This window comes from Poecilia formosa, unplaced genomic scaffold (genome assembly GCF_000485575.1).
Source record: "Poecilia formosa unplaced genomic scaffold, Poecilia_formosa-5.1.2 Scaffold2, whole genome shotgun sequence".
Taxonomy (NCBI): domain Eukaryota; kingdom Metazoa; phylum Chordata; class Actinopteri; order Cyprinodontiformes; family Poeciliidae; genus Poecilia; species Poecilia formosa.
In genome coordinates this window covers 5,912,811-5,976,671 of record NW_006799941.1, presented here as the reverse complement: position 1 = coordinate 5,976,671, position 63,861 = coordinate 5,912,811, and the positions used below count along the sequence as shown (strand labels likewise).

At 39.4% G+C, this 63,861-nt stretch overlaps 10 protein-coding genes across 28 annotated transcripts in view; 5 read left to right on the top strand and 5 right to left on the bottom strand.

The window, feature by feature from the left end:
* Positions 1 to 3,948: 3,948 nt before the first annotated feature.
* On the bottom strand, positions 3,949 to 19,197 carry LOC103137809 (fibroblast growth factor receptor substrate 2-like). Of its 3 annotated transcripts, none has more exons than XM_007551748.2 (7): positions 19,158 to 19,197; positions 12,389 to 12,514; positions 12,173 to 12,261; positions 10,928 to 11,114; positions 9,954 to 10,115; positions 7,816 to 7,934; positions 3,949 to 7,742 (listed from the first exon to the last, which is right to left on the bottom strand). In XM_007551748.2, exons 3-7 carry the CDS (start codon positions 12,236 to 12,238, stop codon positions 6,444 to 6,446), a joined length of 1,833 nt encoding a protein of 610 aa, XP_007551810.1. In that variant the 5' UTR covers positions 12,239 to 12,261; positions 12,389 to 12,514; positions 19,158 to 19,197; the 3' UTR covers positions 3,949 to 6,443. The 3 variants fall into 3 exon arrangements, with proteins under 3 accessions (XP_007551810.1, XP_016527011.1, XP_016527012.1); XM_016671525.1 differs by lacking the exon at positions 19,158 to 19,197 and adding an exon at positions 18,929 to 19,149; XM_016671526.1 differs by lacking the exon at positions 19,158 to 19,197 and adding an exon at positions 15,456 to 16,103.
* Positions 19,198 to 19,382: 185 nt separating this feature from the next.
* LOC103137788 (translocator protein-like) lies at positions 19,383 to 26,367 on the top strand. Of its 4 annotated transcripts, none has more exons than XM_007551738.2 (4): positions 19,383 to 19,472; positions 24,285 to 24,460; positions 25,253 to 25,391; positions 25,500 to 26,366. In XM_007551738.2, exons 2-4 carry the CDS (start codon positions 24,288 to 24,290, stop codon positions 25,668 to 25,670), a joined length of 483 nt encoding a protein of 160 aa, XP_007551800.1. In that variant the 5' UTR covers positions 19,383 to 19,472; positions 24,285 to 24,287; the 3' UTR covers positions 25,671 to 26,366. The 4 variants fall into 4 exon arrangements, with proteins under 4 accessions (XP_007551800.1, XP_007551792.1, XP_016527034.1 ...); XM_007551730.2 differs by lacking the exon at positions 19,383 to 19,472 and adding an exon at positions 22,373 to 22,396 and having other exon boundaries at positions 25,500 to 26,367; XM_016671548.1 differs by lacking the exon at positions 19,383 to 19,472 and adding an exon at positions 22,413 to 22,545 and having other exon boundaries at positions 25,500 to 26,367.
* Positions 26,368 to 27,445: 1,078 nt separating this feature from the next.
* Positions 27,446 to 30,702, top strand: LOC103137783 (translocator protein-like). Its single transcript, XM_007551709.2, has 4 exons — positions 27,446 to 27,807; positions 29,556 to 29,731; positions 29,812 to 29,950; positions 30,065 to 30,702. The coding sequence occupies exons 1-4, from the start codon at positions 27,805 to 27,807 to the stop codon at positions 30,236 to 30,238; spliced, it is 492 nt and encodes a 163-aa protein (XP_007551771.1). The 5' UTR covers positions 27,446 to 27,804; the 3' UTR covers positions 30,239 to 30,702.
* A 1,759-nt stretch (positions 30,703 to 32,461) lies between these two features.
* On the bottom strand, positions 32,462 to 34,642 carry uqcc2 (ubiquinol-cytochrome c reductase complex assembly factor 2). Its single transcript, XM_007551695.2, has 4 exons — positions 34,436 to 34,642; positions 33,519 to 33,593; positions 32,741 to 32,807; positions 32,462 to 32,625 (listed from the first exon to the last, which is right to left on the bottom strand). Exons 1-4 carry the CDS (start codon positions 34,571 to 34,573, stop codon positions 32,513 to 32,515), a joined length of 393 nt encoding a protein of 130 aa, XP_007551757.1. The 5' UTR covers positions 34,574 to 34,642; the 3' UTR covers positions 32,462 to 32,512.
* Positions 34,643 to 34,693: 51 nt separating this feature from the next.
* On the top strand, positions 34,694 to 35,613 carry tomm6 (translocase of outer mitochondrial membrane 6 homolog (yeast)). Its single transcript, XM_007551681.2, has 3 exons — positions 34,694 to 34,816; positions 35,313 to 35,440; positions 35,566 to 35,613. The coding sequence occupies exons 1-2, from the start codon at positions 34,716 to 34,718 to the stop codon at positions 35,407 to 35,409; spliced, it is 198 nt and encodes a 65-aa protein (XP_007551743.1). The 5' UTR covers positions 34,694 to 34,715; the 3' UTR covers positions 35,410 to 35,440; positions 35,566 to 35,613.
* A 99-nt stretch (positions 35,614 to 35,712) lies between these two features.
* Positions 35,713 to 36,607, top strand: cunh1orf74 (chromosome unknown C1orf74 homolog). The gene has a single exon (XM_007551670.2). The coding sequence runs from the start codon at positions 35,766 to 35,768 to the stop codon at positions 36,555 to 36,557; it is 792 nt and encodes a 263-aa protein (XP_007551732.1). The 5' UTR covers positions 35,713 to 35,765; the 3' UTR covers positions 36,558 to 36,607.
* A 258-nt stretch (positions 36,608 to 36,865) lies between these two features.
* sirt4 (sirtuin 4) lies at positions 36,866 to 39,881 on the bottom strand. 2 transcript variants are annotated; one of them, XM_007551651.2, is made up of 4 exons: positions 39,397 to 39,881; positions 38,836 to 39,320; positions 37,550 to 37,868; positions 36,866 to 37,471 (listed from the first exon to the last, which is right to left on the bottom strand). In XM_007551651.2, the coding sequence occupies exons 2-4, from the start codon at positions 39,318 to 39,320 to the stop codon at positions 37,319 to 37,321; spliced, it is 957 nt and encodes a 318-aa protein (XP_007551713.1). In that variant the 5' UTR covers positions 39,397 to 39,881; the 3' UTR covers positions 36,866 to 37,318. The 2 variants fall into 2 exon arrangements, with proteins under 2 accessions (XP_007551713.1, XP_007551722.1); XM_007551660.2 differs by having other exon boundaries at positions 37,550 to 37,844; positions 39,397 to 39,878.
* A 633-nt stretch (positions 39,882 to 40,514) lies between these two features.
* Positions 40,515 to 48,066, bottom strand: sxph (saxiphilin). 7 transcript variants are annotated; one of them, XM_007551603.2, is made up of 17 exons: positions 47,845 to 48,066; positions 46,565 to 46,728; positions 46,289 to 46,388; positions 46,026 to 46,202; positions 45,656 to 45,818; positions 45,503 to 45,567; positions 43,504 to 43,661; positions 43,216 to 43,402; positions 42,979 to 43,127; positions 42,804 to 42,894; positions 42,582 to 42,629; positions 42,306 to 42,488; positions 42,008 to 42,155; positions 41,546 to 41,628; positions 41,265 to 41,449; positions 40,756 to 40,942; positions 40,515 to 40,657 (listed from the first exon to the last, which is right to left on the bottom strand). In XM_007551603.2, exons 1-17 carry the CDS (start codon positions 47,897 to 47,899, stop codon positions 40,614 to 40,616), a joined length of 2,187 nt encoding a protein of 728 aa, XP_007551665.1. In that variant the 5' UTR covers positions 47,900 to 48,066; the 3' UTR covers positions 40,515 to 40,613. The 7 variants fall into 7 exon arrangements, with proteins under 7 accessions (XP_007551665.1, XP_016526951.1, XP_016526952.1 ...); XM_016671465.1 differs by lacking the exon at positions 40,515 to 40,657 and having other exon boundaries at positions 40,849 to 41,185; XM_016671466.1 differs by lacking the exon at positions 40,515 to 40,657 and having other exon boundaries at positions 40,849 to 41,180.
* A 177-nt stretch (positions 48,067 to 48,243) lies between these two features.
* Positions 48,244 to 59,632, bottom strand: sfi1 (SFI1 centrin binding protein). Of its 2 annotated transcripts, XM_007551582.2 has the most exons (30): positions 59,356 to 59,632; positions 59,197 to 59,268; positions 58,927 to 59,037; positions 58,040 to 58,134; positions 57,842 to 57,959; positions 57,639 to 57,741; positions 57,391 to 57,547; positions 57,131 to 57,292; positions 55,881 to 55,951; positions 55,714 to 55,806; positions 55,535 to 55,632; positions 55,389 to 55,455; positions 54,922 to 55,052; positions 54,754 to 54,835; positions 54,493 to 54,671; positions 54,337 to 54,412; positions 53,463 to 53,558; positions 53,310 to 53,386; positions 52,848 to 52,950; positions 52,670 to 52,766; positions 51,861 to 52,021; positions 51,701 to 51,775; positions 51,382 to 51,456; positions 50,510 to 50,686; positions 50,244 to 50,437; positions 49,898 to 50,024; positions 49,720 to 49,807; positions 49,522 to 49,630; positions 49,282 to 49,381; positions 48,244 to 48,553 (listed from the first exon to the last, which is right to left on the bottom strand). In XM_007551582.2, the coding sequence occupies exons 1-30, from the start codon at positions 59,514 to 59,516 to the stop codon at positions 48,425 to 48,427; spliced, it is 3,384 nt and encodes a 1,127-aa protein (XP_007551644.1). In that variant the 5' UTR covers positions 59,517 to 59,632; the 3' UTR covers positions 48,244 to 48,424. The 2 variants fall into 2 exon arrangements, with proteins under 2 accessions (XP_007551644.1, XP_007551653.1); XM_007551591.2 differs by lacking the exons at positions 57,131 to 57,292; positions 57,391 to 57,547; positions 57,639 to 57,741 and having other exon boundaries at positions 55,881 to 55,962.
* A 1,404-nt stretch (positions 59,633 to 61,036) lies between these two features.
* Positions 61,037 to 63,861, top strand: part of eif4enif1 (eukaryotic translation initiation factor 4E nuclear import factor 1) — an 11,609-nt gene continuing 8,784 nt past the window's right edge. For 2 of the 6 annotated variants that reach the window (XM_016671460.1, XM_007551545.2), the window contains exons 1-3: positions 61,076 to 61,384; positions 63,537 to 63,683; positions 63,766 to 63,839. In XM_016671460.1, coding sequence (XP_016526946.1) covers positions 63,585 to 63,683; positions 63,766 to 63,839 — 173 coding nt within the window. In that variant the 5' untranslated portion in view covers positions 61,076 to 61,384; positions 63,537 to 63,584. Of the gene's footprint in view, positions 61,385 to 61,632; positions 61,773 to 63,536; positions 63,684 to 63,765; positions 63,840 to 63,861 lie in introns of all 6 variants that reach the window. The other 4 variants (XM_007551531.2, XM_007551538.2, XM_016671458.1 and 1 more) reach the window with 4 other exon arrangements.

The window sequence follows — 63,861 nt, the reverse complement described above, 5'->3', positions numbered from 1 at the left end:
GTCTGATGGCAATGATCCCGTTTACTGCCTTGTTAATGGGGACAAATGTTTTCCCACAGCTCTGTATCAATGGGGAGCAAAGGGAAACCACAAGTTTGTGAAAATGTCATGCAGGAAACAGATCCACATGCAAGTGGATCACGTAAGATTTGTTTTTTCAAACTGAAGCCGTTAAAGTGCTTGACATTTTCCGTTAAACCTTCACAGGCACGATACCAGGCATTGCCTGTTGACACCCATGAACAGGAGCAGACATGTTTTCAACAGAGAGCAGAGCTAGTCGAGATGTTGGTAAGCTTTAAACAACACCTGAAAAGTCGTTAGACTTGTGGCCATACTGTACACAAAGCTTTTTTTTAAACAAACTCTGAGGGGAATCATGAAGAACAGTGGGACAAATCTGGCTTCAATATTTGGATAATCCCTACTACACACCCATTTAAAAATGGCAGTTTTTTTTTTTACTTTGTTGCCCAAACAACAAAGTATTTCTTTACGTAAAGAAATAATTTTTGAAATATGTTTAATCTTTTTCACATATGATTTAAATCCAGGTTGCAGTAGAACATGTTTTAGAGGATAGAATATAAAACCAGAAAGCTGCCATTAACTTGACGCAAAAGGGTGCAAATCTGTGAACTAATAATTCGTTGAAGCAGCTTTTGATTCAGTTTTGACGGTCTTGAGTTCACATTTGTTATTAATTATAAAGTTCATCTGTCCTTGCAAAACTTTAATATTTGCATCCTATTTGCATAAAGGTTACATGAGGTCACAATAATCTCACTATACAAAGGCAGCAACCAGGAAGATTGTTAAAAAAAAAAAAAAAAAAAAAAATCTCAGCACAATATGCATACACCATAACATAATATAATGAAGGGAGCCACTGCTGACAATTGGAGAAAGCATAGGGAGGGGGGCACTGGAAAAACTGGGTGTTTCCTCAAAACCACCAAAGAGATGAGACTCCAATTGGTCAGGGGTCTCATCTACAGAGACACCGGGCAAAACTGAAGGAGCAGCTGAAACTAACAAGCATCGACCATGTTCTACATTTTAGAACCATCTGTAATGTCCTGGACAAAATTGTGAGTTATTTTGTCCCAAAGGAAATATGCTAAAGCTCTAAATGATATGTTAAGTGTGTAGCAACCAGATGTTTGTATAGGTTTTCCTTTAATACTTTTATCTTGTATGTAGAATTTTGGGATCTGCTGTACATAAAAACAAGAAAAGAGGATTTATGATTTTTTTTTTTTTAATATTGTGGCCTCTGTGACAAAAGTTTTCTGGAAGAAAAAAAGTTTTTAGACCATGGAATAAAGCAAAGACAAGTGAGTGGCAACATACTTCTCCAAATCTGAACAGAGATTATAATTTAAGCAACTGATTCAAACATTCTTTCAGTGAAAATCTCGTAAAAGCAGCGATATGCAAATCAGATGTTGGCACATTATTTTCAGAACCTGAAATTGAAAATATTTTCCTTTAAGCCTCGTTATATCTCCAAACTTCCAACAGGCACCTTTAAAAAACAAAACAAAACAATAGCTTCACTTCCAGCAAAAATGTTAAACCAGTGTGAGAATGCAAGGCACAATGCAAATAAAAATAAAAAATAAACACAAGGTACATGGACGCAATCACATTTTACACAGCAAAAACAGAGCAAGCCCTTTTTTTTTAACTTCAACTTCTTTCTTGTGTAAATCCAGTTTGTCAAAACTATTTATGGGACAAATTTATCATCCATCCCATCTGGGGGGCAAGTAACATGTAGCTACTTGCCCCCCAGATTACAAAAAGAACCTAATTTTAACTGGCACTCAGCATCTTTAACACCTGTGTGAAACAGCGCCTCAAGCATCAACACTCAACAGTTGTGAAAGCCTTGAGACAGCATGGACGTGAATCCAGCTCTGAGCTCGGAGCTGCACTTCGCTTGACCTCAAGAGGAATACGATCACATAAAGGCTTGGCAACAGAAAGACCTGGAGGATGTTCGCGTCATGTTCCCATTTCTTCCGATTGTTGGCCCATGAACACAAGAGAAGCTGGTGCTGATGCTTTAAAACAAACTGGGTGAGATTATTATTTAATAACAAAAGTTAGTTACCACAGTTATTTTTAATGACTTCAAAACCACATGTCAGAAATACACATAGACCACCTGCTGATTTTTGTAAGATTAAACACCGCTGCTTTAAAAGTTGTTACACGAGATAATCTACTACAAGCACTCTCAGCGGTCACCTACTGCGTGGTGATGTTAAGAGTCGAGTAACAATAAAGAAAACATTTTTTTTTTTGGTAAATTTTCTACATCTGCTCCTCGAAGGCGAACACACACACATATACCTTACGGCTCTACAAAGCTACAGATTTCACACTTCACGTGTCGTTCCAATTTAGATCCGTAAAACAATAATAGTCCTATTATTGCAAAAATGTAAACATCCCTCTGTGCATCAATGCTTCAGCCATCAATGTTGTCTTCAAGATGTCTTTGTTTTATCCAGTACAAAAACTAAATAAAATACAAGCTCTCAACTTCTGATGTGGTTATTTGAAGCTTCTGCTGCGGTGTGCAGTGTGCATTTTAGGTACATCTTCAGGTCTCAGGAAAACATCTTCACACATTACAGCAAACAGCCTCAGATGTCAGATCATAGACAAAAATCCCATCAGACCTATGACTGAAAGGCATCAGAATAAAAAGTCTCAACAAAAACGTCTTCAGACGAAAAGGTCTTGGAAATAAAGTCTGCGCCAGGATAAAATCTGTCCTAAAACGTACACCGTAGCGGTGGGGGAAAATGTTAAAGAAGGGGTATTATGTCCTTTACTAACACCCTGCGCCATTTTATACAACTATCGAATAACCATCTTTCTTTCAGCTGTTATGAAAATGCTGCATATATCAACATGACTTAAAATAAATTTGACGAAGCAATTTGAAGCCTCGAAGGTGGGCCTACGTCTCCTAAGCTCCTGCTCTTTCCGACACGCTGCCTTCAAGACATCGTCACAACAATGCTCCTCCATTATGTTGTTTACACTTGTTCTTACAAGTGCTGGGACTGAGAGGAAGTTCCTATGACGGCCTCAGCAAACGCCCAGGTCCACCAAGTATTATTTTGTTGAGAGAATAACAGAAAACTATATAAAGTTTCAAGAGGATTTTTCATAATACCCCCTCTTTAATTGATAGACACACAGATAAAATCTGAATTTTACGTACCATGTGGAGAAAGACACAATCACTGAAATACAGATATATTTTTTCCATGACTAAAGTATTTCAAATCTTTTTTGGGGGGAAATAAAACATATGTTTTACTAACATGGTGATCTGCAGTGTTTTCCTTTGTCTAGCACAATGTTTCTCAACCCTGGTCCTCACCGCCCCCCTGTCCTGCATGTTTTAGGTATTTCCCTTCTGCCACACACCTGAATTGTATCCATGGGTGATTAACAGGCTTCTGTAGTACTTGATGGTCATGCAATCATTTGAATCAGCTGCTCTGGAATAGAGGCACATCTAAAACATGCAGAGCAGGGGGGCGGTGAGGACCAGGGTTGAGAAACACTGGTCTAATGCCTATAGCAGTCTATGAGGCCAAAAACAACTCCCTGTCAGAAGTTGAGAGTCTGCACCTGTTTCAAATTAACACTCTGGCTGAAGGACAAAAAGATCACCTTGAGTTAAACGCCACAGTGAATCTGCCTTCCAATGATTCCACAAGCGTAAATCTAAAAACATCTCTCTTTCCATCAGCTTTACACGCAAAGCTAATATGAGCAATCAGAATAAAGATGGATGCCTGTGATTCCCTTGCGTTTTCTTTCAGTCAGTTCAGGATAAATCTGTCTGCATGGAACGAAGTTTTGACCACACTGACCCCCTCTGAAATGAGCCGTGACATTCCTGCCGCCCACAAATAAAACCAGAAGACGACGACGACACTATTCCTATTGACAACATGGTAAAAAGTCTGACATCACATTATTTTTCTCATTTTGACATGTACCTGTAGCTTATATGGGCTACTGTTAGTATGTACAAGTAGCAGCAAAAATCCACCAGAACAGTGATTATCAGACTAAAAGATTATCCTTCTCGTGTTTCCCTTTAGCATGGCTATTGATGTGGATGAGGTGGAATGTGTGGTTTTTATTATTTTAATTTGAAAAACTTTCAAAAAACTGGATTGTTGTATTTATTTGTACCCCTCTTCACCCATTTTCACTTTGTGCCTCATCTCTCCCCCCAATTTCCCCATAAAAAAACAATCCCTATGGCACATTTTACTTTTTAATTCTTCCTACTGGTAGCAATTACAATTTGGCACTTAAAATATAAATACAGTCATTCTTTTTCTTTTTCTTTTTTTTCAAAAATATACTTAAGCATATTAATAACAGTAATACACCAGAGTCCAGTGATAATTTGAGGTGAAACTTTGGTCTCCAGATTACCTACTGGACTACAAAACGCTGGTCACTGTATGGAGGAAAAATAAATTACACTTTTTTTTAAATGATTAAATAAATATGTTATAAATAAATAAATATTTGAGACGGTTTATAAATAACTTTAAAAAAAGCAACTTTATGACTTTGCAACATGCTTAAACTCCCTTTAAAACAGCCCTGATAACTGACAAATCATAGATTTAGCTCAGTTCCCATGAGGTTACAGCTTAATGCCACTGTTTGAGGTCGTCAACGTCTCTAACCGAGAACACTTTATTAAACTATTGAAGCTGATGTCGAACAGTGTCCCTTTGGCCCCCATTTTTGTGGCAAAAAGGACCCAACCTGTGGCTGCAGTGGTGACAAAGTGGCCTAAAGTCAAAAGTGCAACGTGACTGGCATGGACCCACCCTCCCTTGCGTCAGGAATGATATGCAGGAGATGTGACTGAGGATGATATGCTACGGTTTTGATTTCTGCATGCCAACAGCAGAGAGCCAAACTTGATTTACTCCACGTGTGCTACGTTTACCATCATTAAGTACCGCTCTCCAAATCTCCCAATCTTTTCTTTTTATCCCGTTTCCCCTCTCCCCCATTTCAAACTCTGCTCTGTTAAGACGGCTTCTACAATATGATTCGATACAATTCCATAGGATTGTGTGCAAAATGCTTTTTAGGCATACAGTAATAAACATACGAGCCACAACATTAGACTTAAGTGCTTGTGATGAGGTATGAACACCGGTCAGAAAGGAAACCGTTGACCTGCCTTCATGCCATCAATGGTTCCTCTCTGATGACTGTTGCATCTCTGATGTTTAGAATATTACATGTTAAAAAAAAACATGAATGAAATGCAAGTAAAATCTAACTTGATAAATACCGTATGGCAATGACTTCTTCCACCAAAAATGAAGACCTCTGTTGGACAACAGCGAAGCATAAAGCATCATATTTAGAAGAATACAGCGTCTTGCAAAACACTTTGTCATACCTGAACCAATCAATGCATGTCATTGGGATTTTATGAGACAGACCAGCACAATGGTAGTAAAGTTCAGTGCAACTAACCGACTTCCAAAGTCATCTAATCAATCAATACTTTTCACCTGTGACTCATTTTGTCTCTGTATAAACATGATTTTACTCCTGTGGATGTAGAGGCGCTGCAGTGATCCTCAGCTGAGGTGGGAAGATCTGCCCACATGATGAGGAGTCATGCCCACCACAAATTTGTGATTTCTGGAATCTTTGCAATAATTAAGCCACAAGAAGTTCTAAACTCAACGCATGTGAGGGACACAGAAAATATTTGGAATAGGCTGATCTGGACAAATGAGATCAAAATTGAAATTTCTGGTCTATATAAAAAAATTATATCAACCTGAAAACATCATCCTCACTGTGAAACAGAGTGGTGGCACCATCATGCTGTGGAGACAGTTTTCCTTAGTAGGACCAGCAAAGCTGGTCAGAGTTGATAAGAAGATGGATGGAGCTAGTTCCAGTTCAAACCTGGAAGAAAGCCTGTTAGAGGCTGTAAATCTTTTAAACCTGTCAAAAAATACTGATTTTTACTCCCTTCACAGTTGGGTATTACTTTGTGTTGGTGTATCACATAAAATCCCTCCAAAAAGGCATTTAAGTTTGTGTTCAAACAAGATTTCAAATTGTGAAAAACTTTAAGAGACACGAGTACTTCTGCAAGGCACTGCCTTCGTACATTTATATGAAACTTGATGCTCTTAAGAAAGTTTTAACCTGATGTTTGACAAATAAAGATAACTTCAAATTCTCCTCAGACTTTTCTCATTTCCATTCACAATTCACTTTCACTGAGTCTCTAATTAGGTACCTGTACCGTTTTAGACAGCCCACGCTTGAATGGATGGATGACAGTGAAGGGTCCAGTGTGCTAACATGAGGATGAGGCCTTCATCTGTCTCCAGTCTGAACTTCATTTACAGAGGCAGGTCTGTGCTGTTGTGGCGAGTCTTTCTGGAAGTCCCATCATCCCTGGGCAGCGCTTTCTGCAGGTTGGACATGGCAGCGGTCTTCTTCAGGTCAATTACGGCGTAGCACTCGCTGCGTCTGGGTACCGGCGGGCCACATTGTTTGGGTGGTAGGCGCTGGTGCTGTGGCTGGCCACCCCCGCTGCCAAGGGCTTGGCGGGGAGGTTCTTCCTCCAGGTCCACCTGGATGTAATTCAGCTGCCGCGAAGGAGGCATGTGACCGTGCTCGCAACCTCCGACCCCTGAACGTGATCGCCTTCGGAAATCAAAGCTAAATATTCGCCCCGCGCTGTCTGGTCGACACGCCCGAGGATGCGGGGGGCAGGGGTGCCGGAGCCGGGGCGGCTGCACCTGCTCTGTGTTGACATAGTTCTGAAGGGCGTCTCGGTGGATACCCCGACTGTCCTGGTGGTACCCGTTGGGCGTTCCTGGGCCTTCTGAGAACTCGTACTCGTCAAAATCATCCTCCTCTTCTTCATATTCGTCCTCATCTTGATCTTCATCGTCCTCCTCCTGCTCATCGTCCCGCTGCAAAGCGCTGTACTCCCACACAGGTGGCAGTGAGGGCAGGTTTTCGTAGTTGAGAAGAGCTGTCCGGCGGTGGCCTCCGCCCATGCCCCTCTCACAGGCGTAGCCCTGAGGCGGCAGGGATGAAGGGCCGTGGCCATGTGAGTGCAACAGTGAGTGTGAGTGGCTATCCCCAGTGCTGCTGCTGCTGCTCGAGCCCACAGACTGCGATACGCTGCTGGGGCTCAGGCGCTGCTTTCGGCCGCTCCGCAGGCCGTTGATGTTCTCGTAGGTGAGCTCGCCGCTCTGGGAGCTGTCTGGGTGCTCGTGGCTCGGATGCCGGTGCATGTGGTGATGGAAATGGTGATAGGAGTGGGAGTTGCACAAGTGCATCCCAGGCTCGTCCCCCTCCGTCTCTGAACCTGTAGCACCCTCTGCTGGCTGAAGGTTGTGAGGATTGTGCCCGAGCCTCTCCCTCTCCATGAGATGGCGCTGAGCTGGAGTGGGCCCCAACATGAACTTGACCTCCTGCGAGGACGGCTGTAGGAACACCTGGGGGTCTTTGCGCTCCTCAAGCGGACAGCATCTCATGTTGGACTGTGGGTTCCCTTGGCCTCCGACCGGCATGGCTCCACGTGTCGTTTCGGGCAAAGCGCTAGGCCGCACCTCAGGCAGAGAGTGCACACAGTGGCGCATGGAAAGATCTCCGTCCATACTCACAGTATTCACATAGGTGTGAGTCTGTTGGGAAATACAGACAGGTTCAAGCTTGGGATTCAAAGGAAATATGCTATGAGGTGCAAACAGGACTTACCTGGTCTTCCAAAGCCATGAGGCTGTGTCCATGGTCATCAAGAGATGGTTGGGAGGAATCCCCTCTGATGGGATAACCTGGATATCCGTTTGGAAAGGACTGGACGGGAAAAGCTGGAGCTATAGACAATACAGACCAAGAGAAACCAGGAAGGTGACAATCAACTCAAAATATTTGGCTGGATTTATTATTTTCTTTACAGTACTTAAAACAGATGGTTATTTCAACAAGCACTTAAGGCATTTGACCTCATTTGTAAAAAAAAAAGATATATATAATTGTGTTGATATTAATGAAAACATTCTAAATGTGGGAAGGGAGTTGGGGAGATACAGGATGTTTGTGAATCTTTAAAAAGCTTTAAACTAATGCACCCAAAATTAAGGCCTTAAAATGTATTAAATTCATTTTGAAAAACTAAGTTGGTCTTTGATATATTAATCACAGGTCTCAAATGTTGTCTTGGCAGGACTGCTTAATCTAAAATATATTCTAAGCATTATTTTTTTGTCACTTGCCAAGCATTCTGTGATTCGAAGTGGTTGAGGCTACCAGTATATCACTACTTGCATACTCTTAGCTAGCTAGCTGTTTTGCATCCATCACAAATTTTTCGCCACTTGGCTGGACAAAGTTAATACATTTCTGTGGAGTTACAGGTAATGGTAATGGTCCCTAAAAGATCTTAAAATGTTTTAAATTTAAGTTAGTGAAACCTACAGAAATTCTGAACTACTGAAGAAGATTTCACCACAAAATTAATTCTGAGAAGGTGAAAAGAAACTGTGAAAATTACAGTAAATTGACATTAAGAACTTAGACTTTAATTTCTAATCCTTAAGGAAAACTATAAATTAGTAATGCAGAAGATGTCTGATTTAAAGAGTGTAAAAACTTGTGGTTTCTTTCTTTCACCACTTGAGGGCAGTAGAGGAGCAGCTTCTAAATCAGGGGTTTCCAAAGTGAATCCTCAAGGGCTGGTCTCCCGCATGTTTTAGTTCTTTCCCGGGGTCAACACACTTGATTTAAATGATAGTTCATTAACAGGCATCTGAAGAACTTTATGGCATATAGAAGAGTTAGTTTAACCATTTCAATTAGCTCTGTTGGAACAGAAACGCGTCTAAAAGTGACAGGACACCTGCCCTTTCTGGACACCATGGCTTATCCAAGTATATCAATAAAAAAAAAAAGTGGAAAGAAAAAAGTTGTACCAGCAACAGGGAAAACTGCAGTCTTGAGAAGATTGTCAAGCAAAATCTATTCAAGAATTTGTGGAAGCTTCACAAGGAGTAGACTTCAGGAAGAGCGGCGAGGCACAGAATCCACATTGCTTGAAGTCCAGTGTGACATTACTGTGATGGTTTGGGGTGACACATCATCTGCTGGTACACTGTATTTTCTGAAGTCCACAATCAATGCAGCCGTCTACCAGAGACTTCTAGAGCACTTCATGCTTCCCTCTGTTGACATGCTGTATGAAGATGCTGATTTCATTTTCCAGCAGGTCGTGGCGCTTGCCCACACTGCCAAAGGCAACAAAAGCCGACTCAATGTTCTTGATTGGCCAGTAAATGCCCCTGACCTTGAACCCCACAGAGAATCACCAGACCCAACAAGGCAGATGACAAAGTAATCTGGGCTTCCATTGCAGCTCAGCAGGCGATCATGGCATCTCCGTGAGATGGGCTGCATTGACACAATGATTCAAGGAAGAGGAGGAGAACTGAATATTGAGTGCATAAAAATGAACACATTTTTGCTTGGAATTAAGATTTGAAAAAGGGTTATTGTTGGTTGTCCAGATACTTTGTTGTGGAAAAAGTGAAGATTTAACAAGCTTTGTTTAGCTTAAAAGTAGGGACTACAGTAGTTGTCTACAATAATCACTACTAAGCCTTCTGCATTGCATTTTAAGGTGTCAAGGACAAATCTATGTGAATAAATGTATATTTAACCTGTTTCAATCACTTAAATATGAGATGCTTGTTAGGAAGGATAACCTTGTTTTTTTTTTTGTTTTTTTTTTGTAAATCGTTCAACTCTTAAAATTTAAATTGATTGAAGCTTGCAGAAATCCTATCAATGCATTGCTGCATGCAAGTTTGGCAGGCATTGCATGAGCAGGTGTGACTCACTGTTGGGAGTCTGTGGTGTCCGAGACATGTCCATCTCTGGCGTGTGGCCACTTCGACTCATCATCATTGACTCCTCCACCACATTGATGCTGTTGCATTGCATCAGCTCCTGGAGCAGGTTGAAGATCTCTTCAGCCCGGGAACACTTGAATGCAAAGATTCCTGGTTTAAACACAAACAAAACATGGCAGGTAAGAGGAATTTAAGGGATAAAACAAGGTCCAGGCATAGCATGGCAAGTTTATTTATATGGCCTCAGAGGTTCACGCAAAATGAAAAGGGAGAAAATTGCATTAAAAACAACAGGCCAACAATTCTGCACATTAACCCCGTTGAGTCTAGATGACCCATAACCATTAATAGACCAACAGTACAGCAACAATTTTGCAAGAGAAACACCAAAAAACTCATTTATTGCCCTTCAAGATCATTGACATACCTAGCACTTATGCAAAATACATTAAAATGTATTAATGGCACATTGAAAAACAACCTTAGAAAATAAATTACACTGGAACATTTTTATCCATTTACAAAGAGTAATTACTCTTAACAACTCCTCAATATGGGAAAGACAAGAGAACATGAAATTCAGCAATGCTGTTGTGTGTTCAAATAGTTAAAAAAAATATATTGGTCATCTGAAAAGACCCATCTCTACAACTAGAGAGAAATACCTATACGGTAACACTTTATTTGAAGGGGGGTGAATAAGACTGACATGACACTGTCATAAACATGACATAACACATGTTATGAACATCAATAAGTCTTCATGAATATTTATGACTGTTGTCATAAAGCGTCATTTGGTTAATTATGACACTTTTAATACAAAGTTGACATTATTCAAAATGTCTTTGTTATGACAACTTGACATTAACCAAGTTAATGTTTCTGGCTACATTACAGAAACATCTTGCGGTCAACAATAATACCATATTATACATAAAAACTGAGAAAGTGCTGCCCACCCTGCCCTGTCTGACAGCGGCGGCCGCTCTCAAAGGAAAACAGGTTGGAGTCGTAGCCGTAGCGTCGCAGGCAGAGGTATGGCCACCGGATGGCGTCTCTTTTGCGTGTGTGAAGAATGAGCTCAGTCTGGGTGAGCTCCATGATCCCAGAGCCGAGCTCGTTGCCTTCATCATCAACATTGATGACCTGAAAGACGGTGAAACACAATAACATCACGAGACGTATGGAAACAACAAAAATAAAGCATGAAAAAAAATAATAAATACAACAATGGTATACACTAAGCATGTTTTTTTAGATTGCATTTATGCAAGCGTGTTGCAAGGTTTTTCTTTTTTTTTTTCTTCCTTGCCTCTTAAGAAAATTACTCCATTCTTGTTTGATGCAAAAAAAAATTATTTTATCTTTTATGTGTCATAATTAAAGATGCATCAATCCATCAGCCAATAACTGAAATCAAACAGTTTTTTCCTTGATTAATTTGATTGTTACTAAACTCAGAATAAAGTGCATGTAGTAAGTTGATGTGTTTACCGACCCAGTTTCAGTTAAGATGTATAAAAAAAAACTGAAAAAAAAAAAAATATAATAAAACTTTGGCACATTTTTGATACAAAAAACAAGATTATAATCAGTGTCTTATTTCATGCTGTTAAGTATTACATCTATTGTTCTGTGGTGTTAAAGCTTTTTTTAAATACTTGTTTTAATAATTCATTTAAATGCAGAAGAAATAAATAGAGAAGCTTTTCAACACGTGTGGAAAGTCAAGAAGTTTTGACAAAAACTTTTTTTCTAAAAAAAAAACAAAAAACAACAGAAGTTCTAGTTTTCTGATCCATCTTTATGGGACCAGGAATAGAAAAACATGTGATAACAGCTACTGTTATCACTAAATATTTTAAGACATTTTTACTGATTTGGAGAAGAAATCATTTGTCTATAAAAGATTTAATTTAGGAATCTAGTTCATTTGTTAACTTTTTCTATTTAGCTGTGAATGTTCTGTAAACTGTGTGCTGCTGTCAGTCTTGCCCAAAATTCTTGCGTAAAAACTATTTTTAATCTCAGTGGGATTTTCCTGGTGAAATAAAGGTTAATAAAAATAAGAATTTCACAGAAATGGAGAAAAAACATATACAGGACTAGAGGTTTTAGAGGCTGACTACGTCCAACAACATGGGCCAGAACTGCAATAACAGCACAGCAAAGGATTTGCATGCTAAAAGTTTTAAAACGGAGACCTTAAATTTGGTGAGATGGTTGTCTCGGATGGGGTCTCTGTACAGACAGCTCCAGCAGCTCCCCATAGCTTCAGCAGGCCAGCTGAAACCTGTCGACAGTGAAAGTTTACGAGCAGGCCTTCTCAAATTCATCAGCTTTAAGCTGCACATGCATACAAATGGACAACAGAGACAAAATAATGTGCCCCGTCACACATTTGGCCTCAAGTTTCTTACTCAGTCCAGGCCATCGGTGTAAAGGGATTCACGTCTCAATCCCAGGATCTTCTACTGGGCAGCTGCTTCACGAGCCAGTAAGCCTCCTGCGTGGACATCTTCGAGAGAGGATGACGGCTCTGTCCCCTGAAACAAAGACGGGGACCAAGACACTGAGATTCAGGGAATAGATTTACAGTTGTGGTTATAAATTTACATGCAGTCAATCAATCAAAATGACTACAAGTCATTTTACACTTCTAACAACATATTTTAAATGTTTTTTTTTCCTCTAGGTGGAACAAATAAACAGACTGCAACATTGATTTTTAATTTTTTTTAGGATCTTTTTCTGTTGGAACAGTAAATTATGTCTAAAATTCAACAATTAATATCTTAATTACAAGTGAATTTGAAGAATTTGGGTGTAATTTGCATTGTATCCACGCCACAGGACGCAAAATAGCCCCACACCATAACGCTATGACCACCCTGGTTGACAACAGTGTTTGTAGATTTGAAAGCCTCATCTTTACTGTCATTTTGGATAGAAAGCTCAATAATAGTTTCCTCTAACCAAAAGCAATTTCTCTGGAGAAATTTTGTTTGTCAACTTTTTCAGCTAGTGGCTGTTAGCTTTGAACAAGTTTGCCTCTCAATCTGTGGCAACGTGAAACCATCGCCGTGGACACTGGCGTTCTAGCATCTTCCAGTTGTTGGTGCTTTTTTTTTCTTGAACATCCTAACCAAATTATCTGCATCTGAGAGTGATAGTTTGTTTCAAAAGATTGAAAGTTGGAAAAAAAAAAAAAAAGAACCCTCCAACTGGACAACAATCCCAAACAAAAATCAATTCGGGCCTTAAGAAGAGATTAAAAACACAATAAGTCTATGTAAACGTCTGGTCAGATAATCATGATACTCAGACTAAATAACACTGGAAGGAGTCCATAGTATCTGAAGAATGTTTCCCTTATTAAAAGCTAACACCATTAAGAATCTGTTTGCATGCAGACTATGCAATTACCCCACCAATAACACTTGGCAATGCTCCTAGTGTAACTTTTCCCAGGTAGGACAGCAAATATGTCTGCTATTTAGCATAATGGGCACTTAAACATTATTTAGGTATATAGCTTGGCTAAAGTAGATGTGTCCAAATCCATGTAGCAAATTAAGCGACAGTCAACATTATTATAACTGAAATAATAAAGATATCCTAGCAGAATTTTAGAAATTTTGCTTTTAGTGTCATTTTTGTAATTTAACTTAACTTTGAAACAGCGAGAATTTATGCCACATGGATAAAAGGTAAAAGAATATTATCTAAAATGTTTGGGCTGCAAGGACTCCGTACCACCAAATTCCTACACAGTTTTTTTTAAAAAAGTACCAAGTTCTCTTTTATTGTTTTCCAGCTCAAAATAAGTTAAGAAAAAATAAACCAGTATGAGAAAATGTCAACAAAAATCTAATAATTCATCATTAATCCATTCATTTTGGTTTTTGATTGTTTTTTGTTTTGTTTTGTTTCTTTTACTTACTGTCAGAAGAGTTGCCCATTAGAAAGCAATTTTACTACTTTTTGAACTTTCAGGCCAATAATAAATTCAGGTTGAACAAGATGTGAGGTTATCAGACAGAGAATTGGTAAAAGGATTTACAAGGCACTAGAAATGCTACTTGGGAGCTTTTTTATTTACATGAATGAAAAAAAAAAACACGTTTAAATTCACATTCTGCACCTTAAATATTAAGAAGTCCTAAATTTTGTCCGAGTAAGTCCAGACGCCAAAAAAAAAAAAAAAAGTAATGATATGGTTTTATACCACACTCTGAAAATCTAGAACCAATTTCAGCCTCGTCTTTCATAATTTGTAGGAATAGTACATTAGATTATATTTCATATAACCAGTAGCAGCTGCTTATGTGATGGAAGCAAAACAGCAACCTAGAGTACCTAAAACATTTGATTGAAGTTAAAAAATACAAATCATAATAATAATAATAATAATAATAATTAAAATTTAAATAAATGTGATAAATATGAACAAAAAAATTACTTTTTTTGGCAGATCTGTAAAACATGCAAATAATAATGTTTGACCTACTAACTAAAAGGCAATTGCACCGCTTTCTTAAACTGCAGAAAACTTTACATTCAGGCGGAATCATGGTTCTTACACTGGATCTAGTTAAAATGCCGAAAAGAAAAGCACTATTATTTTTACCAATGGGATAGCAGTACCAATGTTTACAAACAGCACTTTAAAGCATTTTCCTTTAGTGTACGACATTCTATCCTTTATTTTTCTAAAATCCAAGTTTCATAGATCTTGTGACGGATCTAACTGTATATAAAGACCTGATTACTACACAAGCAGTTAAAGTTGTGTTAGAATAACTCAAAAACAACTCTTAAAAATGTAATTCTCAAATAAAAAATGCGTGATAGTATCCGAGCTTGACCACATAATAGCAGAAGTCCCAGCATCATTACAAACCAGAGGATCTCAGAGTACTATCTGCTTTTTCAATCATTTATTTTCCTTAATATCAGCTTCAACTCCATACAGTGCATCTGCTCATATAAATTATGCACTAATGAACCAGGTTTTGATCAGTGTAAGTCAAGAATAATCTGACAAAAGCTCGAAAATCCAGAAAGAAGCAAAATACAGCAGGAAAAATCCTGCGATTTGGGTCGTACAGTGAGTTCTGAGAGTTCCCAGTCCAGCTATGCTTCCTCAGGTCAGGCAGGATAATAATAATAAATAAAAAAATAAAAAAAATCCATCAACCAGCAGCTGAGTTTGGCAGCTGATCAAACAAACATTCACACGTATAATCTCTGTTGTCGCTTTACGTGTTAGTATTAATATTACTGTTATCATTGTAGCCTACATCAGCAGCACCGCACTATGCTCCTGCTCTAACCTGGGCCTCCACATCTGACTGGAGACACACAGCTGCATCCACTCACTGCGAGCAGGCTAATCAGCTAAAGCTACACATCCAACACACAGGCACAGCCAGGGGAATCTGCTGAAAAGAATACAACAATGATGGAGAGAAAAAAAATCACAACCTTTCTGATCCAATTAACCAGCCCGAATCGGAACCATCTTTTTCCATGTAATAATTTAAAGAACGCCCCCCTTCCCCCTCCTCTGAATGAGCAGATTCAAGCCCAGCAGAATGAGCCACCACACGGCTCACTGACCGCCGCTGCTGCTGCTGCTGCTGAGGCTACAATAGCAATAACACACACCAGGCAACGGGAAAGTGGAGAACGACAGCGATGGGTTGCTACTCACATGTCTGCCACGGTTTTTTTTTTTTTTTTTTAATTATTATTATATCAGGTTTAATGCGAAACGAGCAGCGAGACTGCGGTGCGTTATCGGCGGCGGCTGCTGCTGCTGCTGTTGGTGGTTGGTAGCGGGATGTGGCACTCTTGCACGGCAGAGTCTCTGCTGAATGATGCGCTGAGATGGAGAAAATGTTATTTTTTCCTTCCTATTACGCCCCCCCTACTGCAGCACGGGCCTCCCTGCCTGTGTGACATTTCCCAAGCAGCTGGGGTGAGAGTTCACAGCCAGACAACGACGCTGAGAGGAGCGGAAAGAAGGTAAGAAACGCCGGAGGACCACGGAGGAAAAGGTGTGTCTTGGAGGAGGGGCTCATAGTTCAACGAGTGGACTGGGAACTCTGGAGCATCCCGGACTTTTTTTTTTTATGCATGCACACTAGCAAGTTGTTGTTTGTGAATAAGATGGAGGTTGTTGTTGTTGTTTTTTTTTTCTCGAAGAAATTGGGATGTAGAGTAAAAATAGGAAATAGAAATATTCTTTATTGTCCCTCAGTGGGGAAGTTTCTGTGCAACAACAGCAAACTGATTCATATAAATACAGAACGTCAAATGTATAAAAACAGAATTAAGTGTCTTATAATGACACCATTCCAACATTCTTACTGCATAATTATAGAAAATAAACAACATACTCCCATTCAAAAGATTGAGTAACTGAGTAGGTTCATTTAAAAATTTCCAAAATCTCCATGTGTATTTGTGCATTAAAAATACGAATTATTTACAATAGTGCGCATTGCAAATAGAACAGACAATAGAAAACAAATCAAAAAGCAAAAGAATGAGCTGGAATCAATGCATGAAGTTTTGTAGGATAAAAAACAAAAACTTCAGTCTTCTCATTCACCTTTACACATTGTCTTACTTTACAAGCAGAAAAACTGCATAACTTTCCAGTAGAAATGTTTTTTTTTTTTTTATGTCATGCATTTTTTTTCCACACACCTCTCCTTTGTCTGGACTGGGAGAAGAATGGCCACCCACACTTGACTTATGCAGCAAGACGATGATACAAAGCACATATGAAGTCCATCTCTGAATGAACTTAAGAAAAAGGTTGTGCTGTAGCCTAGTCAAAGTGCAGCTTAGATCTGGTTGAAGAAGGACGCTCATGTTCAAAATGCCTCAAATGGAGGCTGAATTGAAACAATCCTGCTAAGAAAAGTGACTTAAAATTATTAAGCAGAGATGCGAAAGACTCCTTGCCGGTTATTCGAAACATTTGCTTTTTTACTGTATTAGATAAAAATACAGTATCTGTATTTTTATACAGATACTGTATTTTTGTATTGTGAGCTAGCTAGCTCACACTAGCTGGTGTGAGCTAGTTTGCTAGCTCACACCAGCTAGCAAACTACTTTTTGTATTTCCTCAAGTTATCTTTGCCTGATGTAAAAATGTGTCCAATGTTTTGAGTCAATGAAGTTTGACAAAATTCAAAAACATAAGAAACCTGTAAATGGGAGGTTATTTCTTCACAGCTCTGTATTTATTTGCACTTACAGGGTCGTACAGTGATTTCTGAGAGTTCCCAGTTTTTGTATCTCATTACATGAGCCACATATATCTAATCTAAGAGACTTTGCAGTTTCTTAGATTATATTTGAATGTATTAATTGCAAAGAACTCTAGTGTTTTGCTAATAGTGCTCTGCCTAGTCACTCGGAATAAAAAGGGACTGATTTTGTACGTGTAGCTGGAAAATGGATGTATGATTCTGTGTCCTTTCTCCATCCCTTTTATCTACTTACATTCACACTGCTGCACGCTTNAGAAATGCTACTTGGGAGCTTTTTTATTTACATGAATGAAAAAAAAAAACACGTTTAAATTCACATTCTGCACCTTAAATATTAAGAAGTCCTAAATTTTGTCCGAGTAAGTCCAGACGCCAAAAAAAAAAAAAAGTAATGATATGGTTTTATACCACACTCTGAAAATCTAGAACTAATTTCAGCCTCGTGTTTCATAATTTGTAGGAATAGTACATTAGATTATATTTCATATAACCAGTAGCAGCTGCTTATGTGATGGAAGCAAAACAGCAACCTAGAGTACCTAAAACATTTGATTGAAGTTAAAAAATACAAATCATAATAATAATAATAATAATAATAATTAAAATTTAAATAAATGTGATAAATATGAACAAAAAAATTACTTTTTTTGGCAGATCTGTAAAACATGCAAATAATAATGTTTGACCTACTAACTAAAAGGCAATTGCACCGCTTTCTTAAACTGCAGAAAACTTTACATTCAGGCCGAATCATGGTTCTTACACTGGATCTAGTTAAAATGCCGAAAAGAAAAGCACTATTATTTTTACCAATGGGATAGCAGTACCAATGTTTACAAACAGCACTTTAAAGCATTTTCCTTTAGTGTACGACATTGTATCCTTTATTTTTCTAAAATCCAAGTTTCATAGATCTTGTGACGGATCTAACTGTATATAAAGACCTGATTACTACACAAGCAGTTAAAATTGTGTTAGAATAACTCAAAAACAACTCTTAAAAATGTAATTCTCAAATAAAAAATGCGTGATAGTATCCGAGCTTGACCACATAATAGCAGAAGTCCCAGCATCATTACAAACCAGAGGATCTCAGAGTACTATCTGCTTTTTCAATCATTTATTTTCCTTAATATCAGCTTCAACTCCATACAGTGCATCTGCTCATATAAATTATGCACTAATGAACCAGGTTTTGATCAGTGTAAGTCAAGAATAATCTGACAAAAGCTCGAAAATCCCGAAAGAAGCAAAAATACAGCAGGAAAAATCCTGCGATTTGGGTCGTACAGTGAGTTCTGAGAGTTCCCAGTCCAGCTATGCTTCCTCAGGTCAGGCAGGATAATAATAATAAATAAAAAAATAAAAAAAATCCATCAACCAGCAGCTGAGTTTGGCAGCTGATCAAACAAACATTCACACGTATAATCTCTGTTGTCGCTTTACGTGTTAGTATTAATATTACTGTTATCATTGTAGCCTACATCAGCAGCACCGCACTATGCTCCTGCTCTAACCTGGGCCTCCACATCTGACTGGAGACACACAGCTGCATCCACTCACTGCGAGCAGGCTAATCAGCTAAAGCTACACATCCAACACACAGGCACAGCCAGGGGAATCTGCTGAAAAGAATACAATGATGGAGAGAAGGAAAAAAAATCACAACCTTTCTGATCCAATTAACCAGCCCGAATCGGAACCATCTTTTTCCATGTAATAATTTAAAGAACGCCCCCCTTCCCCCTCCTCTGAATGAGCAGATTCAAGCCCAGCAGAATGAGCCACCACACGGCTCACTGACCGCCGCTGCTGCTGCTGCTGCTGAGGCTACAATAGCAATAACACACACCAGGCAACGGGAAAGTGGAGAACGACAGCGATGGGTTGCTACTCACATGTCTGCCACGGTTTTTTTTTTTTTTTTTTAATTATTATTATATCAGGTTTAATGCGAAACGAGCACCGAGACTGCGGTGCGTTATCGGCGGCGGCTGCTGCTGCTGCTGTTGGTGGTTGGTAGCGGGATGTGGCACTCTTGCACGGCAGAGTCTCTGCTGAATGATGCGCTGAGAACGGAGAAAATGTTATTTTTTCCTTCCTATTACGCCCCCCCTACTGCAGCACGGGCCTCCCTGCCTGTGTGACATTTCCCAAGCAGCTGGGGTGAGAGTTCACAGCCAGACAACGACGCTGAGAGGAGCGGAAAGAAGGTAAGAAACGCCGGAGGACCACGGAGGAAAAGGTGTGTCTTGGAGGAGGGGCTCATAGTTCAACGAGTGGACTGGGAACTCTGGAGCATCCCGGACTTTTTTTTTTTATGCATGCACACTAGCAAGTTGTTGTTTGTGAATAAGATGGAGGTTGTTGTTGTTGTTTTTTTTTTCTCGAAGAAATTGGGATGTAGAGTAAAAATAGGAAATAGAAATATTCTTTATTGTCCCTCAGTGGGGAAGTTTCTGTGCAACAACAGCAAACTGATTCATATAAATACAGAACGTCAAATGTATAAAAACAGAATTAAGTGTCTTATAATGACACCATTCCAACATTCTTACTGCATAATTATAGAAAATAAACAAGATTGAGTAACTGAGTAGGTTCATTTAAAAATGTCCAAAATCTCCATGTGTATTTGTGCATTAAAAATACGAATTATTTACAATAGTGCGCATTGCAAATAGAACAGACAATAGAAAACAAATCAAAAAGCAAAAGAATGAGCTGGAATCAATGCATGAAGTTTTGTAGGATAAAAAACAAAAACTTCAGTCTTCTCATTCACCTTTACACATTGTCTTACTTTACAAGCAGAAAAACTGCATAACTTTCCAGTAGAAATGTTTTTTTTTTTTTTATGTCATGCATTTTTTTTCCACACACCTCTCCTTTGTCTGGACTGGGAGAAGAATGGCCACCCACACTTGACTTATGCAGCAAGACGATGATACAAAGCACATATCAAGTCCATCTCTGAATGAACTTAAGAAAAAGGTTGTGCTGTAGCCTAGTCAAAGTGCAGCTTAGATCTGGTTGAAGAAGGACGCTCATGTTCAAAATGCCTCAAATGGAGGCTGAATTGAAACAATCCTGCTAAGAAAAGTGACTTAAAATTATTAAGCAGAGATGCGAAAGACTCCTTGCCGGTTATTCGAAACATTTGCTTTTTTACTGTATTAGATAAAAATACAGTATCTGTATTTTTATACAGATACTGTATTTTTGTATTGTGAGCTAGCTAGCTCACACTAGCTGGTGTGAGCTAGTTTGCTAGCTCACACCAGCTAGCAAACTACTTTTTGTATTTCCTCAAGTTATCTTTGCCTGATGTAAAAATGTGTCCAATGTTTTGAGTCAATGAAGTTTGACAAAATTCAAAAACATAAGAAACCTGTAAATGGGAGGTTATTTCTTCACAGCTCTGTATTTATTTGCACTTACAGGGTCGCACAGTGATTTCTGAGAGTTCCCAGTTTTTGTATCTCATTACATGAGCCACATATATCTAATCTAAGAGACTTTGCAGTTTCTTAGATTATATTTGAATGTATTAATTGCAAAGAACTCTAGTGTTTTGCTAATAGTGCTCTGCCTAGTCACTCGGAATAAAAAGGGACTGATTTTGTACGTGTAGCTGGAAAATGGATGTATGATTCTGTGTCCTTTCTCCATCCCTTTTATCTACTTACATTCACACTGCTGCACGCTTGCATAACCATAACAATGGTTATGCAAGCGTGCATAACCATTGTTATGCACGCTTAACAATGGTTATGCGTTGTTAACCATTGTTAACAATGGTTAACAACCATTGTTGTTAACCATGGTTGTGGTTAACAACAATGGTTAACAACCATTGTTGTTAACCATTGGTTAACAACAATGTTGTTAACCATTGTTGTTAACAACATTGGTTGTTAACAACAATGTTGTTAACCATTGTTGTTAACAACATTGGTTGTTAACAACCAATGTTGTTAACAACAACATTGGTTCTTATTTAAAGCTGCACTTTAAAGCAGCTTTAAAGCAGCTGCTTTAAAGTGCTGCTTTAAACACTTTAAAGCAGCATTCAGTTTTTTATGCTCCTCTATTTTTGAACAAACTTCCAGAAAACTGCATAACTGCTTAACTAAATCAAGGCTAAACTTGGTTTTGTTTTGAGCTGCCTTTAATTTATATTGGAAAATAGATTTATTCTGACCTGTATTTGAACTTTTCATGACTTCTCTTTTCTGTCGTTATGTTTCGTTTTTGTTCTTTTGCTAATTGTATTTTTATTATTAAGTAAAGCACTTTGAAGTGCCTTATGATGTGCTATACAAATGACTTGACTACCTAGCAAGTTTGCTTAATGCTATAGCACTAGAGCTATAAACACTAAAAACAACTAAATTGATTCATTGATTCAATTCATTTATTCTGGTGCAGACTGTTAACGAGGCTTGTTTGCTAGAGCAACTGCATGGAAAACATGGACATCTAGTTGTTTTACAGTGCCATCATTTATATTTTTACTTTACATTACTAAAATAATATTAATTATAGTAATATTAGAAAGTATTGCTACTTTTGCTTGAGTGAAATTTCTGGATGCATCACTGAATGAAGAACAAACATGTTTTAACTAAAAGTGCGTCAGACACAGAAACACACCTAAATATATTGAAGTCAGACTTCTTGTTTGTAAACGAGCTTTGTCTGCTGTGCTTTAGTCTTTAAAATACCAGAATTTACACATAATTGTATTTTTGTCTGTTTGATTGCATCATATTGAAATATTAAATCAGATATTCTCCTAGACTTCTTATGAAATGCGTTTTTACTCTTAGTTTTGTACTTTTTTGGATGGTAACTTACTTACATTAAAATATAAAATAAAAATATGTTGAAGTAGTTATACCTTCTTCGGCTAATGTATTAATTGACCTCTCTATAAAGCCTTTTTAAACAGAGCGTGATGATGTTCCCAGATTTAGGTTTTTCCGAGGTTAATTGAACGGGGCACAAAAAGTCTCTTTGTGGTGCAGAGGTGGGGAGCCATCTTAAACGTTTTGTAATCTCAGCAAATAAATAAATAAATATAATAAAACAGACGTGATTAGGCAATTTTAAATTAGCATCAGAACACGGAAAGGTACTGTTTGACCCGTGGACAATTTCGGAGTTATTGAATACGCTTATTATTTTAACAACTGTACGTTAGGTTTTGTTTTTGCAGCCAATAGCTGATCAGAACGTGGTGACGTTACGCTGTTTGCCTTCTTTCTCCCTACCTTCTGTAAGGTAGGGAGTGTCGGACAATAGCCTTCACCTTCAGAAACCAGCCAGTTTACGTAAACGACTGCATACAGCTTTCTTACATTACTAGTTACTTGCTTGTTGAGCTCAGGCACGCTGACGGTAAGACACAAATTGCTCTGAATTTCGAGGCCACTTTTAAATGGTTTTAGTCATGTCTCTCTCGACCACTTTCGAGTTAAATGAGGTTAGAATATAAATTGTCTTAACAGAATGTTTTATTAGTCACGTGCTTTATTTGTTTTATATGCTCTGTAAAACTCTACTGCGCAGGAAAAAAACGTTACTATAATGACATTTATGTCAGCATAGCGGATCTAAATTTGATTACACGGTGATTTGTATGTTCTGTAAAAGTAAAATAAGAATAAGACAAAAACAAAAACACGCACAATAAGATTATGTTATTAGGCCGTTTTTCAAGAAGAATATGATATTCTCTATAGATAGATATGATCTCCCTTCGATCAGGAAATGGACACCTACTTTTACCTTACTGCATAGACTTTTACCTGCAAAAGCTAGTTGTCACAGAAAAAGTTCCCCTACCCAGACTATCTGATGAACAGTGACTAAATTGATACATTCATATTTGTGCTAATTCAGCCAGAAATTTATTTTTTGTAAAAAACAAAAACAAAAAAACAACAACATGGACATACTTAGAAAAACATTTATTTTACTTCCCTTTTTTCTTACTTGTATTTAAAGGGATGCTTTATGTCACAATTAAATGTGACATAGATAGTACCCCAAATAATTAAATGTTTCAGATCATTGATAATCATAACATCTGATAAACATAAACAGAGTAAATGCAAAAAGCAGAGTTCATCCGGTTAGATGCTGCATAAAGCATAATCTGGACAGGTCGCTGTTCTGTCACACGGCAACATAGAGACACCCAGAACAAACAGCTGTGCACATACACACTCCTCACAACCACATGTTTTGGAACTGTGAGAGGACAACTACCCAGAGAGACCCTACACATGCACAGAGAGAACATGCAGACTCCATCCTGAATGACCAGAATTGAAACTCTCAACCTTCCTTCTACATTGCAGCAGTACTGACCTCTGATGCATTTCAGAAAAAGAACATCACAATAACATGCAAACTGGCAGGTGATTGTGTAAACATCTGGGGATACTTTGCTATTTTAGAAACCATGAATTCTGTTCTTAGTAAAAAAAAAAAATAAAAAGTTCAGATGGAGAATGTTCAAAAATCGGTTCATGGTCTTTAGCCCATGTATGCACCCTTGGATTTGCAGCAGGATAATGATTCAAACACATCACAACAAGTGATTTTCATGACTGAAAAACTAGACAAAATTAGGGTTTCAGAGAAGCCTAGTTGAAGTTTGGACATGATGTTGTGGTATAACCTCTGGCCATTCATGCTCAAAAATCCTGCTGTGTGGCTGAATTGAACTGAATTCTTGTGCAATTACTTTGTTTTTCTTTTTACATGGGACAAGATTAGTTTGGATTGTTATTTTCCCTTAATAAGTGAAATCACCCTTTAACAACTACTTTTGTATTTAGTCGCATTAGTTGAGTGATAATAAAATGTTCTTGTTAATGTGAAAGTTGTGACAAAAAAAGAAAAAAAAAATCTGAAGATATTTGTCTGGGAGAAAATACTTTTCACCGTATTGTATAATTCCTGCGACCTATCTTTATCGGAATCAGTCATAAACTCATCTGGTCTTGTTTCAGACCATGTCTCTGCCAATGATTGGGTTCACGGCCCTGCCCCACGTCGGAGGGATTCTTGGTGGCTTCATCAGACGCAGGGAGGTCTACACCTGGTACGCAAGCCTGAAGAAACCCTCATGGTGCCCACCGAACGGAGCGTTCCCTGTGGTGTGGACGAGTCTTTACACAGGGATGGGGTAAATTATACACAACATTAAGTTCAGTCTTAAAGAGAACCTGTCCTTTTCGTACTTAATTCAGGAATTGTTTTCATGTTTTCAAAATGAAAAGCGCAGGACCAGGAGCTGATATATCGTCACCTCACAGTGTACGTGTATGGCTTTATTGCTCTGTTATCATTCCTGCAGTGCAAGTTATTTTTACACATGCTAAGGAGGAACAAAAATAAAAAGTGATGCAGAGTGCATGTAGGTGGATTTTCAAACATACTTGAATATACTGATGATTAATCTGAATGCATGGATGGTTTAGTATTTCAAAACTGAATATACTTTGTAAATGTATTTTTCACTGTAACATCTGAGATTTTACTGTTTTCTTTCCTTTCTGCTTTTGAAACAATATATTTTGAACCTAAAAATACAGAAGTATTGAAAATAAAAATAAAAACATTGCATCAAACTAATTGTTGTAATAGCTGATGAAACTGTAATCTCTAGTAATATTTTATCTTTACTGTTTAGCAATTAATAGCGATACCAAGCAAAATATTTTGGATTTAACAATTATAATGCTATTAATATAATATTGCCATGGAAAATAATTAGACTTTTGAGTCTATTTGCAGACGCAGCTGCTACCACTTTGGCTCCAAGGAACATTTTCCTTCTTTAGGCTTTTGTGCTGTACTCACTTATGAAGAAAGAAAAATCTTCTCTTTTGTAATGGATTAAGTGTTAAGAATTTGTCCATTATTATTATTATTATTATTATTATTATTATTATTTTATTTGTATTTTTCCATGCAGGTATGGATCCTACCTAATTTGGAAAGAGCTTGGGGGTTTCACTGAGGATGCAGTGGTTCCGATGGGACTTTATGGGCTGCAGCTCGCTCTGAATTGGGCATCAGTTCCTCTTTTCTTCGGTGCACACAGCCAAAAATGGGTAGGCTTTAAAACATAGAGGTCTCTTTTAGTGTTATTTTAAAATTCTAGAAGTGAATTTTACTATTGCAAATTGTCTGATTAAATGTGTTTTATGTTCACATTTTAGGGTCTAATTGAGATCGTGCTTCTGGATGGGGCGATTGGAGCCACCATGTTGTCTTGGTATCCCATTAACCGCACCGCCTCTCTGCTCTTAGCGCCATATCTGGCTTGGATGTGTTACACCACCGCCATCCGTTACTGTATATGGAGAGACAACCCTGATAAAAAAGAGTAGAGTACAGTTTACAGTATTTTTCTAGGTCATTCCTGTACAACAAATCAGCATGTGTAACCTAAAAAATAATTAGTTTTTTCTACCAAATTACATGATAGTCTGATTCTAAAAGCAATGATTGATGGGGTTTTTTTCTGTGTGGTAAGGGCAGCTATGAGGTAGTCAGCTTCTAAAAACTATTATTATGGTATTACTGAGAAAATTAACTATGTACCTCCAGCTGTTAATCAATTTTATTTACTTATTTAATCCTGTACTGTCACTGGGCACAGGACAGGGTACACCAAGGACAGGTCACACTCACCTTCGCACACACAGGAGCAGCTTAGAAACTTTGTAAATTTCTTAGAAGCTATCTAATTAAATCAGATCGTTTTTATTTTGAGTAATGTGTAGGCTAATTTGAACTTAAACTACGAATGTCCAAAATTATTGAGCAACAGAAACCTTGTATCTAACAGGCTACGTTGTAACTGCTTTGGAATGCTCTTCTTTCTGTGTAATTTACATGTTTGTTTCTGCAAAGTTTCTTCTGGTAATACTCTTGACCAGCAACTTGAGCTTTTTGTTTTTTAGCCCCAGAAAAATTTAATAAACTGAAGTGCCTGGACGAGAGACGTTTGCTAAAAGGCTTTTGTCTCATCTCTGTACTCTTTTCAGTCATGAATTATTGAATAAAACCGTGCCACATAAAGTTTACAAGTGGACCAATTTTATTTGTTGAAAAAAATTACATCCCCTGATGTTTGTGTATAGCCTGTTATCCAGGAGAAAACTTCTTAAATAGAAAATAAATGCACTTCCCTTGTCTTTTGAAGAGCTTTCACCCCTCCCCTACATGATGAAAAAATTTCAAAAAACAAGAAAAGTTCAGTTGCTTTTTCATTCGTATTTTAGATTACCTAAAAATAATTTGTTTGTAGATGCCACAGGAGTGACGAATTGTTGATATGCTGGCTGTTTATGAAAATGCAGGCATATTACCAAAATTAATCAGATATATAACTATGAGCTACATGTTGCATAAAGTCATTTAGTCATCGTGAGCCATGAATTTCTCAAGTCTATGATTCACATCCATATTGTGAATGGCAGAAACCAAGATTCATTGAAGATAAATCTTTTGGATTAATGTGAACAAAAAAAAATTTTGAAAAAGCACTTTGACTTCAGGCCAAGTGATTTATTTGATAAACTAAAATTAAAGTAGTGCAAAATAGTTCGCTGAATGGAAAATGATACAGAGTTTAAGTTTTTTTTATAAGTTAAAATCTGAAAAGTGATGTAATTCACTAGCCACAACCAACCATGGTTACAGAAAAACCTGTGGAGTCAGAAAAATCACTTAGAACCTGTCTGACATGTCTAAAACACAAAGGTCCACTTGAAAACAATTAAAGAGAGAAACAAAGTAATCCATAATCAATCTGGAAAGGTTTACGAAACCTTTGGGAGTCCTGCCCTATTTATTTTTAATTATGTCAGTTTTGGTCCTCCATAGATTAACTTCAGGCTCCTGCAGTAAATAATTTTCTGTATTTTGACTTTCAAGTAGTCATTGCTGTTCTCTGACAAATACCATGTCTGTCTATATTTTTAGAGAATACTTGACGGCTTAAAAGTTTCAAAACAGTAAACCATGTCAAATATGTTGAAATGTTAATGATTTAAACATCAGGGACACGCTGGGGTTGTATCACAGCTGCAGCTAAGAGTCAACGCCATTCATGTAAAAAGGGAGGGAACTATCTTGAGCCTTTAGCAATCTTTGTTGTCTTCACGTTTCCGCCGACTGAAAAGCCAACGGGAAACTTGTAGTAGTAACAGGCTGAGCAGGAAAAGTGTTAGCTTCTGTCATTTTTGACCCTCGCTCTCTCAGTGTTATATGTTTTTTAGACTTCCTGACTGTAGGTAGATTTGTATCCTCCCGACCAGCCGTTGGCCACAGCGCCGTCACGTCGTTTGGGAGGCTGATCGTGGGAGGGACTGAGGAGTGACCGCGGCGATAAGGCTGCCCTGCCCTTTAAAAGCAGCTATATCACAGGACTATCAGCATGCTAGAGACTGCGTGTCTGTAGTCTGCTGTTGTTTTTAGCTTTTATATATACAGCATATCAACTATCCGGACTGAGAGATGGTAAGTGTTTCAAACAAACTCATGATCAGAGCAGAAACACGATGAGTGAAATTACTTTTTTCTGGAACTTTGACCTTTGTGTGTCTTAAATAATATTACAACAAAGGAAATGCGTGTTAGCTCTTTTTTTGTTTACATGCCGTTCAACCTGCCAAAACAGCCATTATTCCTACAGTTCCACGAAATGTCCATATTTTTTTATATTAATTAAGCAGATTATTTTTGAGTATTCTGGAGAACTGTCAGTTTGGACACGCCTTACACCGCGCAAGTTACGAAACAAGGCATACAAGTTTACAGTTCAAATACAGTACTAGATTCAAAAGCTGATCCTGTAATTTTAACTTACTGAATCTGGTCATATTAGCTAAATATTTGAATGGTTATCCATGTACCCACATGGAGTTATCAGCAGGACCGGTAGGCCCTTGACCTTCCTGGAGATTGAATAAGAAATACATAATGACACGTAACCAACTTTATTGGGAGGTTGTTAAATTAATGGTTACTGTGGACAAATAGACTGGACTATATGTTTTTTGGTAAAAACTTGACCGGCTTATACACTGATAAAACAGTAAACTAAAGGTTAAAAATTAAAATTTATTTATTTGAAGAAACAAAATCCAAAGTAATTACACTATAGAGCTAAGTCAGCTCAAAATGTGTTTCTATAGCACACTTTAAAGATCAGTTGAACAAGGTGCTCAGTGCAGCAAAAGTTATGAAACTTAGTAACTTGGTTAGAAAAATATACATTGTACTGCAACATAAAACGTATGAAAAGGAAACCTACAATATCCAAGTGCTTCGAGACAATGTGTACATGTATAAAATGTAGCTTTACGTTTCCACATAAATAGGCTGTAGTTTATGTATTAATTAAGCATATATAGTATGTGCTCTCTTAAGTTTGCTACTATTTTCACCTGTTCAGAATGACCTAAAGTTGAACATTGTTGTTGTTTGTGAAGAACAAGCAAATCATATTCAACAACGCAGCATGTCTTTTGCACTTTCTGCAACAATTATTTTATCCTGAACGGTTTCTATTCGATTTCCAGACAGACAAAAGTGTGTCGGTGTTTCAAATCCACTTTTATTGTGGTTTTCATTTCTGAATGACATTGTCAGCCTAGAATGGTCTCAAAACCTTGGAAGACATGGACATAGAAAAACATGGGAAAAAAAACATCCAACCTTGTAGATGATTTTGTAGGTTAACTTTGGAAATGAAAATATGTTTTCAAATTTTTTTTCTTGTTTTTGCAAGGTAGGTAGATGTAATATAATGTAAAATTATGTTGTATTTTGTGCAAGTGTGGCACAAACGTCCACACGTTCTAGACATTGTGTTGATCACTCTGTGGTGGGAACTTATGCACATGTTTTGAAACATTTCATACACAAAGATTGAACAACATGGTTCATTCTCTTAGTTTGCGTAAAAATACAGAAAAAAGTCAACATTTTTACATTTGTTTTTGTTTGAAATGGAGATATTGTAATATTACAGTCACACTTAAAAACACAGTTTAGTTATCAGCTACTTATACATTTTAGTCTTTCATTCATGACTTGTCCAATGACCTTGTCAATTAGAGGTCAGCTGTGCTTTTACCCTGAAAAATGCTTTTTTTTTTTTTTTTTGCCTGCCTCTTCAGAGTTTATGAAAGTTATTGTATAACATGGTAGTTAATATCTGCAGCTTTAGCAGGGTAAACTGTTACAACTTGCTCTTATCTCAGACCATGTGGCTGCCTATGATTGGAATGACGGCGTTGCCACACGTCGGTGGTTTCTATGGTGGCTTCATTACACGCAAAGAGGTAAAAAACTGGTACCCAACCCTGAACAAACCCTCATGGCGCCCACCAAACGCAGCATTCCCTGTGGTGTGGACTTGCCTGTACACTGGAATGGGGTAAGTGGGACACTAGATGACTCATACAGCCATTCTGCTCTAGAGTGAGTTTATTTTTTTGAATGTTTTCTTTTATGCAGGTATGGCTCCTACCTGATCTGGAAAGAGCTTGGAGGTTTCACTGAAGATGCTGTGGTTCCACTGGGGCTTTATGGGCTGCAGCTCGCTCTGAACTGGGCCTGGACTCCCATTTTCTTTGGCGCACACAAGCTGAAATGGGTATGTTTTTGTTTGGTTTTTTTCACTCAAACAGGTTACCTAATGCATGTAGAGGATGATCAATGTTTGAAATCCAGTCCAGTCAATGAGATGCCCTCCCCCTGTGTAATTCAGGCCCTGGTGGAGATCGTGTTTCTCACGGGGACGGTTGGAGCCACCATGGTGTCTTGGTATTCCATCAGCCACACCGCCACCCTGCTCCTCGCTCCCTATCTGTCCTGGCTGTGCCTCGCCACAGCCCTCAACTACTGCATATGGAGAGATAACCCAGAGAAAAAGGAAGAGTAGAGCACATTGCAGTGTGTTTATTTCCATTGCTAAATCTTGACTCGTCACGATAAAATTCCTTTGCAGAAATGACAGATCAGTTTCACAGCTGCTTTTTTTTTGAGTTTATGATTCAGCTTTTGTCTATCAGTTTGACGAGGACCTGTCTACATGTTATTAGTAAATAACACCCAATTGTTCTGCAGACCACCGTGCTCTTCAATCTAACTCTTAAAAATGTGCACTATTCCTGTCAAACTAATGAACAAATTAAGGTATAGTACATTCTGATCAAAGCTTTCGAGTATCCAGCTTAACTCAGGATCCACATTGGAACCGAGTTGTGGTATTTTTCTGTGCTTCCTTTGCTAAACATTTTTTTCCGGTCATGCTTTTCCAATTAACATTTATGCGTGTAAAAGTTTGGTGTTCTAATTTGCATGTTTTTCCATTTGTAAATAAAATGGGTTTTTTTTTTAAGCAAACCAGAGCAACTTTTTTTTTAAAAGACAGACGTAAGAAGACTTTGTTCATAAAATCTCTTTCTGTTTAAAATGAGCTGCTGTAGATCCTGTTTCTAACGTGGCGTCAGCCTGGTGTTCACTGCTGCGAGAATAAGAGGAGTTGCAGCTTCAACATGTAGCTGATTAGGCTTTGCATAATTCACAAATACATATTTCAACTAATTTAAATGAGTTAAATGTAATTCTCTTTAAACATGCTGACATCCATTTTAATTTTACTTGCATAAAATGTACTCACTGTCGTAAAATGGCATTTTCTCATTTGTAAATGAGATTTTGTAAGCAAACTTTTGAAGAGTCCTTCCTTAAAAACAAGAAGATTGTCCCAGTAGATCACAGCCCAAACATAAATAATCACAAACACTATTTCTGCAAAAGGAGTTGAACTTTCTTTGGTTGTAAATATAAACATTAAAATATCTATAAAGCAAAGAGTGCATATACCTTTGACATGTTATAAACACATTTCAGTCCATCACATAATGCTAAATCTGGACATGGATAGTGAGATTCTCACAGCATGATAACCTTGAGTAAAATAAACGCCACGGTCTTAAAACGTTGTACAGAAAAATTATGACATGACGGGATTGCTTTTCCCAACTGTAGCTTTAAGGCAGTGGTTCTTAACCTGGGTTCGATCGAACCCCAGGGGTTCGATGAGTCGGTCTCGGGTCGTGATGACGCCCCGCTTTGCTGCAGAGGATCACGTTACATTGCTTAGCCAATCAGAGCTGCGGAGGAGCACTGATTGAAGGAGTTCCACTCTCAGCATGGATTTGAACTTGTGCCTTTGAGCAAAACTCAGTTTTTATCAAATTCTATAGCTTCTAAATCTGCTCCTTATCGCATCTTTTCGGGGTCGCTACTGCCTCTAGTGGCGTGGGGGTGGCAACACAACTAATATAATTACATTACTAAATCAGAATACCGCAAAGTCTTTATTATTTATTATTAATTTTTCATTCTCTTAAGAGTGTAGAGCTAATTAAATGAACTAAACAAGACCTTGAAGTGGTTCCAATTTCTCTCGATGGCCAACCTGTTGAAACTGTGGCAGATTTTAAATACCTTGGGTCGTTCCTGGTCATTCAGCTCAACTTTGCTGAAAACACTGACTATATTTTGAAGAACTGTTCTCAGAGACTCTACCTTTTAAGAAGACTTAGTGATCTTGGGGAGACCTAACTAGACTCTAGTTGGGTCACCCCAATGTCTTGAATTTGGGAGGAGAAAAAAAAAAAATCACTACAGAAGGGTTCGGTGAATGCACATATGAAACTGGTGGGTTCGGTACCTCAAAAAAGGTTAAGAACCACTGCTTTAAGGCGATCGCTCAAAGTCAGTCTAATCTATCACAGTCTTTCAAGATTCAGCAGGATTTATCGTTAGCCTGTGTAAGCAGAACAATTTAATCGCATCAAGTCCCCACTTCTTCCTTTTTTTTTGTGTCATTCCTCATTTTTCTCCATGTATGTTTTCTTCTCTCTCTCCCTTCTTGTGTCTTCCATTATTCATGTTTCATTTCCTCCATGTCCTTCCAGTTTCAGATTTTTCCCTGTGACATATTAACAGCCTGACTATTGCCTATTAAGTGATAGTGTATTGCAATTGTTGTTAAAAACGTTTTTTGGTTGTTTCAGATGTTCTGGTTTAGTTTTTGAAAAGCAGTATTGATTATTTAAATATTTTAATAGTCCAAAACAAAAAAAAAGACAAATCCACAAAGATAATATTTATTTTTATACAAGCAACATAGAAAAGAAAAATGTTATTTTTCAGGAGCTTTTTCTGGACCGTCTTCTGGTGATTTGGAGGAGAATCTCTCCATTAGCGACTTCCATAAACCCTTCTTTTCCTCATCCATGCTCTGTTGCATACTGCCTGTAAAACAATTATTAAATAAGGTGTAAAAATACATCACTGTTTTTTCAGGGTCATTTTATTGTAACTGGTTAAGAGCAATGATGACGCTGCACATTGTAATCAGAGTGCATACCTGACAAAAGTACTCGACACTCCTCCACTGTAACTCCTGTAAAACTTGTGTCTCTCACACGAGGAAACTAAAACACACAAACATATTTACATTCTATACAACAAAGCTTCCTGCTACATTTTTCTGTATTCTGCACAATTTCTACTTATTAGGAGCTGAATGTGAAATTTTCAGGCTACACACATGACATATTTTCATTCTAGTTGGTTTACTTTCTTTGGACAAACACTGGCAACACAAAGTACATGACACTCTATGCATTATACATGTGGTATTTGTGGTTAGAATAGATTTTAAAAGTGGAGGTTCTTTACAGATTAACCTAGTTTAGCCTTCACTTTAAATAAAACATGTTTTACTATCATCTTCACAGTTGCAGAAGTATTTATTTACTTTTCACATTATGTCACGTTACAACCACTAACTTCATTTTATTTTACTCGGATTTTATGTGACTGAACAACAAAAAGTAGTTCAGAATTAAGTGAAAGGAAAATAATAATATGGTTTGCATTTAACACAAAAAATCTGAAAGGTGTGACATGCATTTGCATGCAGACTTTCTCCGTCAACACTTTGTATCGTTACCATGACAAAAAAAGTCAATAAAATAGATTTCATTTGTGGCTATTATAAGTCAAAATGTGAAAACGTTCAAGAAGCATGAATCTTTTTGTGAAACATTGTAGAGCAAAAGAAGTGGATTACTGGCCAAGCTGTGATAAATCATAAACGAATCAGGTTTTCATCAATGCAGTTCATTTGGATGCATACTTACCCGCTGTCTGTATACATTTCCATTGATGCGAGCCAAACTTTCATACATTTGGTCACATTTCTCGGGATCTGCAAGCTGGAGACGTATGACAAGAAGAAGCAAAATGTGTTATTTATATGTCAAGGAGCATGCACAACAACTTTATTTACCTTTTACAAATTAGTAATTAATCAAGTTGCTAAAGTTTGACAAACTTGTTTGGAATTATATTCCCCCCGCCCCCCAAAATTTATGAATAACTAGTGATGTCTAAGATGAGTGTTTTCTATATTTATGCTAAATTTGTGTTATGTGCATAATTCTACTTCTTCTATAACAACTGCAAAGAACTGGAGTCAGTATTACTTAAATATATAAATGTAAAGTAGTCAGAAATTAATCTAGAGCAGATGAACTGATTAGGTTTTTCCTGGCCAATACCAACATCCGGTTTCCATTAAGGTCTGACCTGCTGGTTTGAGTTAGTAAGTATTTTGAGTTTTATTTCCAAGGATTTTAGCTCAATAAAGAGAAAAATATGAGCTATATTGTTATTTTTAATAAACAAACTGCCTTAGTTTGAGGCTATGTGTCTAAAGGATGAAACTAGTGAGTTATTTTCATGAACAGTGAGAAACCTGGTTTTTCAGTATCTGACTTGATTATCACCAAGAATGGTCAAAGAAAAGCATCCAGTTAATTGGTTCATCTAGGGTAACACCTGAGCAAAAGTAATTTTAAAAATAGTTGCTGGGGGTGGGGGGATTTCCCCTATTTCTATAAAGTCGAACTTCTGTTATCTGTTTTTGCAGCCGGGTTATTAGTAGTGCTGTCAGAGTAATAATAAAGAAGCTCCCCCAGGTATCAACAACTAATGCTAAAAACAAGGGCGTCCTCTGTTAGCGCTGATCGATGGAGCCGTGTGCGTGACCTTCTACCTGCGTGTTTTCACCCTCGCGGAACGCAGAAGCCACTCTCTGCCGCAGAAATGTCCCCAGATCCCGTGCCTTCTTGGTCTCGTCTCGGGGCCATTCCTCACACAGTTTAAGAAACCGACGGTACCTGGTGGCAGACATCTTTGGTCATGTAATATTATATGGACACGAGCGGAGATTAATCCTCTCGGGCACCCGTATTTGTGCCACAACTAAATTCGTCCCCTCTCCCAAATGCCTACGCTGGTTCCGTCTTCGCTCCTCGCTGCCACCTTCTGCTAGCATGATGAGCGGTTCAAACGCGAAAGGGAGCTTTCCATCCCGGGTGTCTGAGTGGATCAGCTCGACGTATCGCTTTGCGACAGACAGAAACGACTTTAGGAGGTGAGAAGTGTGTTATTTTGTGCTGAGTTTAACTGTTCCCCTAGCGTTAGCTCATGCTGCTGGATTTGTCCTTGTGCCGCTCACTGATGCTAATGCTAGTCAGCTAAAGCATGTTATTTACACGTACGGGCTTGTCATTTTTATGTATTCCATGTGATATGTGTAATTTTTAATATAATATCCATTCCTCCGTTAACTCTCGGGAACTTATGATGCCTAAACTCTTTTCACTTGGTATGTATGAACTAAACTAGCAAAGCCCCTGGGTTTGTGATCTTCAGGGGGATATATTGGATAACAAGTGACCACATTATCCCTAGAAATAATGTGGTAGGAGCCAGAGAAGGAAGTTTTAGACTTAGCGTCCGGGTTCTCGACCCAGTCTAAAATAGTCCATAATGGCTTACACGTAGTTTCTTTAAACAGAAATACACCACAGCAACAAAAACGGTAAACATTTCTTAATTTGCTTCTTTCTTTGTTTTCTTCATTTCAGGAATCTTCTGGTTAACCTGGGTTTGTTTGCCGCCGGAGTCTGGGTGGCTAGAAATCTCTCAGATTTCGACTTGATGTCTCCTCAGCCGGTGACTTAACCTGCTGATCTTGACCAAAAACAGGATGATTGTAAGACATATTTCTGTATTGCAGAAAAGTTTACAGTTATTCTGAAACATTGGCAGAAAATGTAGAAGCAATATATATACTTAAAAAAGTTCTTTGACTAAAGTGCTGGTTTTGCCCCTTTTTAGGAATCTTGGACCAACAAAGAAGAAGTGAGGGACATGATGAAATACTTGGAAAACAAAGTGTTTTTGTTTACATGACATTTTTTCCCCCCCTCCTATGTACACAAGTGCACAGGCGTCATCTCTATTTTCTTTGAGGTACAGATTGAATTTGCCCCAAACTCTCCCGCAAAAGACTTTATTTTAATTATTTTATCTCAACCATGCCAGTTGAGGACCTCTTTGTCTCTGCAGCCCGTAACACTCTGCGTTCTGGTAGAAAGGGTCTCTCCGTGGCTCAAAGTCTGAATCTTGCTGCTCAGGTCTTGACTGTGGATCTGGGGCTGAAGCCTGCTCTCCTGTACGACAGCAACGCCGCCTGCGCCGAACAGCTCCAGCGCTATCTGAGCCGCCTGCGGTCTCTCCAGCTCGTGTCTCGATCCCTCCTCACGCTGGATTTAAACGGAAACGGTCTCATTATCAACGCAGATGCCCTCAGATCTAATTTAGAGAAGACGCTTCGTGGCGGTGGTCCGCCCGTTGTAAATGTCTCTGCGTCTTTGGAGAAGCCCGCCGTCTCTAATGCTCAGAGGGGACGGCTGACGGGTGAGGTGGCAGATTTTCTGCTCCTTCTGGAGGAGTTTCGGCGACACGACGAGGCTGATAAACCTCTTTATGTTGGGGAGAAATCTGACGATTGGAACCTGTGCACCATATTTGGTCTCTTACTGGGTTACCCGGTCACCTACTGGTTTGATCAGGCCAGGAGCTTTGAAAACTGTCTGTCCATGACGCCGCTGGTGGTGGCTACAGCATCGGCGGCATGGCAGATGGACGGCAACACTCACAGGTTCTGTCTGTACTCCTTCAGCGTTCCCGCTGCTCTGCAGGAGGAGACTCGGCCCGAGCTGGAGAACTGGAGGCTCAGGCTGCAGGAGAGATTTGAGCAGCAAAGCATCATGAAGGATCTCAGTATCAGTCAGTCCACAGTCACTCTTCCCTCTGTCTGTTTGTGATTCAATAACAAAGTTAGGTTTAAAATTAAATAAAATGCTCTTGAATCCGATGTGGGTTTTTTATGTCTTTTTTTTTTTTTAAACACAATTTGAGAACATTTTAGATGCCATAAAAATCCATAACTTAGCTTTTAAACAGAAGCCACTTTTAAATGTTTCATTCAAGCTAGCTATTGGTCAATAAAATATTCTACTATTCCAATGTAACATTTTGGATTTATATCTTCTATTTCAGTGTTTTTTTGTATTGGCTATTTGTAGTAATCTCATAACTCTATAAAGCAGTGGAAACAAACTAAGTAGTACGCTTTAAATGTTAAAGGAATTTAAAATCTTTAATTGCACTGTGACAGCAGTTGCATTTTAATTATTGCATTTCGCAAACAAGTATTCGTACTTCTGCAGCTACTTGCTCTTCTGCAAATATCTTGCAGTAAAAGTCACTTTAGATCAAAACAGTTGCATTTTAGAGCAGCACCTCTAAAGAACTGTGAACAGTCTGAGAGGATGTGACACAGATCCTCGTCATGTTCAGCTGAAAGTCAAACAGAAACAAACCAAACAGTTTGAGCCTTCCCGTTACACACAAGTTGGACTTCTAAAACCGTTTTTTTTCCCCGCAGCAGTGTGGAAAGTGCTAACGACAGCAGTTCTCGCCGTCTAGTCGGTCCTTTCATATCACCTCATTCTGATGGTGATTTACTAACGTCTGAGTTAGTCCAGTCAGCAGAGCAGAGATGACTCTAAACCGGTCCGTGGGGTCAGAGGGGCTGGATGACTGACAGAACTTCACCACAGCGGCCCCTCACTTTCAGCTCTGCCAGGTGATCTGCTCTGGTGGGTCCGATGTTCAGGATGGCGATTGGCATCTTCTTGTCGCTCGCTGCCAGTAGAACCCTGTATCCTGAGTACACCTGCGGAGCCACAGAGGATGGAACTTATAGCTGAACGGAAAACGCAGCCGAAAACACAAATTGGTTGCTTTTCTATACCTGCAGTGATGAGCCGATAACCAGCACTGCGTCCGCCTCTGCCAGTCTCTCCTGCACGAACTGCACCGTCGCTTTGGCCACCGTGTCTCCAAAAAACGTAACCTCTGGCTTCAGTATCCCCCCACACTGCTCACAGGACGGGACCCTGAAGTTCAGGACCTGCTCGTCCTCTAAGAAGACGTCGCCATCCGGAGCCACGGCTCCTGCCTGGGCGCTCCAATCCGGGTTTAATGAGACAAAGCGCCTCTGCAGCTCCTCCCGCGCGGTGATGCTGCCACAGCCAAGACATGTTACCCTGAGAACACATGAAACACAATCCAATTTTTCTTATGATTGAACATAGAGTTGAGGCTTTTCAACATATTTTACTAAAGTCTAAAAAGTAGGACTTGCCTTTGTATTTGGCACCCTTTAATCTGTTGCTCCCTAAATAAAATCCTGTGCAACAAATCTCACTCAAGTCATAGTAAGTAAAAAAAAAAAAGAAAAGTCCACTTGTTAACTTTTATGTTAGGACTAAGTCATAAAACAACATATCAAGTTTTTACCACCTCACAGAGCTCTGTTCAATCAATCCATCACCAAAGAAAGGGCATTCAGGTTTGGCGAAATTGCAAACCTCAATGTCTGCATAAACTGACAGGCCAGGCAAGGAGAGCTTTTCTGAATAATAGTCAGCCTTGCAGAGATGTACAACTCAGATGGAAGAATGTGTCTTCATGGAAGGGTCAATAGTAAAAGAAAAGCCAAAAGAAGTTCTGTTTGTAGTTTGTCACAAATCATCTGGGGTCACAATATGTGGAAGAGGATCCTCTGCTCACCTGAGGCCAAAATTGAACTTTGGCCTAAATACAAAATGAAATTTCAGATAGCCAACAACCTGAACACCGTTTCAGTTTTGAAGCTCTGTGGCATAAGAGATCTGTTAGGTTTGTCTGAGTTAATATTTTCTTTTGGTCTGCCAAAATATCTAGAGTCTTATGAAATTTGCTTTTGATGGATTTTTGAAAAAAATAAATAAATAAAAAAATAAAATAAATATATATATATATACACACACACACACACACACATAAATATGTGTGTGTGTGTCCTTGTGCCTCATGATCCCTGAGACTTACCTTTTCAAGGCAATAGGCAATTAAGAACTGTAAGAACTGACATGCATACCTCATTTTATCAGTTAACATAACCATATATTTTGCATCATAGTTGTTATATAGAATTCCACCCAGCTCCATTTCTTATGGGACCCTGCCCACCTTGGGTCACTCAGCCTTCCTCACCTGTGGGCGCAGCCGTGGAGCTCCGTAATCCGTGTCTGTCCTGCCTTGGAGTGGAGGGCGTCCACATTCTGGGTGACGAGCCAGTGCAGCTTCCCCTTCTCCTCCCAGCTCCGCAGAGCCCGGTGGGCACAGTTGGGCTGATGGGAGGAGAACTGCGGCCACCCGACGAAGTTTCTGGCCCAGTATCTCTGTCGGGACTTGGCGCTGCGGGTAAACTCCGTGTGCTGCATCGGTCTCCTGTCGGTGCGGGCGTACAACCCGACACCCTCCGAGCGGTAATCCGGGATGCCCGACTCTGTAGACAGACCCGCTCCGGTGACCACGAACAACCGCCTGGATCGGGACACAAAGTCCTGCAGCAGCTCCAGAGAGCGGGCATCGGCGGTGCTGCAAGCGGGGACGAAATTCAGCTTCCCCGCAGGGACAGAGGAGAATGTCCGGACAGGAGCGGGGAGAGACGGGAAGAGGCGCAGCGGCAGCCGCATCTGAACGAGCGCACGTTTTAAAAAGTTTAAGACGACAAAGTTTAAACAAGCAACACGCAAATATTTATAACTTTACCTTTTTAATGAGTAAAGTTACCACATTAACCGGTAGTGCATAGCTTTGTTAGGTAACTTGTCAAACCAGAACCAGCTGATATAACATGGAAACCAGCTGCAAACACAGGAAGTACCCATTCCAATGTAACACCAAACAGCCGCATAGGAGTCTGGGAGTGGTAGTTAGGGATAGAGTTTTTGATTTGTTGAAAAGGCAATTGAGATTTTCAATGAGAAAAATCTGACTTTAACATAATACAGAAAAAGAATGATTTGCTATGATTGAGTGAAAATAAACTTCTTGGTGGGAAAACACAAAATCGAGACGGTTTTTGTTGTCACAAGGTTTGGAATCGTCTCAGGAAGAATTTTGAACCATTCCTTATGGCAGAAACTCTAAGTCCTTTGGGTTTCTTGGCAGATTTTCCAACAACCTGTGCCACTTCATCACTTTGATGTCCTTCTTCTTTAACCCTTCTTTGTTGTCTTGGCAGTATTTGTCATCCATATATATACATATAGTGTATGCATGTATATTTTCTCACCCTTTTCAGAAGACATGACCCAAAGCATAATGCTTTCACCTCCTTGCTTGATCATATTTATGCATATTTTTGTTAATTTACTACAACCACTTTTTTTTTTTTTTTTTTACAATTAATTAAAATCTTTGAAATTATTTTAGGACTTAGGACAGTGAGGCCATGAGCCCAGTTTTGCTCTAACCCCACCATCAAATTTTAAAAATTACATTTTATTGCCCTTTAATTTATAGACTTCTTGTTTGGCTTCTATATGTGAATTATTTGGGAGCTTTACAAACAAATGTTTTGTAAAACATTTGTTTGTAAAACTACTGAGAGTAAGTTGAGAGTAAACACATCTCTCCATAGGAGAAATGTATTTACTAAGAAGATCAATGTCATACATTTTGTTATATATCTATAGAGAAGCTCTCACAATAATTCAATTCAAAAAGCCACATCTTTTGTTTTGCTGTAAACATTTGCTGTGTTGGCTTTACATGTTTCTTAAATATATGCATGTATATTTTCTGCTTTAGAACACAAAGATGAATAATTTCATTTAAGTTAGAAAATATCCCATTATGAAAGCATAAGTTTCAGTTCAGTCATGTGATGATTTCTAGTCTTTATTAACCCATCATTCGTATGGATGAAGAACTAAATATCTAAGAAGCCGAGGAAACCACGATGCCGTTTTACGTTTCCTTCATTAGAATGTGCTGCAGACATCCTGGTTACAAAACTCCAAGATATCTGTTGCGAGGAAAAGAAAATACATAAAGATTGCAGTTATTATAGGGGAAAGAAAAATCCAACTTTCACCACAGTCAGGTAGTGTGTCCATGTCCTACCAGAGTGTGTGCATTTAAAGACGGCCTCTGCGTGAGCGTAAAACTCCTCTCCCAGGATGGAGCGGTAATCCATGTGGCTTGTGTGAACAAAACAGTGCGTTGCATCTTTAAACAGCAGATCACTTTCCCCGTACTGATGAGACTCAAAGAGCTGGAACTCGGTGCTTGAGGTGGCTCCCAAAGTTTCCTGCCATTACAGAAAAGTAACCATCTTAGAGTCTGAAGAAAACCAAAGAGTTATAGATCAACATAAAGTAGTACACGATTGTAAAGCGATAGCAAAACGATTCGTTCATCCCCACGTCCGTCGTCTAGACTTGCTTATTCCTGCAGGGTCATGGGATCTCCAGGGGTCATTGGGAGGTATGCGGGGCACACCATGAGGAGGCCGCAGGTCCACAGGTTAATTAGGGTTGGATTTTTCTCTAGTCTTGCAAGTAGAACCTGATGAGTTAGTCCTCCCAGCAGAATTCAAATTAATGAGACTTTACGAAAACAAAATTACTGACCTGCGATTTCATGAGGAAGTCATACACCCTGGAGGTGAGCACAGGCCGTGTCATGATGCTGTTCGGTGGGACGACTCCCAAATTACAACTTTCCCACTCTGACAAAGCAGCTCGATGTCCGTCGGCACACAGCAGCTCGAAGTCAGACTGTGTCCACTCCTCCGCCCACCCGCTGGAATTCAAAGCTAGAGTTAAATAAAGATAAATAAATAAAATAGGGACAATGTCAATTAGCTGGCAGCTCTACATACATAATACATGTAGCGTCTTCAATACCTCACCAAGGATGTTAGTGACAAGGTTGTGGTGCTCGAGGAAGGCCACGTCGCCGTAGCTTTTCCCACTTGGATCTCCAACCAAACACCTGCAAGACAACAGAAAAATAGAACAAATCAGTCTATGAGGGTAAATACTGAAACAGGAACAACACGACAGTGCCCTCCACACTTTTTGGCTGCCATAATGATGATGTGTAAAAAGGGATAAAATATAAAATAAGTTTTGTTACAGTAGCATGATGTTTCAATGAAAAAAGTAGAAATATTCAAGCTTTGTGTGGGTGGTGTATTTGCAAGTGTGGTTGGGTGAAAGTGGCTCTGATGTAAAAGCACATAAAGTGGCCGATATGATCAGAAAAAAATTATGCTTCTACAAAAAGATGAATTTATCTTCAGAATTTAAACAGATCTTTATTGTGGACAGGAGAAAAAAAAAACGACAGAAAAACCCGGAGTCCTGTGCACCTTAAGGCGCCCATGTTTCCATAGTAACGCTCATTGTGGTTGTCGGTGCAGCGTTTGGTCGCTGCCTCGCCTGTCCCTCCCATGCACACTTTGCACAGATTCCCCTGATATCCAGGGAGACAGCCTTTCCAAAACACCGTGCTGTACACTGTACAAACAGAAAGCGGCAGACTGCAGTCAACGGGGGGCTTAAAAACAAAAGAAACAAAACAAAGCATTGGATTAAAGTGGAAGTGACATGCAAGGAGCAAAAGTCAGAAAGTTGAGCACTTATGAGGAAATTTAAAAAAATCTGCACCTTGGTTTGGATCACAGGGGGCGCTGCTGTTGTGCTCCAGGCTCAATGTGTGTCTGTACGGCAGCAGCCAGCCTGCGGGGCTGTACATGTGACCGTGACACGAGCGGCGGCCACCCAGATTCCCAATGAAGATGTTCCTGCTGGAGCGCTTTGCTACAGCTACACCCACAGCCGAGGGCAGCACTGAAAGGGGGGCAGAGAGTGATGGTTTCAATGTGAAGATGGCGTTTATATCAAACACCGAGCTCAGGGAGCTGCGATTTGTCTTCATCCTACCATCCGTCTCCAAGTGAGCCGATCCTTCAGCAGGAGCACATTCGGTTCCTGGGAGAATGCAACAAAAAAATCAATTTATTTCCACTAACAAACACCAAAACTACAATTTAATGATTTAATCGCTGCCCTAGCTGACAACAGCACACGTTGCAGAACACAGAACTACTCAAATAGGAACGGAGCAAAACAAAAACCAAGGAAGATGCATCACTACAATCTTACCATAATACTCAGTGACCACCGGAACAAGGCCACATTTCCCTGCGAGGAATGTGTGTGTCGCGTCCAGCGAGACTGCGTCCACTTCGTCCCTCTGAGGTAAAACATGTCTTGTTTTTAACTTTGTATCCCCAGAGTGTGATAAACTATCGATGCTCGTGCGACTCGGACGATTTACCTTGATTTTCTCGATGCAGTCCCGCATCGACACAGCCCTGACACACACCAGTGGGTCGGACTTTATGCTCAGAGCCCACTGCTCGCATTTCTTCTGCTCTGCATGGCTGATGCAGCACCAACGCACAACGCTGTCCTGGAGAGAGCTTCCTGCAAACACAAGCCACTAGTTCACAGAGAGTTGCTATAAGAGCTAAATCCCGTTCACTCCTGAAAAGTTTAGGCTGATCCTATGCACCTTCGTGGCTGAGTCCTTTGAGGAGTGCAACATAATCCAGCCCCATCACCTGGCTGACGTCCATGTCGTTCGGCAGAACAACCAGTTTATCCGTTGCGTCTCGGAAGAGAAGGTCCGACTCCCCAGAGAGAGATGAATTGAAGAGTTGGAAGCGCTGCCTCTTTTTTCCTAGTCGACCAAACTGCGTCTTAAGAAATCAGTGTAGAAATGACTTCAGTACATAGCTGAAGTTGAGCGAAGGCCGCAGAATGACAGAACAAAAGCGTGAAACCATGTCCACCTATTTACCTGCACAGCTGATATAAATTTGCGGACAACCTTGCGAAAATTATGTCTGGTGACCATTCCTCCTCCTGGACCACGGCCCAGATTACAACTCCTGTAGTGGCTCAGAGGAGCCTGTGAGCCATCAGGACACAGCAACCGGAAACTGTCCCACTCGCTCGCTGAGAAAGTTTCACACACAAGATAAAAACTCAAGAGACAAAAGCCTTCAGTGTCAAACCCTGCTTATCCAAAGGCTGGTTTGGTTTCAGAATTGAACTGATAATAATTTGCTACATTTGCAGTACAAAAGAAAATGGGTCACTTCTACCAATCTGAAAACATTACAAACTTAGACACACCTTTGTTCATCCTGTCAGGTTATTTAGTTAACATTTTGGTTAACCTTTCAGAAAGATTTCAGAATGACCTTTCAGAATGCTTTGGCATATAGAAGAGTTCGTAATCAACTCAACGACTGCAAGATCACTAAGGTATTGGCTGCAAAGTAAGCCCATTCATTACTCCAACACCACCAAGTGAAACAGTTGAGTTTGAGTTATGTGCTCTGATAAATCAGAGGTATTCGCCTTTAGTTTTCAAGGCCAGTGTCCTGCAACATTTAGATGTGTCACTAGTCCAACACACCATCATGAAATAGCTGAATTACCTCCTCAGTCAGGTTCTCCAGAGTCCTCTAAATGACTTCATTGTTTGGCTCGTGTGTGTTGAAACAGAGAGACATCTAGAAGTTGCAGGACACCTGCCCCTGGGTACCGGAGTTGAAGACCCCTGCTCTAAAACTGTGCATTATGGTAAAACACTCCTACTGTAGTCCAAAAGACATGGTCCACATGTCTTATTGCCCATTAGTATTTTTCAGAGCGTTGGTTTTCTCCAGGCAACCCTTCTAAACAAACTGCACTCTATACTGAGGGGTACAATTATCGCTCAAAATGACTGTATTCAGTTGTTACAATCACTTCCATGGTCACAGGTCTGTACCCAGCATGCAGACTGTTTCTACAAACATCAGTTAAAAAATGTCATTCTCAGAAGCTCACATGGAATCCTCTAATAGGATGCCTTCTATGCATCAAGTTCAGTTATGAAGTTTCCTTTACTAAATATTTCACAAAGAGCCAGCGGTGTTGAAACCAAGTGGAAGTGGTTTGAAACAACAATGTGTGAGCCACAAACTGGATGTGAAGGAACTTCACAGAGCAGGACTAACAGATGCTGACGCACATAAATTGCCGAGGTCAGCAACTTTCTGCAGAGTCACAATTAAGCCTATCACATATCAGACGGTTCTTCATTTGAGACCATTTGTGAAGGCAATTACAACTGAAGCAGAATCGGGCTGTGCAACATGACTAATGGAAAGTTCTGGGCTGAGTCAAACAGATTTGGATTTTATGGAGATGCAGCAGGTTGAAATGGGCTATAAATGCAAGAAACCCTTTGAACATCACACAGCTGAAAGTGAGGAACGGGGCAATCTTCAAGAGTCGTTTTAGAGTTATTTCAACCACAGGCTGAACCAGTGGCAATTAGGACGCACAGTGTGCCAACTACATCCTATGCCAGAAAATAATTTTTATGGATATAACTTGTTTATTTAAAAAAAAAAAATTTTTTTTTTTGAACATTAATGAAGTGATATTAAGTCACTTTTCTTACAAAGATTAACAAGATCAAGATGTGAACATTCCTTGCGAAAGAACTGAATGGTTAGTGTCACTTTTTTCAGCTGAAGACATACAGAAATATAATACAGAGTATGCCACCCTATTCTCTCCACACAGAGAATGAAATATATCTTCCAAACAGTTTCTAATCTTGTCACTTTGACTTGTTTTTATTATTATTAAAATTGTTGCTTTTATTTCTTAGCTTTTTGCTGCTTGCCACTGTTTTGCTCGTTTAGTGTCACACACCTCGGATGTCAGTAAATCACAGAAAAGTTTTATTTTATTTTATTACAGAAGAAGAAATATGTAAAGTATGATACAGAGCTTACCATTAATACTTTCAAGCGCTAAATGGTCCACAAAGGCAACATCACCTGCACCTCTACGGAGACATCTACACCAAGCCAAAACAGAAAACCTGTTACCAATACGTCTAATGGTCGCTTTTTGCTTTAAAGAGGTTCTCTTTCGTTCAGGCTGACCTGAGGGCTCCCTGGTTGTTGTAGAAAGGCTCATTGTGTGACGACTCACAGAAGTAATTCTTCTGGCGGACGTAAGACTTCTGGCCTTGGCACAGTGTGCACAGAGGCGGCGCCATGTTGGCAGCTCCTGGAACACAGCTAGCGCTGAAAAAGGAACCAACATCTGCAAGAGAGGAGGAAGGACGCTGAAAAATACGGGCAGACATTAAAACACATTTTTTATATATATTACAATGCCTTTCTTTTATTTAGAAATTCCTGTGGTTTTGTGCTCATTTTGTGAAGTATTGATATAAAAACTCATCAAACGGTCAGGAATAAGTGTTTCCAGACTGCATAGGGAACCCTGTTTGAAGAACCACGTTGTCACCCTGGCTGAGAGGATTGTCTTTGCTCCAGGTTAGGTAGTTCCTGGACAGCAGGAACCCAAGCGGGAGGCTCCACCCAGCAGTCCACCGGGCCCCGCTGTGACAGCTTCTGAGGCCTTGCAGGGACCGAACATCCAAGCTCCTGTTTGTCACCACGGCGACCGACAGGACGCAAGCTCCTACAGATGAACAAATAAACTCTTCAGAAATCACTTAGGGAGAGGAAACACTCTGGATCATATCAGGAGGATGAAACAAACCTTACCGTCAGCGTAAACCTCCTTAGCAACGAGAACAAGATCAAACTGCTTCACAGCAGAGTAAACTTCTCCTGCATCCAGCGCCACTAGATCTGCACGGTTCGCCTGAAAACAAGGAACAAAAGAAAAAATTAAAGTCAATTGTTTTGGATTCATGACTTAATTTTATCTCAAAGCATTTTATAAACACCCACCACCTTGCATAATTCTGAAGCAACACTGGCAGATGTTTCTCCCAATCATCTCCTAGAAGTGAAACAATAATCTACAGAGCGACTCGCCTTGATTTTGTCGATGCAGTCGGCTGTGCTGGACGCTCGTACACAGGACAGCCTGGCAAACGCTGCAACAGCAGCGGGCGGCAGGACGGCCACCAGGGCTTTGGCCAGCTCTGCACACTTCCTCTGCTCAGGATCTGAGACGGTGCACCAGCGCATCTTCTTAGCTGTCACAGGAGCAACAATTAAAAAAAAAAAAAAAAAAAGCTCACACCATCCAAGCCAATCAGGCAAACATGGGTTTTTTTTTCTGACCACTGGCCAACTTCCGGCATGTCTCGTCTAGGAAAAAAATGGACTCAGACACGTAAGTTTTAAACAAGAGTGCCTTTATAAATAACTAATAAATCATTAATAAGGCAATTTTTATGAAAGCTATTTACTAAAGGATTCTTTTTTTTGTTGTTTTTGCCACTTAAATGTTTCAGATAAATCAAAATGCTTCTAGCAGTTTCTTAACAATTTCATTTAAGACTGGAATAGCTATCCATAACAACTTGGTGTATGTGACAAAACTAATTTCACTCTAAACAACCAAATAATAACAACCAATGTCAGCAAGTGTTAAGCCATTTAAGATCACACAACTACATCTTTTTGGGACTCAAGTCCAGACTTTTACTAGGCCATCAGAAACCTTTGTTTTTTTGAGCCATGAAGAAGTGGGCTTGCTGTATAAATGAAATATCAAGTCTTCAATGTCCTGAAGTAACAAACCAGCTACAGAGTATCACACTAGCACCGCCAATACTGTCTGTATGTTTAATTAGTACTTTGTGAGATGCTGAGATGATCTTAGATCACATATAGCAGGGCACACACCTTCCAAAAAGTTTCACTTTGGTCTCAGCAGTACACAGAACATCTTTCCAAGAATCTCGTGGTTCATCAAGCCACTTTCTGGCAAATTGGAGCTGGTCGTTTAGTTCATTCTAGTCAGCATCTCCACCATAGACAGATGCAGTTCTAGCCTGTTTTTCAGCCTTTATAAACCAGCAGAAATTAAATGATAGTGCTTTAAAGTTGTGAAACAAGGTGAAAGTGGCTGCTTCTTATACAATTAAAATTCTGCAGTATTAAAGTAAAGCATAAATAGAAACTTGCTTAGCAATTGGCTTATTAACCATTTAACATTTATCAGGGAAATATTACTGTAAAAGTTGCACCAGACATAAGCCCAACATTTAATCAACAATAAACTATATAATCAGGTCATCACACACTCCCAGTGGGGCTAAATATCAACGCCAAATAATAATAATAAAAAAGTAACAACTACTTACCCCTGATGCAGCAGGTGAAGATGAGAAAGAGTAAAATGTGACTAGATCCTCTCATTTTAAGCTGATGTTGGCAGCGCGGTCAGCAGAGAGCGAAAAGCCTGAATTTTCCACCACTGATTTTCCAGGGAATCAGAGCCGCTGGTGCGTAGAACAGAGGAGAAAATCTGTTGCGTAAGGGCAGCTCGACTGAAAACAGTCACCTTTTACACACATATGGAAAATATTTTAGCACCATCTGTCACAAGGAGACCCAGATCAAACTGTTCACAAATTAAAGTGAAAAATACAGCTCTACTTTAATCTTTTTTTTAATATGCGGGGGTCAAGACAAAAAAACATTTTTGAACAGTTACCAAGAATTGCCAGACGAAGAGTGTGTTAAAGAAGACGACAGCTGTGTGTAGTTAGGATTTCAAAGTTTATTTGAGGAAAAAAAAAAAAAATTAGCAAACATGTAACAAAATGTGCATCAGATGAACATATCTGGATCTGTAGTTCTCCGGATATTTGAGGCACATGAGTGTAAACAGCATATAGATGAATGACCTATTGTTTCTGTGATGTCCAGGTCTTCTTGTTTTTAACAGAGAGGATAAACTCCTGCTGTACTGAGGACAGACTGCAAATGTTGGATCCTCTCCACATGAAGCAGGATGGTAGGTTTCTGTTTTTCCAGCTCCGTGGACAGTTCCTGAATGCGCTTCTCCAGCTGCAAATGTCAAATGTGAAACTAATCAATGTCAGTGTTAATCGGTAGGAGATACAGCCTGTGATAACATCAACTTTTTAACCTATCGCATACAAACAGCAGCTACAGAGTGTGTCCATGGGCTAAAAAAAAAAATCCCTCTAGTTTAATGCAGAAAGGAACAGATGTTTTTGGTTTTACAAGTACAAGTTTGATGATCAGGACCTGACTAGACCGAATTAATCTAAAAACTAATGAGCGTGCAATGTGTTAATTTTCCCAACTCCACTGTATATCGCTAAATGGGCCAACTGCTATCTCAAAAAAACACAAGAAAAAAAAAAAAAGATCTACAGCACATTCAAAATGTTGCCTCCACAGTCCCGACCAACAGAAGGAAAATTAATTATAGCTTCATCACGAGACAGGCTCCATGTTTGCTGGAAACTGATTTGAAAATGTTTTTAATGTTTTATAATGGCATGCAACGATCTCCGGTCAAAATTAATTTCAGAGTTGTTCGTTAAAGAAAAGCCAGCTAGAACCATCAGGTCATCAGAGGTCTGCTCACTTGGTGAGATGTGCAGAAACTGTTGGATCTTTACCAGAGATAATCATTATTTATGACAACTTCACAAAAATCTGCATTTTGTTCAGGCGCCTATTTAAATACTACAACTGTCCGAGTTGAGATCGTGTGTTATTGACTCCAGTTTAAGATAAAACTACATCATTCCTTCTGCCTCTACCTCTTTCAGCTCCTCACAAACTGCGCTTTTTTCCACTTGTTCATCCTCTGCACTTGTCTGCAGCCAACTCTGCAACACGTCTCTCAGCTTGCACCATGCCCTGAGTGACACACACACACACACACACACACACGCACACACACACACACACACACACACACACACACATCAGTTACTACACACCACATTTGAAATGGCATAAACAAGATTTGGATTTAGTTTTTTTTTTTTTTTTCCCACCGAAGTTGCTTCTTGCTCTGCTGGAAGTTCTTCATGTCCGTCCGAATGGTGAGAAGCTCCCTCATCAGAACTGATGCTTCTTTTTCAGGAGAATTTTTCAAATTTGGATCTGAAAGGGCGCCGCAGCAGTTGATTATAATATTTCATGCCTGTCAGTTTTGTTTGTTGTAAATAAAAAAAAAAGGTCAACTACAACACCTTGAAAACCTGCTGGGGGGTGCGTAGAGCAAGTCTCAAACTCACGAAGGGAAACAAATGGATTTTCTCTGAGACCTGAACTGTCCAACTTTGAAAAAAGAAAAGGAAGAATATAAGAAAGTCAAGTTATTTCAGGATGGCATAAATGTTTAAATGTGTTACGGTAAGAGATACATACAGATTTCTGCGTCTTTGAGGTCATGAAGGCTGAGGGTGGCAGAAGAAGATCTTGAGTTCTACTCTCCAGAGGCGACTCAGCTCCAGACATGAAGCCTGTCTGACTCGGTTTCAGTGCTGCTTCAGTGCTGCTCAGGATACATTTCCGTTAAGCGATTTAAAAATAAAAAAAAACACGAATAACTGCTAAAAGAGACCAGATTTTAAAGCCAGTTTTGTAAGTTAGAAGGGGGAGTACAAAATAAAATGTAAAGCACTGATAAGATAATCTGCCTGAAACAAGGTTGATAACCTCATCTCCATCTGCTGCACAGTTTCAGTGAGACAAGACTCAGATCTGAACTCACTGGCTGCTAAGTGCTTCAGCTTCCTGCTCCGCTGAGTGAGGCGTGGAAACGCCGCCAGGACCTGGCGAGCAGAAGGTCACACTCTTCTTCTGTGGCTGCGCTCTGACATCTTGCTCCTTTTGTGATTTACCCAACGCCCGCCGCTTCCACCGCATGGCGCAGCGCCTCACGACTCTCTGCAGGCGCTGCGATCTCTGCAGGACGCGGGGCAGACGGTTGAAGTCACGCTCACGCTCTGGTGTCTGATCGCTCCCACAAACACTCACCTGCTCCTGGCTGAGCTGCGTCAGACTCGCTGTGAGGTCGTTCATGTGCGCGGCGTACGTGAGGATGCACGTCACGCCCTCCCTCAGCAGCTGGTCCCTGTATACCTGTGCCGCTCTGGCTGCGTGCTTCCGCTTGCTGCGCTGCTCTGTCACCCAAAGCCTCCATCCCTGCAACACCTGCAGCAGATTCACAATGCAAATCGATCAATCAACCAAGTTTTTGCAGACATATTCATACTCATATTTTCACCCTGTATCACACTGAAATCCCAAACTTTCATACGTTTTATTAGATTATTATGTGTTAGCGCAAACAGAGCGGCATACAATTGTGAAGCTGAAGCAGATGAATACACTCCTCCAGTATTAAAACAGGTTAACCAGTTTAATTTTCCACTGCAAACATTTGGGTTTGATATCAAAAGCATGAGAACAGAGATAAACATTCCATCTTTTATTTCCAGGTGTTTTACATCTGGATCTGCTGATAAACTAAAAAAAGATAGCATTTTATTATTACTATTATCCTCATTGTAGCATAAACAGGTATGCAACAGTATTTAACCTCAGTTTATTCTGGTACCTGTAAATTAAAAAAAACAAACAAGCAAAAAAAAAAAAAACAGCTAATTAGTTGCCTGACCAGTCAAGCTGTGAGTAATTTAATCTCTGTATAAATCCATCTGTTCAGTGAAGACCTCAGAGCTTTTTTAAGAGAACATTAGTGGACAAATGGCAGCATAAAGTTTAATGCTGCTGTTTTATAACCGGGGGTGGGTTATAAAACAATATCCCAATCTCAAAAGGTGTGCGTATTCTTTCAAGGCCCTGGAGATTTTGATGCGAGATAAGAATGTGGAGGCAGGTGTTACCTTGGCCTGAAGGGTGAGAGACCAGTGCCAGAGAGCTCGCTCCGTCTGCTTAGCCTCCCTGCGTCTGTGCTGCAGCTGTTCGCAGGAAAAAGAGAAGAACCAAGAAGTCACAGCCTGTGAGAGAGCGTTAAATCACAGCGTGTACTGTACAGCAGAAACAGGACATCAGATGAGAATCCGATGTCCTCAGAGCGTACTAAATGTCAACTAAAATGTATAGCACTCTTACTAACTTGACTTTTTAAGCTTTTCCAGGTTATTCCCAGATTATTTAAGTGAAGCTTCTTATTAAAAATTGTAAACAAAAACGTCAGCAAACCTTCGTTTTCCATCGCTCAAAGAACTTCTGGTACATCTTTAACCTCAGCAACAGGAGACCTTGTCTTTTCATGACCTGAAGAGTTATAGCAACTTTGAAGCTTTCATGTAGTAGCAGTGTAGCTTCATGTGACAGATGTATTTAGTGATAAAACGGCAACCTTGTGTCTTTGGTGCTGGCAGTGATAGTTGCTCCATGCATTCAGGGTTGTAGAGAGCAGCTTGGAGTTGTGATGCCTTCTGGCCTTTTCCATGTTTATCCTCAGCGTCCGTGCCTCTGTGGTTCGTTCCCTCCACTGTTTGAAAATCAACCGCAGCCGAGCTAAAAAAAAAAACAACAAAAAAACAAATCACATAAAAAAGTTCAGCACAGTTTAGGATTCTTGCCTTATTATGTTGTGCAGGTAGAATCGAAGAAGATTTTACAACAATAATTTAGAACTCTGTAACAATAAAGCCAAGGAGGGAAATTCAGAGATAAAAGAATATTTGCTTAACTCTAATCTGCAAATAGTATAATTTGCACAAAACCCTAACAAATCCACTTATAAAAGAGATGATCACATTTGATCATCTCGCTAAAAATTTGAAATACTTTTTGACCTAATAATTTTACCCCAAGATTTTTTTTTACATAATCTATTTTCTATTTGAAACACAAAAGGAACATTTTTGGCATTGCTTCTCATCAAGTCGAAACCTGGAACATACATTTACTCATATGTCCTTATTTCAATTACTTATTTTCTAAACTTAGCGTCCAACTTCTCAAATGGATGTCCTTTGGCGTCTTTATCAGCCATTAAGAAAAGCTGAAAAATTATTAGAGAAACATTTTTACTTTACCTAAAAGTTCAGGTTTTACAATATTATTTTTAAACAAAGAATGTGTTCACTTGATCAGCTTTAAATATGTCCAGAACAAACTTGACCTAACCTGAAACCATGATGTTCTGTGCATATTCATTACCTTCATTGAGTGTTTTCTGAGCCTGCCTGAGCAACTCCCTCTGCTGGTGGCGCTTCAACAGTGCACGTCTCGTTACTTCTCTCCAAGCATGAAAAACCTGGACAGGTTTAGCACAAAGAGAGCAAAGGATAAGAAAACAACTATACTGCATTTTAAAATTAAGGGCCAAAGCTCAAACCTTCTGCTGAACGGATTGTTGGAAATGCTCCCGGGCTTGTTGCTCTGCGAGTCGAACCTCAGCCAGCAGCTCTGCTTTCTCCCTCCACGCTGTTAGAGATTTCCTGAGGACATATGACTCAACGCTACGAGGCCGAAATATGTTTGTGATTTCAAAGCAGCAAATCTTAAACTCAAAACTTAAATCTTAAAAGACAATAAAATTGCAGGTTCACATTTAGTCATATTCCAGTCTGAAGTTCTACAAAGTCGTGGTTAATGGCCTCCAGTCCTAAAGGCCACCAGGCTCTACATTAGAATGGCCTACTCAAAGCAAAGGCCTTAATTTAATAAGGAATCTGTGACTTTATTGGCTCTCTCCATTTGATCTCAGAGAGATTCGGCGATTTGTTTAGAGGAATTGGCAATAAAATCCATGAAAGTGAAACGAGTAGAAGGGTGTGAACATTTGGAGTTAAGGTACCTGAGGAAAATCTGTGTTCGCTGCTGTTGAAGCTCCTTTGCACATTCGCACATCAGAGACATCTCAAAGCGATGATTCTGTGAACACAGCAGTGGCTCTGAACATCCTCTTTAGTCACTTTGGTTTAATTTCTACACACTAATGATTAATCACCTCCAAGGCCACGAAGCTTTGTTTGAGGAGTTTAGCTTCATAGTGGCCTTGAATCTCCTTCAGCCTGCTTTTCTTCACTCGCCGCTTCTGAACAAACTGATGACAAAAACACTCATCAGCGTCAGGCTAAGACCTGCAGAGATGCCGACCAGAAGATAACAACAGGGCTGCAGGTAACAATTATTTCAGCAATGTTCTACCGATTATTCTGACCATTATTTGAGTAACTGAATAAAAAAAAAAAATTCCACATTATGCAAATTTTTTATGTAACACTATTCTTATTTTATACAATGTTAGAAATATCTAAGAAAATGCCAATAACTCAATGTCTTTTAAGAAACAAAATAAACATTTTACTACATAAAATGCAATAATCTTTACTATAAGTGCAGTAGAAGATGCATATTCAGCTAAAAAAAAAAAAATCAGCATGTGAAAAGCTCAGCTTTTGCTTAACATCAATACAGTGTAGGGCTTTTCTGTCGATTATTTTTTTGATTAATAATTGGATAGCAAAGGGTTTTTTTAACAGAAGTTTAGCCAGATAAAGCTAAAACTATGTCTCTTGAGGAGCTCTGAGTGGAAGATATTTATAGACAAAGAAGGTTTTTCATCTTAAATGCAAAATGTATACATTCTTGCATAGTTCCGGATTTATTGCTGGTCTGAGGGTATTAGACTTTCATCACACTGTCATAATTTTGAGTCTGTAAGCTCCAGTAAACGGTTAGGTTATTAAATTAATTGCCAGTTATTTTAATAATTGATTATTCACCATTAATCCGATTAACTGCTTCAACCCTAAATAGCCACTGTGTTATTTTTGTTATCCACATTCTGTGTCAGTGTTCTGTGTCCAGATGATAACTACCTTCTTCCATTTCTCTACAGCCCACCGCAGTCTGCGTAAATCCCCCTGAAGGCAGGCCTGCAGCTCTCTGGTTCTCCTGACACGAATAGATCAGTCCACCGTTAACAATGAAAACACAGCAGCTCAGACAGATCAGTCACCTCAGATCGTCACCACCTGTCTCGGATCTCAGAGCTGTGGTTCCTCCACTGCACCAGCGTGTTGTGCAGAAGCCTGTGAGTGTGCAGACGGTGCGAAGCTTCCTGTCTCTCTGCCTCTCTGATCTGCTGCTGCGTGCGTCCTCTCCACCGCAGCCAGGCTCCTCGCGCGCAGCGCTGCTCGTCGTGCAGAACCGCCTGGAAACACACAGCGACGTGTCTGGAGCACAACAGTCCGTCTGAATCGACACTAAGCTTGTTTCCATCTGCAGCTGCGTACCATCCGCTCAGAGAGCTTCTCCTCCTTGTGCTTCTCTGACCGTTCCCACCAGGTGTGAAACACCCAGGCGAACTGACGCTTCCTGAGAATCCAGACACAAAAACAAGTCACACAGGAGGAGATATAGACAGGGCCTGCATTCAAGAAGGTTAAAAACACCCAAATCACCGATTGAAGGCTTCGGCTTTGAATCTTCTCTGTTCTCGCAGCTGTCCCTGCAGAGTGAACTCCACCCAAGACTGGAAACATCGGGGTAAGGTCCGCTCAGCAAACCAAACATCCGCGCGACACTCCACTTCCTGTAGAAAAATTAATTAAAAATGACAAATTTGACATTTTCAAGTGAGAAAGTAGGTAAAATAATTTTTTTTTCTTCTTGAATCAATCTGTGATGAAGGGTATAATGTTGTTGTTATGGACAGTATATGTGTGCTTTTGTGATACAGTCTTATTCAGCCATAACAGAACATAAAGTGTACCTTGATGTATTTTTTTTTCTCAGCTGGAATAGGACTTTTAGTTTCTATTTTATTAAAACAGCTTCTATTTTATTAAAATAGAAACTAGATGTTTCCAAAATAGAAACTAAAATATTTTAGTTAAAGTCCCAATGAGATCAAGATCTTTGAAAATACCTGCGTATGAATCTGTTCAGCAAGCGTTTCTCTCCAGTGGTGGAAGCAACGCCTCAGCACAGAAACCCTGCAACATGACAGACAGTTCAAAAATGTTTGATTTATTCCTGGAAAGGTGGCTAGAAAATGGAAAGGTGACCTAGAACCTGTAAATATTCAGCGCCTTGTCGATTAGGGGCTGAAAGCTCTGATCTTCAACCTCCTCCAGCCGATCCGTCCACAGCCTCCAGTACTTCACCAGCATCTACCAAAGAGCAGCTTGCGTTTTGATGTTTTCACTGAAAGACAACGGAACTGCCTGCAAGGTGACGACCGCATCGATTACTGTTTGTTGACGGTGCTGGATGGCCATGTTGTTGTTCAGTCGGTGCGCTTTGTTCCAGCTGACGTTCAGAGAGAGCCCCCGCAGTCCAGCGCGCTGCGAACACAAAGTGATCAAGAACTGACTGCTCTCTGCCAGGTCGTGCTCGGTCCAATTGTTCCATTTCTTACCAGCAAATGATGCTGGAAATGCTGACATGCTGTCTGGTTCCTCTCCGCTTCTTCTCTGCACAGCTGAACATCTACATCACAGCTCAAGAGCCAAACAGTTGAACAGAGGACTATCAGAACGGGATGCATTCCTTCAGTAAGTCTACCATACACCACACACCCCCAACCTTCTCCTGATAGATCCACAAACAACCAGACAGACACAAATGAGTACATAACTGGGAATTGTACAGACAATGAGGCATGGTTTTCAACACCGTTTACAAATAATAAACTGAAAAGTGTGGTGTGCATTTGTATTCAGCCTCCCTGAGGCAACAACGTGATTTCACTGCGATTACAAGTCTGTTGGGTTATGCCTCTTCCAGATGAGGACATCTAGATGCTGAAATGTAAGCTGTTCTATAAAGTATCATCGGTGAACATAAACTTTCTTTCCATAGATTCTCATTTGGATCAACGTCTGGACTTTCACGAGGTCAGTTTAATACATGGATATGCTCTGATCTAAATCAGATCAGAGCATGCATACCTGGCTACATACAGCCAGGTAGCTCTGTCTCTATGTTTAGGGTTGTTGTCCTGCTTGAAGGTCAACCTCCGCGCCAGCCTCAAGCCTTTTGCAGCCTCTAACAGATTTTCCTCCAGAATGACGCTGTATCTATCACCACCCAGCAACGCCGGGTTAAGTTTTGAGATGTGGGATATCTCAATCCCTCGCACTCTCTGTTTGAAATGAGTTTTTTTTTATTTATTTATTTTTTTGTAGCCTAACTCTCCATTAAACTCCTGTACGACTTTCTCCCTGACCTGCCTGTTGTGCTCCTTGATCTCCCTGATGCTGTTTGTTCACTAATGTTCTGTAATGAACCTCTGACACTTTAATGGAACAACTGCATTTATACTGAGATTAAATTACACACAGATGGATTGTATCTACTAATTTGGAGACTTCTGGAAGCAATTGATTTTTATTTGCACATACTTATTGACATTTGTTGCACTGGATTTTTGTTTTGTTTTGTTTTGTTTTATTTAGGAGTATTAAAGCAAAAGATATGGAATGCAAATACACACCACTCACAAAAAAAAAAAAATGGAAATCACATATCCTTATTTTTCCACATCACATTTATGAACTATTCCGTGTTTAGTTGGATGCCAAAATGGAAAAAGGTTTAAGGGGTATGAATGTCTGTAATGCAAGTGTTTGTGAATCTTTGTTAGTTTTGTCTAACAGTTCAGGATACAGGCTTTCCAGTGCACCAGCACTCTGCGTCGAGTGCTCTGAACAGCCAAGCGGTTTGCAACTCGCAAGCGCCTCTCTTCATTCTGTTTGTGACTCAGAGCTTTTCTCCATTCCCTCCAATACCTCCTGACCAGGCGGAGACGACAGGCGCGCTGAGCCACGGCTACAAGAAAAACACACAGAGTAACCCTGCAACCTGAAACCAGGTCCTTTGCCTTCAGTGGAGCAGATGATAGTTGAAGGAAAGGAAAACATGAGAACCTTGTGTGTCTTTCTTGGTCTTCTGATGCGAGGTGAAACTCATCCACCGACAAAATGCTCTTGTCTTAAGGCGGACAGTGAAATAGAGAGCTGCTTTGGATTCTTCTTCTTTCTGGTAAGAAGCAGATCTATGTGTCTCTTTCCAGAGACTCCAAGCCTTTTCGCAAGAAAAAAAATACACGGTTGGAATAAATTCACGATTAATCTAAAAAAGTCAAAGACTGTAGCTCAGCGGACCGTGTGTCTACCTTGCTCTGTAAGCTCAGTGCCCTTTGCTTTTGTGCTTGATCCTCTAACATCATATGGTGCTGCTGCTTCTGCAGCCTCGTCTGCCACAAATTCCACACTGAGCTGCAAAACTCTGCAGTGTTAATGTCACACACATGGAAAGCATTCCAGTTTGACACGGTACCAGTAAATGCTAAACAAAAAAAACAAAAAAGAAACTTACTGCAAATCCGAAAGCCTTTTCCGCTCAAGGAAGGATTCAAGCATCCTCCAATGTCCTCTCCTGATCTCAATGAAAACCTTCCATCTGTCCAAAGCCAATCGGACCAGTCGCCTATTAGCTGTTTACAGAAGCAGAGTGCTTAAAACCACATCTTTGATCAGAAAATAATTCCTGCTTATTATTTAGATTAAATCATACCTAATGATTGTGCATACTGTAATTTAGTCTTTTTCTGTTTCTGCAGAGATGTAAAATTCCTCCACCCATAAAATGCCAGGTTTAACAGATAATACCTAAAGACACAAAGATCATTAGCAGCACATAATCTTGACTGTATCAAGGATATCAAGCATGTTCACACAGACATCTCCAACATCTCCTTGGGCCGTGCAGTTCGCAGTTGCTTCGACGACAACCAGCCTATTGAATCGACTTCTATCATTATGAAATGTAAGCAACATCCAGTCAAAATACAAAGTTACACCCGTACTGGCATTCTGTTTGGCTGTTGCACCTTCCCAGAGGAGGACATCAGCTGAGATAATGCTGCCAAAAATCAAATGTTTTCTTCTGTTGCTAACTTTTTGCTTTTCATTAACAAAGAAATGACTCTGACATCAGTTCTTCTGTTTCATTTTTGTACATCTACTCTGTCTTCTCAAGCCCCCAACGCAGATGGACACAAGTCAGGTTCTGCTGAAGGTTTCCTCCTGTTAAAGGGGAGGTTTTTTTTCTCTCCACTGTCGCCACATGCATGCTTGCTTTTTAGGTACTGCTGCAAAGTAAATAGCACATCGCATGGTCACTAGCTATTCTGGCTTTCCTTTTTTGTCACACTTGAAAGGTTCAGATTATTTATGTATTAAGCCAGAAAAGCTGCATAAAATCTGTAAAAGAAGAAACACTTTTCACAGCACTGTATATTTGTCTCATTTCTCCTTGTCTGTCTTTTTTAAACACAGAGGGCAGAAGAAAACTTTTCAACTTCTCAATGAGTTTTACGCAAATGACCGAATGCTGATATAGACAGGCAGCTACTACAGAAAAAAAGAACAAACAATCCATCATAATGCCTTGAGACTGACCTGTAGTGGCACTCTGCTCTCATTAGAAGACTCCATTCCCTCCTGGATGTCCACCAGTCGTCCCTCCATGTTTCAAAGGCTCGACTCAGGAGGCCTCTACTGTAGTGGGACCTGTAACAAACCATATTTTGCATCATTTAAAACTCCTCAGACTCATGCAGGACTTTAAAAGTAGCAAGGAGGCTATCACAAACTGGAAATAATTATAGCAGTGCTCATTTGGTTTTCAATTAATTCTGAACTGTAGCTACAATATGTGTTCAGTGTTACCTGGCTTGCAGGGGTAGAACTCGACCAAAGGTGTTGTGCATCCATATCTTCAGGAATTTTCTCGCCAAGTGTCTAGGAGATGGTTTGAGGGGTTAGAGTTCAAATTATATGCTAGTATTATTACTAATATAAAATATGGTCAACACATTGTCTGGGCACCTTATCCTGAGCTCCTTGAGTCTCCCTCCCTTGTTCCAGTTGTATCCCACTCTGTAAGAAACCTTCCTGGTCTGAACTCTACGCAGTTGTCTAGATTCACCCTCAGATCTGAAGGGTCGCAGTCTTACCCGGTTTGAGTTTTGGACGGATTCGCCTTGCATTATTTTAACTCAGACTTGTAATACAGACATCATTATTTACTCCATCCTTGAAAAGATTCATTTAGACCAACTGCCGCGCATTTGTTTTTCCTGGTCACGTGACATGCCCGGAATCAGTGGGTCTGCTCCTTTTTTATTTACCGCAAGAGCAGATGGCCTTAGTGCGCAGAGTTTCAGACATTTCACATTATTTTTCAGATATATAGTATCATCAAATCCACTGTTGCTGGAATATTCTCGGATTAATGTGAGGTATCATAAAACAGCACAGATATTGTAAAGTTTCTTCAGCATTTGAAGTATTAAAAAAAAAATAAAATGTCCACTTTAAGTTGTTCAGGAAGCTGAAAAAGATAAATAGCTTAAAGGTTTCAGACTTAGAATAATAAAGCTAAGTTCAGGTAATATTTATTTATTTAAGTATTTGAATTAATTCCTGAATTTATTTTTGATATTTTTGTATCATTGTGGCAGGATTGGTCCGCCACACTGCCCCGGCGAGTAAATGATGCTGACCCACTGGAACCAGTTGTCAACAGCAACGCCGATGCTTCGCTTTGGAAGCAGCTGACGTTTTAGAAGAGTTAATCAGTCTGTTAGAGCTAATCATAACAGAGAACTGAGGAAACCTTGACCTCAAATTGTTATTAAGTGTAGCATATTTGTTTAATTCAGGGGAAAATTAGGAAGAAAACGAGAGGGTCTTCGGCATCAAGGAGGAGCTGAATTTTTCAACATAACAGTCCGAGAAGGCGGGGTTTGCAATCCTGTCGTTAGTGGTAGTTCGACGTTGACCCCCCACAACATCATTATTATTTTTTTTTAAGTTCAAGTTCTTTTTAGTGTAGAGTCTTTAATAATATTTTAGCATTTATCTATCCATTCTTTTTTTAACTACAGCATTCCTGCTTTTTATGTCTATATAATTCTGTTTTTAAATTGGAAATACTCTTTCATAGTACTTATGCATCGACTGTAAATTTATAAAATGTTAAAATATTACTTTGCAATTTTAAGGGACCAAATCCAAGAACTTCATAGCACGTGTAATGTTTCATTGTCATGGTAGTGATTTTGAATTGGATTTTAGGTAAGAAAAAGAAAGTATTTTTCTATATTTCTTCTTTTTGAGTGATCTGATCTGAATGAATTAATTAGAATTCAAAATAAACAGGAGTTAAGGTGATCAAGAAGACAAAGACGCTTTCAAATTACGTCTTTTTTAAATTTAGCGATAGAAAAACTGATTCCACAAATCACAATCTATGTCTTAATTTATTTGTAATTTTTGTAGGATAATTCAGTAGAAATTTAACCAAAGCTTGATGTTTACGAACTAGATCCCAAAGGCAAAGAAATCAAGCGAACTCTTTAGACGTCCAACATATTGCCTGTAGCGTGGTTTAGAATTACTGTAAGCTACATCATTATTGACTCAATTTTCTTTAAACCATACTCAATGGAAATATTTATTGTTATATTTCAGGTAAAAATATGCAATATGATTTAGTTGAAGCAGGCTAAAACAGTACTACCTCGAATTCTATACAGGCGCGACGGACAACATGTAATCTCTCCCAGGACCTTCTTAAAGCGGTGATTGTAGGAAAATTGCTGCTACGACTTCGAAAACAGAGAAAGAGACAGACAATAATTAGAGACTGCACAGTTTCTGTGTGAATTCTTTTCTTATTTAAACCGGTGTTATTTCGTTAAATCATCCCCTGCAGAAGTGTGTGTTGACTAAAACCACCAGAGTAGCCCGACCGGCTTGATTTGGTCCTCGCTGGGTGGGTTTTATCCCCGGCTAGTTGGTTAGCCAGCTAACTAACGTGAGCAGCCAGCGATCCACGCATCATTTAAACCCAGTAAGTGTTTTATTTTAGTTTTTCTCTTTTTTTTCTTGCCTAGACATTTTATAAATATTTATCTGCTTGTGTATTTTCTTCTACTCCCATCTGCATTAAACAAACTATATGTGTAACGCCAGTTAAACTTGGCCAACCTAATTGAGTGCTAATTCCTGGTTACTGTCATTTAGAGGGTTTTTTTTTTAGATGCGGTTTATTTTTGCTTAATCACTGATATTTCTCAAACAGTTTCTTGTAATGTCCAGACCCTACAGGGTGGTAATTATCCCCAGCTGTTCCCCTTTTCTGGTGATTGCGCTGGCACTCGTCGCTGGCTGTTGTCAATTTACTCATTAATTAGCAATCATCAACAACAAAAGTGGTCGCCAAGGACGTTTCGCTGACGGTAGATGAATCTAAATAATTCGTTTAAAGTGTTTAAGTGTTTTTCTCCCAAGTGACTTTTTAAATACTTTGTTAGTTCAAAATTGTAGTAAATATTTCAAGTTGTTCCAGGATTATGTCTGTTGACTAGAAAATAAATTGCTGGATTTTTAAATAAATATGGATATAATTAGTGGATCTCTAAAATAACAGTTAATTGTATCAAACATGGAGAAATAAATGTTGCATGAAGTTTATAATATAGGGACAAAAAAATTGCCTAGGTTAAATTGAGACACAGTGAATCAAACAAAAGCACTATGTCCATTATTCCCTACTTTATACAGATGTGGCACCAGCAAGTCTGTGCTGCTAGACTTGCTGGTGGCTCTGCAGGCTTTTCTGTTGGCCTCAGAAGACCAAAATGTTGAGTGAACTTGAGGGGAAATGCATTCTGTGGTTTCTATAATTGTTGTGATAGTTAAATATCTACAAACTACGGAACACCAAAACTAATATGAATTCAAATAACTGCAATATACTGGTTGCAATCCTTTTTTGTCTTGGGGGGGGCGGGGGGGATATTTAATAGCTGCTGGTCACAAGTACTGAATAAAGGTTTTGCGGCTTCTGGCAAATTTAATTCAGGAAGAGTACAAAGTTGGCTGTGCATAGATGGCAAAGTTACTGATTTGTGGTCTAGAGGAAAGAGGCTGAAATTCCCAGTGAAGGAAATGATGGTAAGCACTTAAGATGGGGCTCATTTTCAGCTGTGCGAGTTAAGCCAAGATTCAAAAGTCAGATTTATTGACCGTTTCCATTAGTTTCTTCCTGTCCTTGAAAGAGATCACCATGCCAAGACATCAGGAATAAAACCAAATTAAAATATTGATTTTAACTGCCATAGTGGTCTGTGTGAAAGATGAACACTTTCTACCAGCACAATAAATACTGATTCTTTTCTTTCTTTTTTTTTTTTTGCACACTACTTCAGAGTGTACCGTAACTTGCAGTTGAATTGGTGATAGTCCCCCCCCAAAAATTCATTAACCTTCATACATTCTACAGATTGAACTTTCATTTCTTTTGCATGTGGGAGGCTGGATAATTTGTCCCTCAGTTTACCCTCAAACTTGTGAAATTGTGATCAAAAAGGAATATTCAGTACAAAAACCTTCAGCAGATGTTTTCGGTAATAATTTTAATTAATAATACATTTTGGCAATAATTTTCTCAACCAAAAGATCAAGTGCATTTGTGAAGCAAATTTTTATTTTTAGCTTTAAAAATGGTAGTGGAGAGCCTGGAGGAGTCTTTAAACAACTGGAATCCCTGTTCAAAGCCTGCCATGTCATTCTGAATCTTTTTATAGTTTTTAATGTTTTAACTTTAACAGTTTGCCAAACTGTTAAATAAAATAGTTTTTGAGGCTCAAATGTAGTGTCCTCTTCTAGATTGTGGAGCAATCTTTGTTTAGGTATGGCCAAAAAATAAATACTATATATTATTTTTGAACACTGTGTACTCAGAATCGATGTTTGTTTAGGAGGTACTTCACACATTTGGCCGTCTCTTAAAGATTAAAACTTCCAATAGTTTTAATCAGAATAGAAAATGTGACATGATTAAATTATGCATTAAGAATATCCTGCTTTTGTTAATGTGCCAGTTGATCAATCATCCGAAATCCAGCAGTTGAAACTAAAATTGCTCCTGTTGACTCACTGGAGGCAGCATACCTGTTAATTGTAGCAGGACTTTATTGATGTTGGCAACTGTCTTCCAGCAGAACCTTCTTGGGCTTGGAGCAATTTGATTCCGTCTGTCTTCCATCATGGAGAAAGATGCCAGTGAGCAGCAGAAGAATGATGAGACGGCTGTGGACCAGCCCAAGCGAAAGCAAGGAGCCACCGCTCCGTTCAGATATACCAAGGTGACACTACGGAACTGCTGCCGGTCCGAAGACGGCATCATGCAGAGATCTGCTTTAAAACTCAACTGCTCTTCTTTTTCAGGAGGAACTTCTGGATATAAAGGAACTGCCGATTTCCAACGAGCGGCCTGAATGTCTCTCTGAAAAATACGACAGGTATGATGAACATTTAATTGTG

Coding starts and splice junctions, on each gene's coding strand:
- uqcc2 (XM_007551695.2), bottom strand. CDS start 34,573: ATGTCTGCCACCAGGTACCGTCGGTTTCTTAAACTGTGTGAGGAATGG. Junction 33,594..34,435: donor GCGAGGGTGAAAACACGCAG/GTAGAAGGTCAC, acceptor ATACGTCTCCAG/CTTGCAGATCCCGAGAAATG. Junction 32,626..32,740: donor GTGTCGAGTACTTTTGTCAG/GTATGCACTCTG, acceptor ATTGTTTTACAG/GCAGTATGCAACAGAGCATG.
- cunh1orf74 (XM_007551670.2), top strand. CDS start 35,766: ATGCCAGTTGAGGACCTCTTTGTCTCTGCAGCCCGTAACACTCTGCGT.
- tomm6 (XM_007551681.2), top strand. CDS start 34,716: ATGATGAGCGGTTCAAACGCGAAAGGGAGCTTTCCATCCCGGGTGTCT. Junction 34,817..35,312: donor GACAGAAACGACTTTAGGAG/GTGAGAAGTGTG, acceptor TCTTCATTTCAG/GAATCTTCTGGTTAACCTGG.
- LOC103137809 (XM_007551748.2), bottom strand. CDS start 12,238: ATGGGGAGCTGCTGGAGCTGTCTGTACAGAGACCCCATCCGAGACAAC. Junction 7,935..9,953: donor GACACCACAGACTCCCAACA/GTGAGTCACACC, acceptor TATTGTCTATAG/CTCCAGCTTTTCCCGTCCAG. Junction 7,743..7,815: donor TCATGGCTTTGGAAGACCAG/GTAAGTCCTGTT, acceptor ATTTCCCAACAG/ACTCACACCTATGTGAATAC.
- LOC103137788 (XM_007551730.2), top strand. CDS start 24,288: ATGTCTCTGCCAATGATTGGGTTCACGGCCCTGCCCCACGTCGGAGGG. Junction 24,461..25,252: donor AGTCTTTACACAGGGATGGG/GTAAATTATACA, acceptor TTTTCCATGCAG/GTATGGATCCTACCTAATTT. Junction 25,392..25,499: donor GTGCACACAGCCAAAAATGG/GTAGGCTTTAAA, acceptor TTCACATTTTAG/GGTCTAATTGAGATCGTGCT.
- sfi1 (XM_007551582.2), bottom strand. CDS start 59,516: ATGCAAGGCGAATCCGTCCAAAACTCAAACCGGGTAAGACTGCGACCC. Junction 57,742..57,841: donor AAAAGGCTTTCGGATTTGCA/GTAAGTTTCTTT, acceptor AGAGTTTTGCAG/CTCAGTGTGGAATTTGTGGC. Junction 52,022..52,669: donor TCAGAAAACACTCAATGAAG/GTAATGAATATG, acceptor TTTTTTTTTTAG/CTCGGCTGCGGTTGATTTTC.
- sxph (XM_007551603.2), bottom strand. CDS start 47,899: ATGAGAGGATCTAGTCACATTTTACTCTTTCTCATCTTCACCTGCTGC. Junction 43,403..43,503: donor AATTTATATCAGCTGTGCAG/GTAAATAGGTGG, acceptor TGATTTCTTAAG/ACGCAGTTTGGTCGACTAGG. Junction 40,658..40,755: donor CTTTAAATGCACACACTCTG/GTAGGACATGGA, acceptor TCCTCGCAACAG/ATATCTTGGAGTTTTGTAAC.
- sirt4 (XM_007551651.2), bottom strand. CDS start 39,320: ATGCGGCTGCCGCTGCGCCTCTTCCCGTCTCTCCCCGCTCCTGTCCGG. Junction 37,869..38,835: donor CTCCACGGCTGCGCCCACAG/GTGAGGAAGGCT, acceptor ATAAGAAAAATT/GGATTGTGTTTCATGTGTTC. Junction 37,472..37,549: donor TTATCGGCTCATCACTGCAG/GTATAGAAAAGC, acceptor GTGGCTCCGCAG/GTGTACTCAGGATACAGGGT.
- LOC103137783 (XM_007551709.2), top strand. Junction 29,732..29,811: donor TGCCTGTACACTGGAATGGG/GTAAGTGGGACA, acceptor TCTTTTATGCAG/GTATGGCTCCTACCTGATCT. Junction 29,951..30,064: donor GCGCACACAAGCTGAAATGG/GTATGTTTTTGT, acceptor TGTGTAATTCAG/GCCCTGGTGGAGATCGTGTT.